The sequence below is a fragment of the Neltuma alba genome, unplaced genomic scaffold (assembly GCF_004799145.2).
Source record: "Neltuma alba isolate B1F8T4 unplaced genomic scaffold, ASM479914v2 tig00010684_pilon, whole genome shotgun sequence".
NCBI lineage: Eukaryota > Viridiplantae > Streptophyta > Magnoliopsida > Fabales > Fabaceae > Neltuma > Neltuma alba.
In genome coordinates, this window is record NW_021635524.1 from 335,208 (window position 1) to 407,296 (window position 72,089).

The 72,089-nt window shown below is 33.5% G+C and overlaps 6 protein-coding genes and 1 long non-coding RNA gene across 7 annotated transcripts; all 7 read left to right on the forward strand.

Moving 5' to 3' along the window:
• The first annotated feature begins 11,377 nt into the window (after nucleotides 1-11,377).
• Nucleotides 11,378-12,364, forward strand: LOC114758270 (uncharacterized). Its single transcript, XM_028947302.1, has one exon. It carries the CDS (start codon nucleotides 11,378-11,380, stop codon nucleotides 12,362-12,364), a length of 987 nt encoding a protein of 328 aa, XP_028803135.1.
• Nucleotides 12,365-14,369: 2,005 nt separating this feature from the next.
• On the forward strand, nucleotides 14,370-15,588 carry LOC114758292 (50S ribosomal protein L18). Its single transcript, XM_028947322.1, has 2 exons — nucleotides 14,370-14,515; nucleotides 15,042-15,588. The coding sequence occupies exon 2, from the start codon at nucleotides 15,044-15,046 to the stop codon at nucleotides 15,386-15,388; it is 345 nt and encodes a 114-aa protein (XP_028803155.1). The 5' UTR covers nucleotides 14,370-14,515; nucleotides 15,042-15,043; the 3' UTR covers nucleotides 15,389-15,588.
• Nucleotides 15,589-28,815: 13,227 nt separating this feature from the next.
• On the forward strand, nucleotides 28,816-29,580 carry LOC114758271 (uncharacterized). The gene has a single exon (XM_028947303.1). It carries the CDS (start codon nucleotides 28,816-28,818, stop codon nucleotides 29,578-29,580), a length of 765 nt encoding a protein of 254 aa, XP_028803136.1.
• Nucleotides 29,581-29,706: 126 nt separating this feature from the next.
• On the forward strand, nucleotides 29,707-30,237 carry LOC114758272 (uncharacterized). Its single transcript, XM_028947304.1, has one exon. The coding sequence runs from the start codon at nucleotides 29,707-29,709 to the stop codon at nucleotides 30,235-30,237; it is 531 nt and encodes a 176-aa protein (XP_028803137.1).
• A 17,191-nt stretch (nucleotides 30,238-47,428) lies between these two features.
• LOC114758273 (polygalacturonase-like) lies at nucleotides 47,429-48,976 on the forward strand. The gene is made up of 4 exons (XM_028947305.1): nucleotides 47,429-47,554; nucleotides 47,666-47,948; nucleotides 48,235-48,650; nucleotides 48,746-48,976. Exons 1-4 carry the CDS (start codon nucleotides 47,429-47,431, stop codon nucleotides 48,974-48,976), a joined length of 1,056 nt encoding a protein of 351 aa, XP_028803138.1.
• A 7,466-nt stretch (nucleotides 48,977-56,442) lies between these two features.
• Nucleotides 56,443-59,602, forward strand: LOC114758294 (pentatricopeptide repeat-containing protein At5g65560-like). Its single transcript, XM_028947326.1, has 2 exons — nucleotides 56,443-57,063; nucleotides 57,379-59,602. Exons 1-2 carry the CDS (start codon nucleotides 56,648-56,650, stop codon nucleotides 59,363-59,365), a joined length of 2,403 nt encoding a protein of 800 aa, XP_028803159.1. The 5' UTR covers nucleotides 56,443-56,647; the 3' UTR covers nucleotides 59,366-59,602.
• Nucleotides 59,603-60,259: 657 nt separating this feature from the next.
• On the forward strand, nucleotides 60,260-62,248 carry LOC114758295 (uncharacterized). Its single transcript, XR_003741773.1, has 4 exons — nucleotides 60,260-60,345; nucleotides 61,055-61,166; nucleotides 61,464-61,524; nucleotides 61,766-62,248. It is a non-coding gene; the product is annotated as an uncharacterized LOC114758295 (long non-coding RNA).
• Nucleotides 62,249-72,089: the final 9,841 nt, after the last annotated feature.

Genomic DNA, 72,089 nt, shown 5'->3' on the forward strand with positions numbered 1-72,089 from the left:
AAGGGCCGCATCTATGGATTTGGGTCTGAGGCTAATGATGATATTTGTACCCAGAGATCTTCTCCTTCCATTAACAGCACAAGTATGAATGCCAATGTTGAAACTGAATTGCGTACGAGGATAACAGAGCTTACACAGGAGAATCAGCAAATTAAACAGGAGCATCAAGAGATGAGAGAAAATTATAACAAAATCATGTCTGCATTGGAAGGAATGGGAATTAGACTACCTGGGCCCTCTAGCAGCAATATAAATTTAGGAAATGATAGTTGACAGTTGTTATTATTATTTATAGCTTTTATTTCACACTTAACACTTGACATTTGAAGCGTCTTAGATGTGTGAAAGACTATATATATCTTTAATAGTATGTTTGATTTTTTGACAAATTCAATTGTCTTTCGTTCCCTCTTAAAAAACAATTGATCAAATTAAAATAGCACAAAATAAACAAAAAAAAATTGACGGAAAGCAATTTTGCCACAGAATTAGCCACGGAATATTTCGTGGGCAAATCCGTGGCTAATTAGCAATGGAAGTTGTCACGGAATATTCCGTGACAAATTAGCCAGAACATTCCATGGCAAATTCCGTGGCTGATCATTCCGTTCGAAATTCTATGGCTGATTAGCCACGGAACATTCCGTGACAAATTCCGTGGCTAATCAGTCATGGAATATTTCGTTGCAAATTTTGCGACGAAGAAATTCTGTTGGTAACTTTGGACGAAATTCCGTCACAAATTACCGACGGAATTTGCGATTCCGTCGCAAACTAATTTAGTGACAAAATTTTTTTTGACATAATGCATTTCATCAGAAATTCTGTCGGTAATTCTTTTATGTCACAAATCTATCGGTAATTCTATCAGTAATTTTGGCTTCCGTCGATAATTCTGTGGGTAATTCCATCAGTAAATCAATGTTTTTTTTGTAGTGATTGTTATTGGATCATAATTTTCAATGTGTAACTTATAAAAATGGTGTAGAATATAATGTCTAACTTATGAAATTGGTGGAGGATCTCTAACATTGCTTTTACATTAATGTCAAAGTTGGTACCCGTCAAAATGGAAGGAATTGTTTTCAAGTGCAACGCAGACAATTTACTCCTATTGGTATTTTTAGATACGTATTGCACAAGTACAACATTGCCTATAAAATTTGAAGAATAGTAAATACAAGATAGCAAAATGGTAAACCTTCTCTTCTCTGCTAACTTTTTTCTCTCTCTCTAGTGTGGGAGTTACTTTCTTGTTTCGATGCAAGTCTACGCATGGTGTCACCCTCTCTAATGTCCGCCGAATGACGAAATGTTTTGTGTCTCCAATATCTAATAAGCTGAAAACTTTTATAATAAACTAAGTAATAATTATATAAATTGTTGTGGTTTGAGTACAAAAAGAACGTGAGGGATGGTTGGCGGTAAAGGGTGCTAAAAAATTAGAAGTCTCAGGTTCGAATCCTACATTTGTTCAACAAAAAAACCAAAAAAGAAGAAACAACATTGGCATCAAATATTTCACAATGCCATCATTTGTTTCAGCGAGAAAAAGGAGTAAATGTTTGAGGAATTTCCTTAGATTAGGTGAATGCTAGTTTTACGAGCTAATTTTGAATGCCTTTAAGATGTTTGATAAAATGCCTACATGAGGAAAAGAATTTTTGGTAGGTGTTTCTATGATATCTTGATGGAGGAGAGTAAAATAGATATTATTTAGACTCATTAGGACATAATCATTGGTTTCCATGAAGTGCTTGAAGGAAGTAAGAGCTAGTTGCTCTTGTATGTAGAGAATTTGAATTCGATTATTGCGGGGTGTGCTATTGATGGGGAGCAAAAGAAGTTACAAGTTATATGTAATGTTCCTAGCTCACATGCTAATCCGTAGATGTTTATGATATTCTTGGTTGGGTTTGTTAAGGTTGGTTAAGGTTGTTGATTAATGATTTAGAAAGTATAAGTTCAAGTCAGATCATTAAAAATATTAATCCTAAGGTAATAAGGATAACTATAATCTGTTTTTTTTTTTCGGATGATAAACTGAAGTATGAATGTGATGCTAATAAATTTATAAATGAGAAAGTCTGTGATTTATATAAGTGGAGCTTTGACATTTTGATCTTGAGTTATTAGGGGATTGAGGAGTGAACTTATCTCAAGGTTTTATAAACCAAAACTATTTAAAGGTGGGAGCATAATGGGTGAGTGGATAGCATCCCATTATTATAAATTTTTACAAGTAAGCTTTTAATATTGTTATTGACTCAATTAACTTTTAGTATATTTTTATAGTTTATCAAGGTGATTGTATTTAAAATTTTATCATTTTTTTTCTTACTTATTAAATGTCTTAACATTTTACTTGTTGACAGAATAATTTCGCTTGTTATGTTGAACAAGGTGGTACTCTATGCACTTTATTCTTTTAATTAGTACTTATGTTTGGAATTCAGATAGAAGTTTTGAAAATAGGGCAGAGTAACGAGCAGATTGGGCAGCCTGTATCCTAACTGATAGCCTGCCCTTTTAAAGTTATATGAGTATGGGCTAGCCTGTACCCGTGATGAACCCATTTAAACTTGCAATAAACGGGCTGAGAGTAAATGGGCTGTTAAATGGGTTGTGGGCAACCCGTCTAGGAACTACCCTTTTTATTTTTTATTTTTCTTAAAGAAAAGAGCTGGAAATTTGAATCCTATTCAACTTGGAGGCTACCAAATCACCGAACAACTTATCAAAGCATCAACCATTGACTATAGCTCATTATCATTGAAGCCAAATTTTTAAAGTCAGAAATCAAAACCAAATTTCATAGAAAAATCACAAGATCATGAAGGGCAGAACAATTTGTGAAGACTAAAAATGTAGATGATAGATTTAAGGAGGATAAAAAAAATTTCATAACAAAAATCACAACCACCTTATACACAGACACAATCAAATAGATTCAAATTAAATGAACGAGTCTGATACTCATGAGGCAGATGCATAGTGGAGCAAAGAGTAGTGAGCAGAGGGAAGCAAAATTATGGACACAGAGAGAAGATACGAGAACAAGATGCCAAGAGGATGCTAAGAGGTCAATGGCTGAGATAGCTTGGCAGTGACGACGGAGAGATGGTGACGACAATGTGAGAGAGTAGAGAAAGAAGAGACAAACAAGTGGAGGAGGAAGACAATGAAGAAAATAGTGATTAGTGAAAACCAAAAAGAATTTGGGGAAGGGGAAAATTGGCGACGATGGGAAAGGATTTACGGGACGGCCAAACAGGTAACCCGAGGAAATGAGAGGGTTTCTATTCTAATTGTTTACTCCTAAAATTTAAATGTTATATAAATAATTGATAAAAACGTTTTTGGTGCAAGCGATGGGAATTAGTAACCAATAATAGGAAAAACTCTATTACCACTAAACCAAAGTTATTAATGTTGCATAAATGAGAAAAAAAAACATATTATAATATACTTCATACATTGAAAAAAATAAAGAATATATAAATGGGCGGGCATGGGCAGTCTAGGGATGTGTCCTTAGCCTGTCTTTTTTATATGCATTTTGAGAGGGCCCAAACGGGTGAAATTTTTTTGGGCTGCGAACGGGTTTAGCAGGTTGCAGGTTCTTTGCTCAGCCCTATTTGAAAACTCGCATCCTAGAATCATTTGTTACAAAATATTCTTTAAAGGATTTCATTGTTAGAAATAATATATATATCCATACATTCCTTTGTCAGTGATGATTGATCCCATGCATGCTTGTACATGTTTCAAAAGGATTGAATACAGAACGCTGGTTACTAGCAGCAGTACTGTTAGTCCTTGGCGTGCCATGGCAATTTCGAGCTCACTTGAATATTCATGGGAATCATTCCTGCACTTGTTTCGTGGCTTCAGCCGTGCTTGATTAGTTACTTGCCCTCATGAACTATGTCTCTATGCTTATATTCGTGGCTTCAAGCCGCGCTTGTTATTCCATTTTGTTGAAGTCCCACAGAATGATAAGGTTTGTGATATAATGTTTTATATTATTTCTGTATAACAAGTTGTTCTGTTATGAAAATTGTTTTTACTTATTTAATGAGTTTAATCATATATTTATTTTTTTAATTTATGGTTGTACACTGTATAAATCTTAAATACCTTGCCATGTTAATATTCAAATTTAAATTTATTTCATTCATTTCTTTTAGTAATGTATTTAAATTTGATAAATGGGATGTTATTCACTGGTAGATTATTTTAATTTCAAATAGCACCCCAGACCCTGTACCGTCAGCTGAGCCGTGAAAAGTCTTATCAAAGATCCAAAACTTGTGAATTTACTTTGAGTAACTGCTAGTTAATGTAAACACAAGAGTATATTTATGTCTTTATTTTTGTAATTAGATGCTCCATGTAATCTAGGGTTAGGTCCTAGTCTTTTGGGTTATTTTGGAATGTAATTATATATATCGGTGCTGGAGAGCAAAGAGCTCCAAATATTGTTCAAAATTTGCAGGTCACTGTAGAATTGTTGGGGAAGTTTGATTTACAGTGGAGATTTCATTGAAAATTTCTACAAATGGTTTTACATTTTGGATTATAACAATTATGTGCTAGTAGATGAAGGTTTTGTTCAATGAGATACTTCCGTTTATGATTATCTTAAAGATGTTTGTTATCCAATCATCTATATATGTTTAGGCTTAAGAATGTGAGATCTCTCATATTCTGCTCCAGTCACCTTTAAAAGAAATTGGGGCGTGGCACAATAATTCGGTTTAGATAAGTGATTTATGTGGTGTGTTTCAATTTATTTGCCTTTTGTTTTGGATCTTTTGGGGTGGATGGATAAAGCTCGTTCTTGTCAGGAAGCTGCAAACTATGAAGGATGGATATTAGATCGAGGCATGATGTGTCTATCTCAATGTTTTAGGGCTAAATTTGATCTTCTGATTTGTTGTCAATTGATACTGTCTGGTTTACCAAGAGAGCTAATCAGTGAGATTTGGTTTTTTGGTTGAGGTTGGATGGGTTGGATTATATTCTTGGTGGTTTGTAGCGGTGCGATGAGTTTGTCAGCTTTTCCGTTCGTGATTGCTATGGTTAAGCTTGGTTCTTACTGGACCTTGCTTGTTGGCTCGAAAACTGCATCTCAATTTGCAGCTTGGTTACATAAGGTTATGGGAACAAAAGGATAGTTCAGTGAACCCTCACTTCCTATTGATGGTGTTGCCTTTGCAAAGTTCGGCGGTGCGATAAGTTTGGAGGCCTTGCAAATGATGGTTCTTAGATGAGCTTTAAGTGACGGTTAGGTTCTTCGACAGTGGTGGATTTCGTTTGTTTGTCATAGTTTTATCTAGTTTGTCTTTTTTGTGGACTCTGTAATAGACTTTTCTATTAATACTATTTGTGTTTACAGTCCAAAAAAAGGGGTAAATACAAGGTAGCTATAACTTATACATTACTGGAGACTATTCTCGAAAGATCATAGCAAATGTTGTGCAAATTTTAGAAGTTAAAGATGCCTGAATTCCAAAGTTAGGAACCTTTTTATGGAGAATGTGCTGTCCATCCTATTTGCTGAGACTGGCAAGATCCCTAGTTAGTGCTTATTATAATGAATATAAAGAAATCTGAACTATTCAAGGTTTAAAATAAACAATGCAGAAAATTTTTAATCTACAATTTTTAATAATAAATTTATTTTTTGAAAAAAATTATCAATTATGAGATTACCTTTATTTTAAATTATATATATTAAAATAAAAAATTATTTAAAATATAAATAAATTTAAATTGAATCTGTAATATCCTAAATTAATTTTTAGGATTTATGTAAAAAAATTTTATTATAATATTTTTTTTTTAAAAAAAAGAAGTCAAACTTTTCACTGAATTATTTGGAAAGTTGGGGGAGTTGGGGGTTGGGCTTGAAATCCCCCCTCCCCCAATAAATGTGTAGGGGTGTTAAATACACCCGCCACAATTCATTTCCCCGAAGAGAGAAAGAGGGTTGGAGTGTGCGTGAGAGAGAAGAGCATACCGGTGAAGAAGAGGGTAAGCTTTGAAAATATTTTAGATATATAAAATTATTTCTTTTTATCAAACTTTCTTTATGAATATTTCTTGTATATTTTAAACTTCCTATTTACATTATTATTATGATAATTAGAGAAAATTTTGAGACTTATATATGATATAAGTATTGATTTTTGATAAAACATGACTATAGAAATTTAGAAGTAAATGAGTTGTTAATTTTAATCGGTTTAGATTTCTCTATTTGTTAGTTTTAGTATTTTAATTAATTAATTTAGTTGAAAATCTGTTATTTATGGGATATACCATATTTTTACCAATTAAATTTAAGTTAAATAATTTATTTGGATTGTTTGACATATTATTGAGATTTTAATCGGTTTAGTTTTATTTATTGGGTGATTGGAGGTTTTAAAATAATTATTGCAGTTAAAAAGTTTATTATTTATGGAAATATATATATGGTAGTTGTACCGTTAAAGTTTTGATTAGATTATTTATTTATAAATATTTGAAGTATTATTGAATTTTTGATAGTTTGATTTTGAGGTTTAAACTTAAAATGAGATTTTTAGAATTTAGAACATAATAATTTTATATTTGGAAATTGTGGAAAATTCTTTTTATTAAGGTAAATAATTTGGAGGGGGTAAATAAATAACTTGGCTAGTTAGAAATTTTAAGTTATTCCTAAAATACTTAATAATTTTTGGGTTATGAGAGTTGCGGGAATTTAGAATAAAGATTAAATTAAATTAGAAATTTAACTAATATAGAGAAGTTTAATTAATTAATTAATTAATTAATATTAATGTGTGGTTACATTAATTGTGTAGATTAATTATTAGTTGAGCAAAGAATTAACCTTGTAATAATCCTTAGTATTGCTTTGGCGAGAGGTAATCACTTTTCACTTGTTATATGTGCTAATATGTTGTTTGTGAGTATTTTATTATTCTAGAATAATGATGTGTTATTTGAAATTCGAGTAGATATATTATACTTTTTGAATTATGAAAAATTGTCTTGTGGAAGTTTTGGAATTGTGATTGAGAAGTTTGGAAGAGATATATGATTTATATCTTATAGATTATAATGGGAAAAGATTGTGAATTGTTGGTTGTTGTTTGGATTTTGGATTGAGCTTTATCCTACCACGTGGTAAGGCCGCCATTGGTACACATTGATGGGCTTCTTATTTGTCCATAGAATAAGGGATAGACCTTTGTGGCTTTTTATTCATCCCCTATCGTGTGGGATAGGCCTATAATAAAGGATGGACCTTTGTGACTACTTATTCGTCCCCAAAGTGTGAGATAAGCCTGTAGGTCGGTTTGATCCTCCATAGTGAGGGCTAGACTTATGTGGCTTGTGTGTTAGCTCCCGTAATGAGAATTTGGATGATTGAGATTATTTGAATATGTATATTTGTATTTTCATTGATATATAGATATTGAGATTTAATAATTATCCCACTTAACACCTCACGAGCACATGTTAGTATGTATGATGAATTGAAAAGTTGGTTACTGAGGCGTTTGTCTCACCCTGTGGTTTTTACTATTTTCAGGTGATAGTTCAGGTAGTAGCCCATCAGGGAAGGCTCCGGAGGCATAGTGTGGTGTTATAGCTTTTATAGCCTCCCTGCTTTTGTTTTATGTGTTGACTTGTTACATATTACCGCATAGGGCCCATATACTCTAATGTTGTAAATTAATACTTTTAATTACTACTATCTGGTATGATCGGGCTACTAGAAAGCTAGAGACACCTCGGACTCTGCATGTGACACTCTTTTGAAAGTGTTGACTTTTAACTAAGGGACCCCATAGCTTATATTAAAAAAAATTTATCAGTTCGTATGTTGGAAAATATAAGTTTGGGTTGAGCTAATAGTTGAATGATATTTCTGGACTTTAGAAGTCCAAGGCCCAAGTTAACGATTGATGTTGCTCGTAATATAAGTTTATTTCTTTTAACTATAATAGCGATTTTAAGATTTTAAGGTTTCTTCTTTTTTATCATGGTTAATTATTCAAGTAAATTGTCAGATTTAATTTAAAATGGAGAGAACGGTCGTCACAGAATCAGGACCATCTAAAATCAATATGTGTGATTCAAATTATGATGAGCACTCTATGCTCATCTTTTTTTATTAGTATAAAATATGCTCCCAAATTTATAAAAAGCAATATTCTAAATTTATAGCAACTGACATTGTATTTTTGAGAAAAATTAATCTGTAGGTCCCTCTAATTATATCTAATTTTTAATTAGGTTCTTTTAGCTAGTATTTTTTTTTATCATGTCTTTATTGTTTCATTAAATTTTTCGTAAGATGTTTATAGGTTTTTTTTATCAAATACTTATAATTTGAAATGATTGTTAATTAGGGCCTTTTTTAATTTTTTTATTGAAATTAAATATTACTTGATTTTATTCAATTCAATATGAATTTGATTTATATAATTTAATTAATATTAATATTAATTTTTTATTTGTTATGAAAACTAGTATATCTATTAATCTATTAATATATAAAAATATAGTACAAAGCAGGAGTTGTTGACAGCACGACAAGTGGCATCACCTATGAGTAGATAAATGTTTTTCTTTTCTTTTAAAAAAAAAAGCCACATTTTTTACCCATGTTGCCAATAGCCCGATATATCCGCTTAAATTGGCGAAAAGCTGCCATATATATATTGGAACTTCAAGAAAGCACAACTTCATTACATGTGCGTTTCAGTCATTCAATCTTTTGCTTTTGTTCATTGCTCTTGTGCCTATTTTATTGTTTGTATTCTAAGATGTTGCCCACATAACTTTCATTGAAAGTGTATTGCAGCTTAAAATTTTCTAAAATTTCTCATCCACTAATTTGTGTTTCTCAATTTTTTGATGAACACACAAAACATGATTTACATGTAGGAAGATGACAAGGCTTTGCAACCTGCTTTTTAATTAAGAAAGGTGAGTCTTTTCTCTTTGAGTTGATTAACTAGATGCTTCTTCTTCTTTCTTTCTTTTCTTTTTCAGTACTGATGGGTTAAATTTGAAGGTCAGCTTCTTGATTACATAGACTTTTTATTGTTTATTGTATTGATATTTTCAAAATCCTCCTCAAATTATAAAATACTCTTCCAGGGCTATATATGACTGACGTAAAATAAAGAGTAAAATTTGACATATGAATGGTAAGATAGAGATGAAGGCAGCATTGTTGAAGAAGCGGTAAGGAGTTGAAATATAAAACATAAATATTTGTTGATGTATAGTATGCATCGATTTTAGGATGATTATATTCTTAAAAGAGGTCAAGTTGTTAAATACTGGGCTTTATTTAAATATGGGGGTATAATATTGAACAATATAATGTTGATAATGGATCTACATATTTTGCATGCCTTGAAAACTTATAGATACTTTACATGTTATACATATTAAGCTAAAATGATGACTTGAAGCAAAAATGTGATCTTCAACTAATTATTTTGTGATTATATGAAAGAACCTTAATTTATACCCGTGCATCGCTCAGGTACTGTACTAGTTTGTGTAATTTTAAAGAACGGATCTTCATGAATGCAAAAAATAATGCAAAAAATGTTGGCAAAAAATGTTGCATTAGTCACTTAAAATAACTATACTGATTTGGTACTCCAAAATAAATTAATAAAATTAATTATTATAACCCTAACGCATTGTTTGGTTGGAGGGTTTTTGAGGGAAGGGGAGGAGAGAGGAGGGGATCAGTGTGTTTGGTTGAAAAAAATGGAAGGGAGGGAAGGGAAGAAATTTGTCTTTTAGTGCTCCCCTCTCTTCTTTCTGCTCCCCTCCAAATTTGAGGTTTTTTGGAGGGGAGAGAAATATTATGTTTCGTATGAACAAAAATATCCATGTTAATTTTTTAATATTCCAAGTTTACCCCTCAAACACTTTCTCCTTTCTTTCACGCTGCGTCTTCTCCTTTCTTCGCAGGCGAAACCCTTTCTCCTTTCTTTCTCAGGCATCTTCGCAGGCAAAACCTTCCTTCGTCCATCTCTGCTTCCTCCAAAGATTCTATCCCTCATTTCTTCGCTCCTCGTCTCCACTTCAGGTACACCTTGGTCACTACTACCTACGGCGCACTTCACTTTTGCCCTATAAGATAGCTATGGGTGGTTAAATTATATTTGTGTATTTTTATAGCATTGTATTTTATGATGATTTTTCTTTTATGTCATATACCAATATCCCTCCAACTATGATGATTTTATTTTTTTTAATGTTAAATAATATTATAGTATTGATCGATTGTGTTGGAGGCATTTGGATCTTGTTATTGAATCAATGTCATATTATATAAATTTGTTACGCCGATCAAGTGTGTTCTTATCCCATAATTACAAAGTATGGATCAGATTTGCTTCCTAATGTAAAAGAATATGTATCTTAATTTAAAATGCTCTTGATACGCCGTGTTTGGGTGGACACATGGATCAATTATTTGAATTCCTTTTGATGTCTATGCTTCTTTAAAGGGAGACTTGATGCAGGAAGGAAAAAGTAGTGTGCATCTTTGCTTCAATGCAAATCTGAATTCAATCTGTTTCTTGAGTTTTTTCTGTCGTGTTGTAAGAAATGCATTTTTCTTAGACCAATTGTTGTGTCCATGATTGATGATGCTTCTCTTTTTCTAAAGATGCTTCTCGAGCAGTGGAAGCCAGTGCTGATTAAAATATAGTTTCTGCTTTGTTTGAGTTGAGCTATTACCTAGATATAGTTTCTGCTTCTCGAATAGTGCTGATTAAAATATGCTTCTCCCGCATTTGCCTTTTGGTTTTTGATTTATAGATATAATTTAAACAAATTTTTATTGCAAGGTTAAGAAGATAGAAGCTAGAAAGGCGAGGGTTTAGTTTTGCATTGCAGAATCAAGAAGATAAAAGCTTCAAAGGTGCAGTAAATGTCTTTATGTGCAATTTGACGTCATTCCATTTTAGTTGTAGTGTTACTAGCGTATGAGGCCTTTGATAGACATTTCTTTTAATCTATTAATATTTATAATCTATTTGTCATGTCTCAAGTGATCTAGTATTAATTGGATACATGTTGATATGGTTTATTAGATGGAATGGAGATCTCAAAACAATTTAGCCTTGCGTCGATGGTTGGATTTGCATTAAAAAGCTATAGCACTACTCACATGTGTTTTTGTCTATCTTGTTATTCGGAGGAGGTGCTGTAAGAGAAAAATAAGTTATAGCATGAGTTCAGAAAGGGAAAGGGTGCGTGAAGAAATAATGAGCCAATTAAGCACCAATGAAAAGAGTCGCAATATCATTCGCATGACTCCTAATGCTTTCCTAACATTATGTGTCTTGCTAGAAAGAGAGGGGGGTTAAAGCCCACAAGATGGGCTACTGTGGAAGAACAAGTGGCAAAAACTCTTTACATATTAGGCCATAGAGCAAAAAATCGAGTTGTAAATTTTTTCTTTCGAAGATCTGGTGAGATAATTAGTCGCCATCTCCATAATGTGTTAGGAGCTATTGTTGAAATAGGCGATAAATTTATTGTGCAACCTAATGGAGCAATAGTCCCTCCTGAAATCCATGCAAATGAGAGGTTTTATCGTTTTTTTAAGGATTGTATTGGCGCCATAGATCGAACACACATACGTGTGAAGGTATCTGTTAAAGATGCTCCTCGATATCGTGGTAGGAAAGAATTCCCAACACAGAATGTGTTAGCAGCTTGCTCATTTGATTTAAAATCCACCTATGTGCTCACTGGATGGGAAGACACAACATCTAACTCTAGAATTATGAAAAATGCATTAACACGAGAGGATAAGCTAAAAATTCCTGAAGGTAAATACTCCCTTGTGGATGCTGGTTTCATGCTAACTAGTGGACTCATTACACCCTACAGAGGAGTCCGTTATCATTTGAAAGAGTTTTTAGAAAGAAATCCACCCCAAAATTATAAAGAATTGTTCAATTTGCGACATTCATCATTACGCAATGCAATTGAAAGGGCTTTTGGTGTTTTTAAAAAAAGATTTGACATTTTAGCCAATTCAGCTGAGCCTACTTATGGAGTGAAAGCTCAAACTCTTATTATTGGAGCATGTTGCATTCTTCATAACTATTTAATGAGTATAGATCCTAATGAGGATCTCATAGAAGAAGTAGATCGTGAACTTGCAACTCAATCTAAGTCTAATGATAATAATCGTGATCGACATGGTGACAATGAGGAGGCTGCTCGAGGACAGTTGATTAGAGATACTATATCAAATGAGATGTGGATAGATTATCAAAATAGGCTAATGAGACGTGGTGGCAATGTACCCTAATCAGTTTAAAGCTTGTGCTTTGATGTACTTGTTGTTTCATGTCTATTTGGTTGTATTGTATTTGATATTTGAGACTTGTTGTTTTTAAATTTGATTGTATTGTAATAATTTTGAAGTTAAACTTTTATGTATTATGTATTGTATTTGAAGTTTGAGACTTGTTACTTTTAAATTTGGTTGTATTGTAATAATTTTGTAGTTAGACTTTTATGGATTGTATTTGAAGTTTGAGAATTATTGCTTTTAAATTTTTATGTAATGTAATAACTTTTGTTTGTCGTATTTTTTTTATTATTTTGATAATAGAATGCCGCCCAAACCGAACAACAATAAGCAATGTTTGAATTGGACAAGAGCGATGGATGATTATCTTGTTGACGTGTTCATGGAACAATATAACTATGGCAATAAAGTAAATGGCACGTTCACAACCACTACGTATGAGAACATTGTGAAAGAGATGAGTGCTTTACTTGATATTGAAATGGACAAGGAGAAGATTAAGAACAGGTGGAAAACTTAAAAAAAAAAACTTCTCTGAAATTTATGATATTTTTAAAAATGGTTTAAGTGGGTTTGCTTGGAACCCATCAACCCAATTATGGGAGGCAGAAGATGAAGTGTGGAATCAACTTATTAAGGTCAGTTTATGTTATTTATTGTGGAGAATTTTTAACATCTAAACCCTCTATTTATTCATTAATATTGACTATTATTTGAATTTTTTCTTTTGTAGTCAAAGCCTAAAGCTGCAAATTGGAGAGATATTCCCTTTCCCAACTATAACAAGATGATCATCTTGTATGGAAATAATAGAGCATCAGGGGAGGGAACTCATACTATAGGTGAGATGCGAAAGAGATGTCATTCAATTAATGAAGAGGACTTTCTTGATACAGGCAACAACACTGAAGATGTTGCTTCCTAACATAATATTAATATGGAGCATTTTGAAATACTTGATAATAGTGTCAATCAAGATAACTCACTTGGAGTTGCAAGTGCTTCATCTAAAAAGAAGCAAAAGGTGAATTCAAATAAGGAAAAAGACTCCGAATTAAGTGAGATTAAGGATGTTATGTCTGAAATTGTACAAGCTATTAGAAAAAGTGCTAGAAAGATTCCACAAGTTTCGGGTGAAGAAGTATGGAATATGGTTAAAGATTGTGGCGTCTCAACAACCTATATTGCCAAGATCTATAAAGCTCTTATGGGTGTGATGATGGGCTACTAAGGACATTTGTTGAATGTCCCCTTGTTGGGCGTAAGGATTTGCTTATGGAAATTATGAATGATTTAGAAAATTAGTTTACTAATCATTTGGAGACTTTTGATGTTAAGTGATGTTGATGTTACCAATTATAAATGGCTTAGAAAATTTATAGTTTGCTGACTATTTGGTGACTTTTGATATTATGTGACCTTAATGTTGCCTATTATGAATCACTTAGGAAATATTTAGTTTACTAACCATTTGGTGATTTTTTATGTTAGGTGACATTAATGTTGCCAATTATGTAATGAACTAATGATATTCGATAATGATAATATAATATTTCTATCATGACAGCAATTTTTTTTATAATATGATATGACGAGTATATATTAATAGAGGGTGGTGTATTATAATTATATAATATATACATATTATAGCTTGTGTCTTTTATAATTATATAATATTTTCTAATTTTTTTAGTTTTATCATAATTTTTTATCACATATAAGTGAGGTAATTGGTTTTTTTGAAATTGATAAATTAGAAAATAATAATTTTGATATAAATATTGTAATAAAAAAATAAATCAATCTAAGTATAGAGATAAGGACATATTTGTCAATTTATAATCCCCTCCCCTCCCCTCTCTTTCTAAACCAAACAAGAAATCTCTCTTTCCTTCCCCTCTCCTCCAACCAAACAAAACCCATTACTTCCCTTCCCTCCCCACCCCTTCCTTTGATTAACCTCCCCACCCATCCCCTCCATTGAACCAAACAAAACCTAAGAAAACACCATCTCGTCGTCGGGTAGGAGTAGGAGGAGGAGATTCGTTTTTCTTCGTCGGAGCATCCCACACCTCGGCGACGTCGCCGTTGGACGCCGTCCACCGTTGTCAGCTCCTGCGTATTTTTTTGGGGCAAGTATTGAAGAAGGTATGAACGTAGGGCTTTGTCTTCTCCGGTGAGACTGATATGTTCAATCTGGCTTTGAGTCTAGATTTGAATTTGTTATATGCGTCATCTGTTCCCTGAGTGGCTGTCAACCCTGCGTCGGATGCCGTTGTGCTGTTTCTTGTTTTGTTTTATTTTTTCAATTTTAATTAATTTAAAGATCATAAATTCCTAGAGTGTAATCATTGCCATTCTTCGCCATTCGTCGGTGGCTTGGAGGATTTGCCTGAATCAATTGGCTTACTAACGCATCTTCGTTATAGTATCTGGAACAAAAATCAAGAGGGTCTGATATCAACCATGCTTATTTCGAAAATTTCAGTGGGGCAAGATTCCCCTACTGAGTGGAATATAGGCCTACCTATGGAAATTACAATAAAGGATGCAAAAATCTGGTTTAGGTTGTGACAAGAAAACCTTTATCTACCCGTCATATATGCTTAATCTAATTGGCATTATAAATGTGAAATTCCTTGGGCTTATACTGATGTGATACATTTCAAAACAGATATGGTGATCCCTCCTCCACCAAGGCCGCCAAGGATCATAGATTTTCTCAAACCTTATGTGCTGAAAATGCATTTTACAAATAAATTCGTGAGTGCCCAGGTGATCCACACACCAACTGCTACTGTAGCATGTTCTGCAAGCTCTCAGGAGAAAGCGTTAAGGTCAAGCTTGGAAACAACCCGAGATGTGGCTGCGGCTGCAAAGATTGGGAAGATACTTGGGGAACGCCTTTTGCTTAAGAATATACCTGCTATTACTGTTCACTTGAAGAGAGAACAGAAGTATCATGGTAAGGTTCGGGCTGTTGTTGATTCTGTCAGGGATGCTGGTGTTAAGTTGCTCTGATTATTCTCATATATATAGCTGAAGCTTAGGGAAGGTCTCCTTCTGGACCTTGTCTTCCTTGTCTTGTAATGGTGGAAAGTTTCTGTATTACTTTAGTATAAATTCAGAACAGTAATTAAGCCAAGATGCTGAGTTTTGTTCCCTTGAGTCTTTTACCCTTATTATAACCAGTAAGTTGAAAATGCTAAATTCATCTTCTATGATAATATTGTTAAGTAATGGTAACTATAAGTTATAACACTTGATGGTTGCATGTTCCACTATATTTGATTAAGAAATCCTAAGCTAACTTGTTTCAAGGCATAAATATTTATATTACTTTAGATGTATATATTGCAACCATAGTTTGTGTGAAAATGATATTCATTGTGCATCGCATAAGCTTTTTTGGTCTATTCATCCTCTCAGTTTCTTCTGAAATTGATAGTGTTCATATAAGACAAAGGTAGACACAGTGTACATGCGTCGAAAACTCAAGTAAGCGATGGGAACAATATGCATGGGCCGTGGGGTCTTATTCATACTCTGCATTTCCTTTGTTGAAATTAACGCTGTCCATGAAAATTAGGACAATCGAAATCGAATCGTCTGATTTTTCTAGGTAATGTGTCTGTCTACAATAGGCAGATCTCTTCCTTATTTGTCAGCACGATTCCTTTACCAGCCTTGGTTTGCACTCACGTGATCGCTCTTCTTTCCTTTCCTCTAACTCTGTGGCACATGTGAGTCTATGTAAGAGATTGGATGGCCTTCTTCTTCCTGCTCTTTTCTGAGCATGAGTTGCTTGTGATCTGTCTGATCTTCCTGGTCGCACCTGGCTTTTGTTGATAAAATTTTATGCACCTGATTTCTCCCAAGTCCACTGGCAATTATCGGAGAAACTCATCCTTGGAGGGTGATGTTATTAACTGGGGTGTCCACCAAATGGACCAGATTTAACGTTGCAGCCTGGGTAGGTAAAATGCAAACAAACTGTGAAAAGTATTTCATTGTGTAATTTGTGAACTCTGATTGAATTGAATGGTAGAAATCCTTGATGCCCAGGGAACATTTCAATTCTTCTAATGACAATCGATGACTGGACCTCTAGAATGTACTTCATGACTCCCCTCATATTTTGTTGTTTCTCGGAAAATGGGAATGGAAATGTGGGCCCTTATATTTTGAATGAGGGACTTTTCTCGAAAAATTTGTTCTGCTGGTGGTGAAGTTTCTGATCTGGATTCTTGAGATCATGCCACGCCAAGGCCCCATTTTCCGGGTTAAGGGTTATTCCAAAAACTTTCCTTGTCTTCTCGATCCAGATGAGGTCCTAGATTTTCAAGATGAAATGAAAGGCATATCTATCATTTTTCTTTTTAGGAACTAAAACTGTGTGAAGTATCATTCCCTAAGGAAGAAAACAAACGGTACAATGATTAAGAGAAATTTGCTAAGGTGGAGAACAATCAAGGATATAGATATCTTTTGATTGGAAGCATTTATATTCAAGACAATTTTTGTTATAAGAAGTGGCAACATTTAGGGGTCAACAACATTCATTGGAAAAAAAAATTATTTTAGTATAATTTGATTGATATCAACAATTATTATGTTTAACTAATGGATTTCTAGTTTAGTGACATGAGCTTTCTTATAAATAATAAGCATTTGATTCTTTCTCACTTTAACCTCATATCATCTCCCAGTGTTTCCCCTTATCATATTCATTTAGTATTTGTTGAAAATTATATACTTAAATTTATATATAATATAAATATTGATGGATAACGCACATGCCGCTTACTCACCCACAACCCATTTAATAAAAAAAAGTAACCGCTTATAAAAAAGTTACATGCGTTTTTTTTTTCCAATTTTAAGCTGTTAAATTCTTCTTCTTTTTTTGGGGAGATGAACCAATAACTGGATAATACTCAATTTTTAAAGACACTCTTCATGTCTTCAAATTTCAATATACACTATCGAAAAATTAGTGAAAAATTAGATAATGTAGAGAACAAATCATATATTTTAATTCTTAAAAATAAATAGGGAGAAATATTATAAGGTCCCAAAGAAAAAATGTACTTACTAAAATGTTTCATAGCAATTTAGTATCATTCAATCATTACTTAATTGTTATTAAAATTTTTTGGTAATTACATTTTCTTTCTCGGAATGTCATAATAATTCTCCCAAGTAAATAAGGGGGCATAATTTTAATAATTAACATGTATGTTTAATGAAAACTAGATTAGTGAATATGCATACTTTTGAAAAGCTAAAATTTTCAATCTTTTTTTTATTTAACTAGTAATGATTTTTTTGAACCAAACTAGTAATGAATTAAAAATAGGATAAGGCGCATTTTTACCCCGAAATTGTTCATGTAAGAGCTATGGGTGTTCGGAAGTTTTGTAGGTCTCAATGTCGCCCTGGAAGTGTAAATTTCGTAGCAATGTCACCCTGACCTAACTTTCAACTCGCGATCAACGTTAACATTACTTTTCTCTGAACTGTTTTTCTCGAATATATATTAGAGAACTGATCTTCTCTAATATATATTCGAGAACTGGTCTTCTCGAATACATATTCAAGAATTGGTCTTTGGTTTTCTCAAGTACATATTTAGACCACTCCTTATGTTTTGCTAAATTACCTTTCTTTGAATTGTTTTTCTCGAATATATATTCGAGAACTAACGGTGTTACAGACATGTCAATATCATTAACACCATTAACACAAGCACCAAGTCCTTTCTAAATTACCTTTTTAATATTTATCAATTAATTCTCTTACCTTATAGGTGTTCAATTAATTTTCTGAATCTAGATTTCTTTCCCATCACAATTATCTTAATCTAACTATCCCTATGTGTTGTAGATCTATTGAAATAGGCCAACAATAAATTAGTAGCTTTACTATATTGCATCGACAAAAATATCAACATGTCATTGTCATTACATTTAACTCTCACACCTTCTAATCAAACTAAATTCCATGCTCCAAAATAGTCGATCTTCCTAACATTCATATCCATTCCCCTGTCCCACATTATCCGCATTTTAAGTCAATGTAAAAGCAAACAAGAAGACCTAAGTCACAACCAGTGCACAAAATGCCATCTTCAATCTCCGTTCTGCGTTCTCCACTCTCTCAGTTATGCAACTCATCTCAATTTCAACATCAGGGCGACCTTCATCCCCATAAACCATTCTCTGCCTTCCATTTCTATCAAACATCCTATCCAAAATGTCTAAGCTACCAACTGGCTTATCACCACTGTCGCCCTCTCTCACATCTGTTTATCATGCTATTGGAAAAACCCACACCCACTTCCCTTTAAAAAAAAAATCAACATGACAACTTTACTTTAGAAAAAAAAATAAATCCAAAATAAGCCATTCACATCAGAGACTTTGCACAGCAGTTACATACCCTCGTCAGCCCATCTTACCTGTTCATATTTCCCACATCCAAAGAACTTCCTCCGTAGGTTTTGCATTGTCCAAGAAGTTTGCGGGGGCACTCCACACCGGGCCATCTTCATTTACCTCTACTTCACATCGTCTCACAAATCCGACACCCCTCCTCCTTCTTGTTGTCATTGTCGTTGAAAATGTTGTCGAATTCTCCATTGTCTCACTTCAATCCTTTGCCCGCCTTTCTTCCTCTTCTGACTCTTTCTTTAACTTCCTCTGGTCTAGGTTTGCTCCTTTTAACCTAGCATTTGTCATTAATGAAGGTTGACCTGTGTTCCATTTTTTGTCTACCATTTATTTTCAAAATCATACATGTTATCTTATGTGGACATATATCTTACATGGCAAATGTCTGTGAGTTGAAAGTTAGCTCAGGGCGACATTGCTATGAAATTTACACTTTCAAGACGACATTGAGACCCAAAAAACTTCTGGACACCCATAGCTCCTAAATGAACATTTTCAGGGTAAAAAGGCACCTTATCCCATTAAAAATATTTCAAATTTATTTTATTTTGTAGTAATGAATAGGGTGAAATGAAAATTGTCTTGGATTATAATATCCTAATATTTTATTAAAAACAATACAATTTCATCCTAAAAATTTATAAACTTGCTCTTCATAATAAACATATAAAATATTGATAAACAAGTGAATAATTGTAATATTATAATAAATAAATAATATATTGTATTTTTTAAAAAGAAAAATTTAGGATAAATTCCTCATTGATAAATTGATTGAGGCTAAGGACTGAGTTCCTTTAGGAGTAATAAATGAGCATATAAAACGACTAGTTTGCTCTCTAGAAGGTAATTGCATATTTGGTTCATATTACATATTTGGAAAGCCTAGTTGCATATTATATAGAAACTAATTGCATGTTAGGGAAGGCCACTTTCACATTATGATAATCAGTTGCATGTTATGCAATGCCACTTGCACTATAAGAAGACTAATTGTGTGTCCGTTCATATTGCATATTAGGAAAAACCACTTACGCATGATGGAAGGTAATTACATATTAGGGTAGGTAATTGCATATTCGAAAAGGCCACTTGCGCAGTAAAGAAACTAATTGCTTATTTGTAGGCCTTGTATGTAATTAGTTTACATTATGTGCAACCAGCATTTCCTATTATATAACATAAATCAATATGCAATTAGCTTTCTCACTTTGTAAAGTAGACTTCGCTAATACGCAATGGGAGAGGATTGTCTCCATTAGCTTCTCTCTCCACTTCCTCTCCACTTAATGTTTCCATCATTAGACCAAACTTTAATGACTAAGATTTATTTTATAAGAACATTATTGAAATATTAAATATTAAATAATAAAAAATATATAAATAAATTTATACTGTTAAGAGTTAAAATTTGATAGAAGTAACGGCGATGGCGAGTGGGGAGGTCGAAGCGAGTGACGGCGATGGTGGTGTTGGAACCATGGGAGATGGTGATCGGAGAGGGGGAAGAGAGCGGGACAAAGGGGTAGAGATTGGAGATACTCCTTTGAAGTTTGTTTTTGGTTCTGGGACTAGGTCAGGGAAAGAGACGGAAGGGTCGAAGGATAAAGCCTTTGCGAGTTTTGTTAGAAGAACGACGCCTTTGTCGTACAAAGAAAAGCTTCTATCTTTAGGGTGTGGTGGCTATCTAGTCTCGCATGAGGAGAATGAAGATATAGTCAATGGATGGAAATCGTTTTTCACCAAGCAAAATCAAAGTCCAGAGGCTAATGGATATGGCGAGGATGCAGACAGGGTTGAGACTGAAGGGACTACCATTAAACCAAGGTATCCGGAACTGAAAGTTTCTGCTGAACAATATACGGCGTGGTGTCAACCTTGGTGGAATTCTCTGATTGTTAAACTGTTGGGCGTGCAGATACCGAAACATGTGTTGATTGATAGGGTTCGAAGAATGTGGAAACCGAAAGAGCCTATGAAGGTCACACCGCTTAGCAATGGATATTATATTGTTTCTTTCACTAGTAGAGAGGACAAAGATTATGCTTTTCAGGAGGGACCTTGGATGATAGAAGATCATTACTTGATCGTACAACGATAGAGGCTGAACTTTAATCCTTGGAAGGCGGATGGGCAACGCAAAATAGCTGCATGGGTACGTATTCCTGATCTTCCAATGGAGTTCTATAACGTGGAATCAGTGGGTATTATTGGAAATATGATTGGAAAGACGATTAAAGTAGACCGTTCGACGTCGATTTATGACAAAGGCGGCTTTGCTCGCATCTGTGTAGAGATAGACCTTCATCAACCTTTGTTGCCTGCTTTCATGGCTCTTGGAGAAGAATGGCAGATAGTCTATGAGGGTTTGCATCAGGTGTGCTTTCAATGTGGTAAATATGGACATGAGAAGCATCAATGTCCACAGTTTTCTGGGGAAGGGAATAGCAGTAATGGTTCAAGATCTGAGAAAGAGGGAGCGAATAATTTGCAGATTCCGGTGAACGAAATAACGACGGTAGTCGCTGATGCACATTTAGGGCCTCAGATGTTGGTGAGTCAAGATTTTCACTGGAATACTGTGATGACGGAAAAAAAGGGATATGATGGATCAAGTAAAGGAGCGGATAATAAGGGAGCTGGAACAAGTAATAACAGGACGGAGATTAAGGAGAATAATATTGGGAAGATTGGAAAGAATCAAGCAAGGATACAGAAAATCTATAAACCCGTTGGTGAGAAGAAGGATAAATCAGAAAAAGGCTCGGTATCTTCTGGCAGGAAATTTGGGGACAACATTAATACTAATTCTTGGACGCTAGTTGGCTATAACGCAAGGTTGTGGATAAGATTAAGGTACGAGGGAAGGAAAATACTATTGGGAAAGCAAAAGCTAAATTCAAGGAGGGAATAAATCTTAATGAACAGCCTATTGAAATATCCAATCCTTTTCACACACTTCAAACTGGGCTGAAGGAGGGTGAGGCCCAATACCAGTCTATTGTGATTGAACGACACGGTCCTGGCCCCAGCGACGTTGAGAATATGGGTAACCAGGTTCTAATGAGTGGGGACAACACATTTGCAACTGTAGAGGAACCTGACGAAGTGGCAAGGATAATAGATGGAGACATAATCATGAAGGGTGGTCATGAACACGTCGAAACAAGAGAGTCGGTGTTAGTGAAGTCGGCTTCTGTCTAGATGAGGGACATGATAGATTCCTCGACTTCCTCATTTGTTTCTTTATGAATTTCTTGATATGGAATTCTCGAGGTACAGGCGCGAAGTCATTTCCTAGCCTGATACAGGAACTTAAAAATCATTTTTGTTTGGATTTTCTTGCTTTGGTTGAGACTCGTTCAGATAAAAAAAAGTCTGAAAGAAGAATTGGCAGTCTTGGCTTTCAAGGGTATACGTTTATTGAAGCCGAGGGTTTTAGTGGAGGTATTTGGTGTCTTTGGAATGCTGGGGTTCAGAAAGTTGATGTGATCAAACAACATCGGCAGTTTTTACACTTACGTATTGTAAACTCTAGAAGGGAGCATTATTTTTTTACTGTAATATATGCCAGCCCTCATATGGTAGCTCGACGAAATTTGTGGAGTGAACTTCCTCGTATCGAACGAGACATGCATGAGCCATGGGTGATGGGAGGTGATTTTAATGCTACACTGTTCTCATCTGAAAGACATACGCACACTCCTAACGGCTTATCGATTGATCGAGAGTTTTGTAATTGGTATGAGGAATCTTCCTTATCGGATATTGGCTTCGTAGGACCTTATTTTACATGGAAGAGAGGTAGTTCAGAGGCACTATTAGACCGAGTCTTTGCTAATGAAGCTTGGTGTCGTCTGTTTCCAAATGCACAGGTGTCCCATTGCCTTACTACAAATCTGATCATCGTCCTTTACTTCTTCAAATGTACCAGCATGTTGATCTTCCTAGTCGCCCATTTCAGTTTATAGCTGCATGGGTACTTCATGATGAGTTTAGTAGTTTTGTCAAGGCTAACTGGATGGAAGATACTGAGTGGAACTTTAATCTGGACCAATTTACACGTGCTTGTAGTTCTTGGAACAAGCAAGTGTTTTGACATACTGAAGAGAGAAAGAGGAAATTATTTAGACGTATGGACGGGGTTAACCGAGCTTTGGGCCGAGGAGGTAACGTTCGCTTTTATGAAAAGATTCAAGTGAGATTATGGAAGGAGCTTGAGGAAGTTTTGATGCAAGAATCTCTTATTTGGGCTCAGAAGGCTAGAATGGATTGGTCTCTTTTTGGAGACAGAAATACAAAGTTCTTTCATACTCGAGCTAACAAGAGAAGGAAGATGAACAGAATTGATGCTATCCGATTGGAAGGGGGAGATTGGTGTTATGACATTGAGGTAATAAAACGAGAAGCTATGCACTATTTTGCTACTTTATTTGCGGAAGAAGTGTCTTGCAGGGATGCGTTGCCTTGTGATGTCTCGTATCCCAAGCTAGATGAGATAGATCTACGTTTCTGTGGTCGGCATGTGGAAGAAAGAGAAATTAAAGAGGCTTTGTTCAGTATGGGATCCCTCAAATCCCCAGGCCCAGATGGTTTTAATGCTTTATTTTATCAGACACAATGGGATACTATAGGGAGATCACTGGTAAGTTATGTAAAACATATTTTCTCTAATCCAGCAGTAGTTAGAGGGATTAATGGGACTTTTGTGGTTTTAATCCCTAAAAAGGATCCACCAGAATCATTCAAAGATTTACGGCCGATAAGTCTTTATAACGTGGTGTATAAAGTGATTACAAAGATTGTGGCTAATAGGTTGAAAGCTTTTCTTCCTCGAATTATATCTCCTAATTAGTGTGGCTTTGTTCCTGGGCGTCATGGATCTGACAATATTATAGTCGCTCAAGAGGTAATTCATTCCATGCGGACAATGAAAGGGAAAAAAGGCTTTATGGCCATCAAAATCGATCTTGAGAAGGCTTATGATCGAGTGAATTGGGAGTTTTTGATCCGGTGTTTAAAAGAACTTAGCCTTCCCTCTAATATTGCTGAACTAGTTGAAAGTTGTATTAGTTCAGCTACATTACAACTTTTATGGAATGGCAACAAAGCGGATGTTTTTAATTCTTCTAGAGGAGTACGACAAGGAGATCCAATATCTCCATATCTTTTTGTTATATGTATGGAAAAGCTTGCTCATCTTATACAAGAGAAGCTAATTAATGAAGAATGGCGGCCAATACGACTCACCAAAAAGGGCCCTCCTATTTCTCATCTGTTTTTTGCGGATGATATTATTTTGTTTGCAGAAGCTTCGCTTGAACAGGCAGAGTTGATTCATAAATGCCTAGCTGATTTTTGTAAATCTTCTGGATTGAAGGTTAATGAGTCGAAAACTCGTATCTTCTTCTCACCTCATATTAACCACAATAGGTGTAGAGAAATCAATACCTATATGGGATTCACCCAGACAGCTGATTTGGGTAAGTATTTAGGTGTTCCTCTACTACATAAAAAGGTGACTAAAGACTCTTTCAAGGAGACTGTGGATAAAGTAAAGCACCAACTTGACAAGTGGAAGACGAATTCATTATCCCTCGCTGGAAGGAGTACTTTAATTAGCTCTGTGTCCTCTGCAATTCCGAGTTATGTAATGCAAACCGCGCTACTTCCTGCTACCTCTTGTGAGAACCTGGATAAGTATAATCGAAGCTTTCTTTGGGGGAATTCGGAAGAAAAGAAGAAGATACCACTTGTTGCTTGGGACGTGCTTTGTCAACCTAAGTCGAAAGGAGGTATTGGCTTAAGACATGCAAAGCTACAGAATCATGCTCATCTTATGAAACTTGGCTGGAAACTGGTTCATTGTCGAGATGATTTCTGGGTTAGAGTGATTCGAGATAAATATCGCTGTGGGAAGGATCTTATGCCAAAGATTGATGCGGAAAGAAGCGGCTCAAATGTTTGGGCTGGTATTAAAAAAATCTGGAGAAGGGTGGAAGATGGGATAGAGATCACAAATAATGGTTCTTTGGCGAGGTGGAAATTTGAACGTAATGGCCTTTTTACAGTAAAGTCCGCGTATAATTATATTTCCATGGCTGATTCTGGTAATGATCCACTTTGGGGGAAAATATGGACGCTTCGTGTTCCTCAACGTTGTCGTTCAACTATGTGGCTTGCGATAAGGAAGGGTCTCCTAACAAATGCAGCGAGATATAAACGGGGACTGACGGAAGATGCTATGTGTCCAGTTTGTAAGAGAGATATTGAAGACTCCCTTCACGTCTTCCGTGACTGTCGTGAGACAAGGTTTCTATGGAGCAAGTTAATTCATCGATCTAAATGGAAAAGATTTTTTGATCCGGCTTTATCTTTTCACCAATGGATAGGTTGGAACATCACTACTAGATCGGTAAATGGAGAATATTGGAAGGACCTTTTTTCTATTGTTTGCTGGTGGCTTTGGCACATGCGCAATCTCTTCATTTTTGAAGGAAAACTGATTACTAATGAAGCGCTTATTACTAACTCCACTGCTATTTTGGACAACTTACAGCAGACTCAGAGACATTTATCAAGTGCTATTTTACCAGGTATAAGTCTACACTCTAGTAATCATAGTTGGCAACCCCCAGCACAAGGGTGGATCAAGTTGAATGTTGACGGAGCTTTCTCTTCTCTTCACATGGCCTGTGCATGTGGTGGTCTACTGAGGAACGAGACTGGACAATTTGTTTGTGGATTTATTCAGAGACTTGATAATGGTGATGCACTCCATGCAGAGCTATGGGTGTGCCTGCTTGGGCTTAAACTTGCTTGGGACAGCGGCTATCGTCGAATTATACTGGAATCTGACTCTAGTAATGCTATGGATTTGATCTCCACCCATCCGGAAGAACACCATGCTGATTACGACATTATTAAGGAGATCCACCAGATGGTTCATTGGGACTGGGACGTTCATTTTCAGCATGTGAGTAGGGCGCATAATACGGCAACTGACTATCTTGCAAAGGAGGGCTTATGGCGTTTAATGGATTTCATATGGTGACTTCTGCTCCTAGTGCCCTTTCGGATATTTTGCGTGCTGATCGCATAGGTATAAGCGACGGCTTGATGTAAGGATTCCTGTTAGCTATAAAAAAAAAAATTTGATAGAAGTAGTTTAATCTGATAAATTTTTATTATATTTAATATTATAATAATATTTTTACTCAATTTTAAATCTCAACCATTAGAAGTTAATCCAATGATAGAGAAATTAAGTGGAAAGAAAATAAAAAGAGAAGTTAGTAGAGACAATCCCCCTTATCCCAAGGATCCCCAGTTAATCCAGGAATGAAAGTTTTATCCCCGATTTTTCATTGTAAAAATGAAATAAGGGAGATAGGTAAAAGTAATACACACATTTAAAAAAAAAAAATTTTGTGGATGGGTATGCTTTGAATAAGCTTAACTTTTTTTTTTTTTTGGGGTCTGGAATAAGCTCAAACTCTGTTTTCCTTTTGCCAACATAATTTTTAGACTTTGTTATTTAAATAATTATGAATAAATTAAACCTATTTGAAATGATGAAATTAACTTGATCTTATAATTAATAGGGAAGCGGTATGTTTTTGATAATTCATATATGGATATTGGAAAAAATAAATTAGTGGGGAGGGTAACGTGGAGGCAAAAGTAGAATTTGATTATCATTATTTTTAATCTAATGAACAATTAAATGTTTTATCAAAATATTGAAACTGAATAATATAATGATTTCAATTTCATAGAAATCAAAACATGAAATAAATATTAATTATTTTGATTCTAAAATAAAATTTATCCTTTGGTAATTAATATTGCCATTTAAAGGATGCGGATGTAGATGCATCTTGATTACAATCTGTTCTAGGGTTTTTTCATTACACCTATTCCAAGATTTTATAGTTAATTTAAAGAACTGTTTCATTGGGATATTGAAAAGGTACGATTGGAGGATAGATTATGATTAATTTTTTTAATAAAAGTAATCATACTTTAAATATATAATTTTTAGGGAAAATCCCTTTAAAAGACGGCTTAATAACCCAAATCCCCATTTGGGCTATTAAATTTCATTAATTCCTAATTAGGTTGCATAGCCCAAATAAGGATTTAAAAATTTAATAAAATTACTGTAATGTCCTTTTATTATAAACCTAAAAAGATGTATATTATTTATCACTCCTGCCTAACGTAAGTTCTGAAGGAGCGAACTTGACGTCTATCATTCCAAAGTCGAAAAATCAAACAAGAAAGCAAAGGTAAGTTAGCTTTTTATATTAAGTCTTTTCATCTTAATCCTGAAAATTTCATCATGCTATCTTGGTCCTTCCTTTTCTTAGTATGGATTGTGGGCGATGGGGTTTTTGTAGGGGAGGAAGGAAAATTTGCTGTACAATAAGAAGTGCATCATGAAAATAGCTAAATGAGAGTACGGAGTGCTGCTTTTAGGATGAGTAGGAAGGTTGATGTATCTGTGTGATGCAGCGTTTACAATGAATAGATATGCATGATGACTGATTATATTTGCTTGATCGTAAAAGTTTAATAGAAAAATGCTATGAGGGTTGTGTATGTTGTTAATAGCTAAGTATAACGTGTTAAAACATGATTTGAAGTTGTTAAAATTTGAAGGTGGATTATGTTATGTTATTGTAAGAAGTGATCATGATCATAACTATAAGGGCCATGTTTTATGTCAATAGCTAAGTGAAATGTGTTAAAATCTAAGTTGAAGTTAATAAATTTTGAAGGTAGGTTCTGTTATATTGATTGTAAAAGGTGGAAATTATCATGGTTATGAGAGACACATTAGTGCTAATAGCTAAGTGAAACATGTTAAGATCTAAGTAAAAGTTGTTAATTTCAGAAGCTATATTCTATTTTGTTGATTGAAAAAAATTTATATTCTATTTTGTTGATCGAAAAAATTGATAATGATTATGACTAGTTAGTAGTCCCTTTTTTATTGCAGGTTGGCATAAAAAATGGCATCTACTTCAGGATTAACATTAGCAAAAGGATTATTTTGTTATTTTCATGTTGGTGGACAATTTGTCAAGAATCTTGAAGGTGAAATTCAATATGATGGGGGGAGTGTTAGGGTAAGAAACATAAGAGAGGGTATGACACTTGAAGAAATGAGAGTAATAATATATTCATGGATTGGAAATGACATTAATAATAGTGAGATGAAATACACAGTGTCTTTTGATCAGAAGACTCTAATAGATCTTGTTGATGATGAGGAACTTGCAAATCTTTTTCAATATAATGAGAGGAGTGGCCATGTCTATATAGCATGTAAAAGGAATGGCAATGCAGAAGAAGCAAGTGGTGATCCATAAATGTAAGTTAGTTGTTTTTCTCAAAAAAATAAGCTGTTATTTGTTAGAATATTCTTGTTAATAAAATAACAAACGTTGTGGTCATATAATGCAGCATGCATACAAGCGTGAGGCAGCCAGAACAAAGCTCTTTTTCTCCAAGAAATTTCAATAATGAACCTGAACTTGCATCTCATCAAAATGGTGTTACTTATGAAAGCTGTGGGGGACCTAGTAGCACACCATGTGGAGTACAAAGTGCACCCACACCTTTTCCTGAGTTGAACTCATTGAAATGGAAAGAGATATTTTCAGGATTATCACAAATCTTTCCGAACGCTGATGCTTTCAAACGGCTGCTACACAAATATAGTATTGCTAACAAGTTTCAATACAAGTTTGTGAGGAACAGCAAAGAAAGAATGTCTGTGAAATGTAAAATCGAAGGATGTCCTTGGAAGATAACTGCAAATGCAGTAGGAAAGAATACCCCTTTCCTTCGTGTGACGTGATTCAATAATGAGCATGTTCACCATGCACAAGATTGTCTTCAAGTAAACCATAGGGGAAGAGCTGCTCTAACATCATCTATTATTATTGAAGATTTAGATCACACATAGATAAGCGCCCTAGTGAAATTATGAAGACATTACAGAGAGAATATGGAGTAAATCTGACATATAAACAAGCATATGCTGCTAAATTAAAAGCAATAGAGGATATTCAAGGCAGACCAGATCAATCTTATATGCTTATACCATGGATATGTCAACGACTAAAGGAAAGTGATTCGACAACAGTTGCTGAATGGGAAGCTTCAAACAATTACATATTTGAGCGTGTTTTTATAGCATATGGTTGTTGTATTGAGGGGTTCTTGGTTAGGGCAAGACATATATTATATATAGATGGTACTCATTTAAGTGGCCCATATAAAGGAACCTTGTTGTCAGCCTCCACATATGATGCAGACAATGAGTTACTACCATTTGCAATTGCTATTGTGAATGGGGAGATATTAGAGGACTGGACATGGTTTTTATCCAAGATTAGACAGATAACAGGGTCAATTGAGCTGACCATAGTTTCAGACCGTCATAATGCTATAATAGGAGCTGTACGAGTCATATTTGGTAGTGATAGACATGCATTTTGCTATTGCCATGTGAAGGAAAACTTTAGTTCAGAATGGATGAAAATAAATAGAGGAAGGGGAAGGACAAGTGCTAAGAGTAAGGTTGATGCACTAAAGTTGCTTGATGATATTGCTTATGCAAGACTTGAAACTGAGTTTGATAAGGCAATAGGACATATGAGGGATATGTCTCAAGAGTTATTTGAATGGCTTGTGAATCATGGTGATATTGATAGGTGGGCTTTAAGTCAATTCCCATTTAAACGATAGGATAATATAACAACTAATATTGCTGAGTCATTCAATGCATGGATGGTGAAGGAAAGAAGGCATAATGTTGCACAGTTAATCCATGAACATCGAGAAAAAGTAGCAAAGAAGATGCACGCATCAGCCATGGCAATCAGTAAGTGGAGGAATGGTGTTGGGCCAAACATCGAGGCTGTATTGATGGAAAATGTGATGAGAACTGAACACATGTTTCCTGTATCTTATGGAGGGAATAGGGCATGTGTTCATACAGCTTATGGAGACTTAGAAGTTGATCTAGGTTTACATGAATGTAGCTGTGGAGCATGGCAAATGTCAGGGATTCCATGTGCACATGCTTGTGCAGCCATCAAGCTTGCCCATGGAAATGTGTATGATTATGTTGAGGAATGCTATAAAATTACATCTCAACAAAAGATTTATAATCGGAGCATGATTCCAGTTGTGACAATTGACATGCCAGATATTAATGACTATAGGATGGAAAATATTTTAGGCCAAACCTTCCTCCAACCACCCCGCACAAGTCGACCTCCTGGACGGCCAAGAATTAAGCGACGTGAATCACAATTCCAAAATAAGAAGACTTACTACTGTGGAACATGCCATGAAGCTGGTCACACAAGAAGGACGTGCAAAAATCCAAACCCATATTGAAATTTTTTTAGTCAAAAACATATTGCAAGTATGCTATAGGAATAGGGAAGTTGTTAGTTTAGAACTTAAACTTGTTAACTATGTAATTGAACTTGTTATTTGTCAAGATTTTATTGTGATCAAGTTTTAGCCCAAGACTTATTGCAAGTGTATCATGAAGACATAAAGTTGTTAATTTAGAATTGAAACATGGTAATTGTGAAATCGAACATGTTAATTTTCGAGGATGCAGTGTGATATGGTTTTTGTCAATACTTACTACAAGTGTGCTATAGAGATAGGAAAATTGTTAACTACGTAGTTGAACTTGTTATTTGTCAAGGTTGTATTGTGATCAAGTTTTGGTGAAAAACTTATTGCGAGTGTGTCATGAAAACATGAAGTTGTTAATTTAGAATTGAAATATGTTAATTATGAAAGAGAACGTGTTAATTTTCAACGATATAATGTAATATGGTTTTTTGTCAATACTTACTGCAAGTATGCTACAAGGATAAGGAAGTTGTTAATTTAGAGCTTAAACTTGTTAACAACGTAATTGAACTTGTTATTTGTCAAGGTTTTATTGTGATCAAATTTTAGCAAAAGACTTATTGTGAGTGTGTCATGAAGACATAAAGTTGTTAATTTAGAATTGAAACATATTAACTGTAAAATAGAATATGTTAATTTAGAACTTAATTGTTGGTATGTTATGTAACCATAAATTGTTAATTTAGAACTTAAACTTGTTAACTATGAAATAGAACATGTTAATTTTTATATACTATGTGGCATCTAAAAAACTACAGCAAAACAATATATCAATCCAATAATTCCAAGAGAAAAATGACAAAAATACAAGGCAAAGTGGCTCCTAAACAAAGCTATCAACTTCAAATACTTCAAAACGTTGCCACCTAACCTATCAGCATACACACAGACAAACCCCTACATCCTACATTCCAAAACGCCTCCTTTTCCCAGGAAACGGGTTCTTTGGATTTGAAAGCAACTTTATAGCATCTTCACGTTTTGAATTTTCATGATGATTGACAAGCCACCACAAAAGATCCCTCCTAAACTTGGAAATTTCTTCCTGCATACGAGTGAAAATTACATGTTAATTTACCAAGTAACATACACATTATAAAATCAAATCAACATTACAAGTCCATAATTGTACGTCTGTGTAATTTAATACAGCGGATGGGTCCCACGATCTCAACCAATATAACACATGGACACCACAATCTCTACTGCACACATAAACCAATAAAAAGTATTAATTCTTCTACTCATAACCACATGCAAAATATCTGTTAAATGATGTAAATCATAACACGTACAGATTATTTTGTTGTGGTACAACAGCCCAAATTATATCACTCATTGGCTTCTTTCTAATCAGCTCAGGCTTAACTAAATTAATAATATCATGGAATCTATCTCTCTGCAAACACAATCAATTCAATAATTAGACTACAACTTATTCAAACAAATATATTATCAAAAAATTAATAAAGGCACAAAATATCCATACACATGCTTTCACCTTAGTGATCCTTGGATCTTCTGTGATACTCTCTTTCTTCTGCTTCTTCTTATGTTGGTCATTTACATGACCTTTCAATGAATCTAATACATAAAACTTCATAGTCCTCACCTCAAGAACATAACAAAACCAGTGATTGTCTACAAGAGATGGACCGAATATCAAGTCACAATTGCCTAAATTATATCCCAAATATGTAGGCAAAATTTGCTTCTCATTGTCTGATGCTTTCCAATCATAGGGGTTGATCAACATTTTCATCTACAAATATTGCACATCATCTAATTACAAAAAAATGACAAGATAAAAACTAAAACAAGTGATGGAATAAGATCAAAAACCATGAAGTCAGCATCAAATATGTGTCGCCTAAGTTGTCCCTTGGTTTTCATTTCGCCCATTAATGTTTTACACACCATTGACATCACCTGTGTTTGATGAAAAACATGTTCATATTCATAGGGATAATATATCAATTATCAAAAGTTCATTTCACAAGTAAGATACTGACCCTATTATTTACTTTTTGAATACCACCCAAACATCTAAGGTTGTCGCGAGTCAAGCTGTCATCATACATTTCTACCAATATCTTTTTACCCTCTTCAATCGTGCATGTATGAGAGACCAAGATGGAAAAGGTGTCCTTCTCATCCATCTTTGTTTTTGTCCTCTTAATCGGCTTTGACAAAACCCAAGGGGACTTAATTGTTGGCCTTTTAGTCCTCATTGATCTCCGGGGTTGATCTCTGTGCTTAATTTGGTCCTCTTCTTCATTTTGAGATTCTGTACTTGATCTATCCCCTCCATCTCCACTAAACACATCTTCCACATTGATATTTTCCTGGTATGATGCTTCTTCCTCCTCCTCATTTTTAGCTTTAGAATCTGCACTTGATTCATCCCCTTCATCTCCAATAAACTCATCTTCCACATGAATATTTTCATCATCTCCATATTGTACATCTTTATCTTCATCATTTTCTTCATGTCCATGCACCCTTTGCTCTGATTTTTGGTGTCTCTCCCTCTTTAGTTGTACCTTCATGAGTTTCTCCTCAACTACATTAATGAGCCTTCTATGGTTTTCTTCAATCGCATTCATCAAAGTTGAGTGTAACTCCTTCAACTCCTACACAAAACAATTCAAAGTATCAGACGTAACAAGAACTAACACAATAATTATAATAATCATTTCTATACCGGGTCTAGATAGGCAATTGTTGCTCTTTCCTCTTTCCTAGTCCTCATTTCAACACCACTTCCTTCATACAAAATGCCCATACAGCTTGTACTCTCTTTCTTACACATATTCCATACCCTCTCATTAGTCCAAAACGCAACTGCATCCCTAGGCTCATGCTCATCAGCTTTAAGCAGTGGGAAATACTCCAAAAAAATAGATCTGCATCATTAATCATACAACTTTAAACAGTATCTTATAGACAAAAATAGTAGAAAATAGCATAATTGGATATATATACCAATAATTGGTCAAAAGAAAAATGCATACCAATAAGAAATAGAGGCACCCACCCACGTTGAACTGGCCATCCTTCTTCTTCCTCATCACTTTAACATAATCTTCTATTTCCTTGCATAGCTCATTCATCAAATAGGTTGCCCAATCATACTGTTGAAATGCATTATTTGTGCACCACACAACCCTCAACAACCGTTCACTGACTCTTGCACTCGCAGTGGGACATAAAAGAGTCCCAAGAGTGTATAGCACAAACAAAAATTCAAACTTCTCATTATTTACACCAGATTTGATCATGGCCAATATTTTGTTATATGGCATTTTAAAATATTGCCCCTTGACCTCCTCATATGCTGGATCATGATCACCTACTTTCATATTCACCTTTGCCCCGCTATGGGGTAGGTCGAACAAAATGTGCACATGTTGCGGTCTCATTTCTTCTGTCTTCCCCCGAATACGAAATTGATATGTTGGTGGATCATATGCTCTTATCAAACTTACACAAATGTCACGGGGGAGTCTATCACACGACACATCAAGCAACCTTCCAAATCCAATTTTTTCCACCCTCTCCCTTAAATCATTGTTCGCCTTTACAAATTCAGCCAGATCCTTGAATTGTCGGAGAGAGGTACGCGTTTGAAAAGCTGACTTACAATTCCTTCTGATCTTTTCAGGCCTTAATTGCTTTCCCTTCTCAACATATTTTTCTTTTTCCTCATTGTGCATTCCCTTCCATGCCTTTAACACATCGTTATGTCCTTCCCTCAATCTCTTATACTTCTTTTCAGCTTTATCATAAAAGTCTTTCCTAAACAATGGCAACCCAGTCTTTCCGTGTATGAGTTTTGATGAACCTTCCTCATTCACCATGTTTCTTCTCCTACCAAAACCAAAAATTTAAGAACTACTAATGCTATCTAATCAAACAAAAATTTAAGAACTATTATGGCTATCATTAACATCACAACTTGAATAAAGAATGAACTGGATATTATATTCGAAACTGAAGAACATTATAGTAGCTAGTTTTTTGGCTTCTTCAAAATCTATTTAGATGAATGATACATTTTGAATATAGGATAAAATCTACGAGTACTAATTCCCAAGAGATTGTGGCATGTTTACCATTACTTTGTTTAAGCAAAATATTTCACGATAAACATGAGAACGCATACTGCAAATATATGTAAAGTATAATGACAAGACGCTTATCATAAGAATGGACCAATTTGGATTTATGTTTATTTACATACTCTCATGTAATTCGATATTGCAATATCAGCTTACATGAATCCCAATATCAGCTTAAAGATCATTCATCCATGTCTGGATTGTGATACCTCAAAAAAGAAAAAGCAAAAGAAAAAAGACGTAGTTCTTTATTTTAAAAGAAGAAAAAAAACATATTTAAAATTCAAACAGGCAATATCTAACCATATAATGCATGCTCGCCTAGGCAATTTTCCTTCCAATAACACAATCAAAACCCAATTGATACCATTTTCTTTGCATGTCATTAGCTTATAAAGAAAATCAAGTCCTCTTCAATTAATCCCCTATGCACTCAATTCCTATTTTCTCCTGTTTTCTTTTACTATTACCAGAGGTAATACAAGGAAGGAAGGAGTGAAGAACTGAACATAAATAGCCCTTCTATATTTCTAAGACTTTTAACATTTATCTGCAACATACGGAGATAAATACCCATCTTTATGAATATGGGGGAGGACAGGACATATGCAAAATTACAGTAAAGCTTTTGTCGGTCATTCTGTTGTATATTTTCAATATGTTATAGTCGTTGGTGTTGTTGAGAGAGCAAGAGTGAAAAAAATTAAAGGTTGGAGGTAAAACAAAGGGAAACTTGAAGCTAAGAGTCTGAATCTCAAATTTCCGACAAGTGTTTGAAATTTTGAATTTTCTCTTTACTTTTCTCCTTCAGTAAGATCTGAGCGATAGAGAGAAACATCAAATAATTCAGACATTGATTTTTGAAGTCTTACCCTCTCTGCTAAAATTTTCACGCAGAAGTGGCCACTTGAGTTTTAAAGCTCCTTCGTATAATGGCAACAACGATGGCGACTCCTCGCGTCTTTTGAGTTTTAAGTCTTCCTAATCACGCTGAAGTCTTACCCTCTCGCGTCTTCTGATTTCTAATGGCAGCAACGATGGCGACTCCTCGCGTCTTCTGAGTTTTAAGTCTTCCTAATCACGCTGAAGTCTTACCCTCTCGCGTCTTCTGATTTCTAATGGCAGCAACGATGGCGACTCCTCAAAGCTGTGTTGTGATTTGCAGATTCAGACGATGGCTATGGTGGCTACTCAAGGCTGCGTTGCGTCTTCAGATTCAATCAATGATCTCTCCCTTGATCTCTGCCTTTTCTGTTAGGTTTAATAAAAGGGCACTACAGTACTTTCATTAAATTTTAAAATTCTTATTTAGGTTATGCAACCTAATTAGGAATTAGAAAAATTTGATGACCCAAATATGAATTTGGGTTATTAAACTGTCTTTTTAAGGGATTTTCCCTAATTTTTATGATATCAATTTTTTTTATGAAATAAACTAATCCTAGCTAACTAGAAAATTAACAGTATTACGCTAACAAACTATGATGTATGCCTAAGAGATTTTAAATATAAAAAAAATATTAGATTACCTTATTTGAAATTATTTACAAATTTTATTTATATATCTACTTTTTATTTATATTTTTTAAATTTATCTATATATCTCAAATATTCATGTATGAAAAAAAATTTAAAATAGTATATTTTAGTAATCTTTAAATGAAAACATATTGCAACATAAAACAGAAATTTATAAAACTTTAATATTAAAATAATTCAAAATAAATATAGATATTAAGGAGTTATGTTTATCACTTAAATAAAGGATTATCAATAACATTATTTTAGAAGTGAAAATTATAAATACATGGTAAATCTCTGCAACAATTGTTTTAATTTATTATCTTATATTTATTTGGAAGAAAATAAAAAACATAGAGCCTACTGTACAAATAAATAAGACTTCCTTGTTATTAATTAATAGTTTCATCAGATGTTACATTTTTAACTCACCAAAGTAAGAAAATTCATAATAACACCAATTGTTATTAGGGTAGAGAATCACTTGTAACAAATTTAGAATGTCATTTGTAGCATTTAAAAAAAATTATTTTTATAAATGCCATAAAAGGCGGTTTATACCTACCGTTCTTATTTATTATATGTTGAATACAGGAGTACGTGTCTATTTATATTAAATACAAACACCCATAGTTTGGGTATATTGTTCCATTTAATAAAGAAATAAAAAATAAACTTAAAAAATAATGATTTAAATTAACATAAAATTTATTTTTGTTGACATAAATACTTTTCAATACTAATAAATTGATTTTATAAATCAAGTCAGCCATCTTTTTCATCTGACTTACTATCTTTGGTCCTAATTTTAAGAACCAGTTAACTAATTTGAGGAAATTAAAAAAAACAAATTGAATTAGTTATTGTAATATATTTTTCAAAAAAAAAAAAAGAAGAGAAAAGAGACAACTTTCCACCGAATTTGGTGGAAAGTTGTGGCATTTGACTTTGAAAGTAGAAGTTTGGGAGAGGGTAGTAAATTAGAAGAATAAAGAAAATGGAAAGAAGGGTGGTATAAGGTTGAAAAAGGAGAAGGAGTATTAAATGAAGAGAAGAAAAAGAAAAGAAGGAACGGACGAAGGAAGAATGTTGGGAAAGAATAGTAAATGAAGGTGGAAAAATTGGCAATAGTATTAATTGAAGAAGGAAAAAGGGAGGACGCAGGTTGGAAAAAAATTGGGGTATAGTACATGAAAGGAGAATTTGGGGGAGGAGTAGTAGTAAATGATAGAAGAAAAAGAAAGGGGGAAGGTACGGATGGAAGTGGAAATTGGGAGGAGGACGGTGGAAAATTACATGTGGGAGTATTATATATATCCTCATCCAGGTAGTTTCTTGCAAGCTAGAGGAAGAGAGACGGAGGAGGAAGAGAGAGCGAAAGAAGAGAAAAGAGAGTGAGAAGTAGAGAGGAAAGGAGAGAGGAAGAGCTGAGTTGCAGAGTACCTGACAGTTTTAGGGATAATTTAGGTACACAAAACTACTTCTTTTCATCATATTTTCTTTATGAATATTTTCTATAAATTTAGAGCTTTATTATTAGTTTCATTATCAAGTTTAGAGAAAATTTTACCGTTTAAATACGAAATAAATATAGAGTTTTGACAATATATGACTAGAAATTTAAAAATCCATTATTAAGGAATTTTAATCGTTTTATTTTTGTTGAATGATTACTTTGAGAATTTTAAACTAAGATTTTAGTTAAAAAATTTGTTATTTAGGCTTGTAATATGTTTTTACCGATTAAATTTGAGTTAAATAATTTATTTGAGTTATTTAATATTATTGAGATTTTAATCGGTTTAAATATTGAATAAGTTAAAGATATATTTTTGAAATAATTTTTGAAGGCTTGAAAAATTGTAAATTGAGAATTTTGTGAAATTAGATAAAATTACAGTTTGCTTATAATTTTAAAAAAATTGTTGGTTTGAGAAAAATTTTTAAATGAGATTATAATAAATAATTGAGAATTTTAATACGAAATATTTAGATTTTGGGTAATAAAAATATATTCACTGAAGTTGTTAAATTTAAATAGCCTTTTATATAAGTTATATTTTTCAAAATAATATTATATCTATTATAAATGCCTAGATTTGGGAGAGTTAATATATTTGTAATTTTGGTTTAGAGGGTAGTCTTAGAATTTTAGAGTAGTTTTGGAGTAGTTGAGTTTATATTAATAAATATTTATGTGTAATTTTGTATACCCTTGAGATTTTGAAGTAATCCTTGTGTGAATATTTGTAAGTTAAAAAGTACCAGATAACTCTGAAAATTCTTTCTTGTACATGTGAATTGTGTATGATTATATCGTGGATTTACTAGTCATTATATTACTGAAATATAATATTATGATCTTTTTTTGTAAAATAAATGTTTTGGTATGTTACGTGATTTTATTGAGATTTGTTGCTAGTAATTATGATCAATATTTAAATATATTAATAGCTATGAAATTATCATGAGTTACTGTTACTATCTTATCATTAATAATAATGAGAATATATTTATGATGTACCATATGATATGACATGCATTGTTGTGTTAAGGATAGAAGAAGATTGCATGGATATAAAATTATCACGTGGTATGCCATCACTTGGTGCACAGTGGATGGCACTTGTCAGGGCCCCTTCTTCCATGTTTTCCTTTGGCCGGGAATTCATTGGAGCTGTGGGACATGTGACACCTCCCTATTCACAAAGGAGGGGAGCCATAGTCCGAGCTTGAGCTCTATATTTTTGACCGAATATATCTCTTGTATTGGTGAGCTTGGAATAATTCAGTAAAATAGATTAGTTCTTATCGGACTATGTGTTAGCCTATGACTCCAGTCAGCGGTATAAGGGTGGACGGTGATATAAGGGAAGCAGCATATTGCATTATTTTTGGATATATTGGAAAAATGATATTGGTATATTGTTGGAAAAAAATGAAATTGAATTGAATGTCTCAAATCCGTGATTTTTGATATATTTATATACACCCATATAAACATATTTTTGGTTTATCATATATGATTTGCTTGTATAGGTTAGAATTTCAGTAGTTACTGAGACGTTTGACCTCACCCCCTATATTAACAATTTTCAGGCGAAGGATCGAGTAAGAATCAAGGGAAGGCACCAACGGAGTGAGCCGTGAAGGCTTTTGTGCTCCTCAAGCACATGCTATGTTATATTTTTATTTGCCATGACTATAAGACTTTAATAGTTTATGTTGTTAAATTATGTTAGAAATGTTTTGAAATTGACTTGTTGCAGTATTAGAAATATGTATGGACTTTTAAATTAAATATTTTATTACGTATACTGATATAATTACGTGAGGTGTTACAGTTATTTGTCCTAAATAGGTGTTGTCTTTCTTAAAGTAGCCTTGCTAATCAAGTGTATTGACTAAAACTATTATTGTTAGAAAGGCTACTTTGGGCAAAAATATATAAATATGAGAGACAAAGTAGATTAGAGTCTTATATTTAGGACCAAAATAAAAGTTAAACAGGATCTTATATTAAGGACCGGAGGTAGTATTAAATTATAACATGCTGTTAAGTTAAGAACAAATTTTTAAACTTAAAATTTACTTAACTAATTAGCTAATAGTTAATTGCTAAAAACAAAACCTTATTAATTTTTTCCCCAAGTTAGGGATACATGATAAACTTATTCAATAAAATAATTAAAAGATAATCATTAATTAACTAATTATTCATAGTTCATTTCAATTTGAATTTAACAATTCAAATTGGTGAATTGATTCAAATTAGCATTTCTTAATAAAGCATGGTAGATCTCAATTTTAAAATGAATTAAAAGTAGGACTGAACGAGCTCTGGGGGTGAGAACTGGAATATTATCTTAGAAGTACAAACCATGAATGAACAAAACTGGCAAGTGAAGCTTCAGGTTATTGACCGTGAGCAGAACATGAAAGTGGACTCCTTGGCTAAACAAGCACTCAACTCTACCATTGGTCTGCTGATCTATCCGGTTGCTATTCTTATCGAGTTGATCGGGCCTGTTACTTAGTTAGCTGGCTTTATTTTTTTGCTGTATCAAAAATAAAAATAAAAACAAAACTGAAAGCAGGTATGCCATGTTAGCCCTGATTTTTCTCCCTCTTAAAATGCATCCGGTGCTGTGAAGGACAAGCTAGCTCTGGAAGGTAGTTTAAAGAGGTGCTTGCCAATTTCCTAAATCTGTTTATCGTGATTGCTTCTTTGAATCTCAACATAATTACTTATATATAAGAATTTCATGATCTATTGTTAACTCTTTACTGAAATTGAACAGTTGATTTGATGGTGGTTTTTGTTATAATAATTCAATAACTTGTGTTTTGCTTTGGCTGTAACGGTGATCGAGGATGACATTGAGAGCTGTACAGTCACAAAAGTCGGGAAGACAACTTGAAGTCTTTTTCAAGTCACAGATATTATAGGCAATTTTGTTATGCCTCTTCAAATTCTCTTTGCCTAGAATAAAATCTTCTCTAAATATGACAAAAGAAATAGGGATAATCCAAAGTATTTGCAAAAAGATTTTATCTCTAAAAAAAAAAATTAGAATCAAATTTTTATTTATATTTGGATTGAGAAAAATAGATGAATTGAATGAAATTCAAAAAGATTTAACAAAAAAGTAAAAGTAAGAGTAATCCAATTATTTATGAATCCATCATTCCAATTCAATCTATTGATCAGATTAGATTGCTCATTGACTTTTTTAAAAAAAATATGAAAGATCCAAATGATAACAAAAAAAATCATAAAACAAATAGAAAAAAAAAAAAAAAAAGACAAGAAAAAAGGTTCAGAAAGAAATATATGTTCTAAGAAAACAACTTATGATGATAAAAGATTAAAATTATAAAAAAAAATTGGCAGATATTATAAAAATGAAATGTTTGATTATCCCACAAACCACGTCATTTTTTAAAATTTTTCATAGAAAGGGTGTGCGTTTGTGTATAGATACCTTTGTATGTATCACTAATATTCCTAAAATCAATGTAAAACCTTTTCTTGAATCAACCAAAAATAAAAAATTCCCCCTTTGGAAACTTAAATTAGAAGAGCAGTGTCTTAATATTTTTGTTACACAATCTAGATACTTTTATTAATATCTTATGAGTTGCTGAAAAATCTAAGCAATTAAATAAAGTAACATGATGTATTTTGTTGCTATGGACTTTTTGCTATTATGCTCTGTTTGCTCCAAACAATAAAAAGCTTTCCATGGTTTGCTTTTTCAATTTTGTAACTTATTGAGGTTTGGTTGCAGGGACCATTAACGTGAAGTTGTGTGGCAAGATGTCAAGGTCTTTCCATCATTGTTTTTTAAGTTATACTCTCTCTTTTTTTTTTGAAAAAAAAAATCATCCATATCTTCCCGCCAAGCGAATCTGAGTCCTTTTCTTTTTCATGGATAAACATGGGTTTTAAGTTTGCGGCTGCATCCCCCCCCCCCAAAAAAAAGAAAGGTTTGCAGCCGCAATTTAATTGATACATATGTGTGCATTTTGTTGATGTGATTAGCTAAAGTTTCGTTTGGTACAAAATACTCCTCTGGTTTTTAATATAGAACCTAATTGTTGAGTTAGTTTTGGTCCTAAATATAAAACTATTTTTATATTTATCAATTTCTCTAAATTACCCCTATGGATACTCCTCAACTATAATTAAGTAAAAGACGGAGAAGAGTATTAAAAAAAATGATTATGGTGTTTTAGGAAAAATGTGTCATATTTCTTATAATAACTAACTTACTTAACTTCCTTAATCTAATCAAATTAGTTAAATAGATATTATATTAAGGATAGGAGGAGTACTAAAAATGATAGGTAATGATTGAGAATAAGATTGAAAAAACATGTCAAAACAGTGTCTAATATGAATGATTGTTTGTTATTTGAAATTGAATAAACTCATACATATATGGGATTGAGGAATACCATAGAGGGATATGATACTCCCCAATCTCATTTATATGGGATTGCCTAATCCCATGTAACAAGAAATTATTCATATTAAACATTTTTAATGGTTTTCTCAATCCCAGGCGGAATTAGATGGGACTGCTTTCTTTATGTTTTACATTCCTTTATTTTTTTAATCCATTTTTTGCAGTTTGCAGCTATTAATTTGTTTTATGCACACAACAGCAGCTCCCTAGCTTTACTTGTGGGGACCTTTTGTTAAAGGAAAAAAAAAAATCACAGGGCAATGGCCACAAGCAAGACCTACGGTGTTATTTACGAAGGGGTTATTATTATTTACGAAGAGGCTATTATATGCACATAATTGATCCGAAACTCCCATTTAAATTAATGTAGTTGTCCTATACATTACCTATATGACCACCTAATATTATCATGTTTGCTCTATACTAGTTATAAATTCAAAATTAAGTTCTATATAGATATTTGATTAAGATTTGACTGTACTAGTAACTAATTTCTGTTAATATTGCTGAAACTATTTGCTTGGTGATATTGATAGTTAATTTGCTTTGCTAAAAATATTGTTGAAAATTATGTCATAACCACCTAGTCTTACTTTTCTCTAAATTAGAGATGGATATGATGAGGTGAAATTATTCAGTGTAATTATCAATAGGAAATCGTTTGTTTACTAATTGTTCATAGTTCATTTTAAATTAAATTTATCAATTCACACGACAAAAAAATAGCTAATTACCGACGGAATTAGTGACGGGATAATTTCCGTCACTAATTTCTGACAGATTACCCACGAAAATTCTGTCGCTAAACTTAGCCACGGAATTAGCGACGGAATTTAATCTGTCGCCAATTAACCACGGAATTAGCCACGAAATTTTTTCCGTCAGAAAATTCCGTGGCTAATTTCGTGGCTAAAGTTTTATAATTATGATTTGCGACGGAATACTTTTTCGTGGCTAATTTAGCCATGGAATTAGCCACGGAAAATTATTCCGTCGCTAATTTCCGTGGCTAATATATAATATAATATAATATAATAAATATATAATTAAATTATATATCTTATAAATATTAAATAAAAGAATTAAATTTAAAAAATATATTTATGAAAAAATTATTTACTATTTAAAATTAAAAATTAATGTCATTGGAAATTAATATTATATTTAAAATAATTTTTTTGAAAATAAAGCATTATAAAATAAATATTAAAACAAATATCTAAAAATTATTTTGTTACAAAAATAGTTATGATTAAAATTATCATATAGTTTATTTTTAGTTTCTATTAATATATGTGTGTATAAACAATTATTTGTGTAAGAGAATATTTTATATATATATATATTTAATTTTGCATAATAAGTCAGTAAGTTCATTGCAGCTCACTGGTGAAGTCGCACGCATGCATGAGCAAGGTCCTTGGTTTGAGCCGTGGAGAAGTCACTTTGAAGAAGAATTATATGGTGGCAACATGTGGCAATACAAGGTGGCACTAACACGTGACGGAGGAGGTGAGGTGGTAGCGACACGTGAAGATGAGGTGGTGACAAGTGGTGGCCAAAGTGAGGTGGCATTTTAATTTTTTTAAAAAATATATTAGCCACGGAATTTCAATTCCGTCAGTAATTAGCGACGGAATTGAAATTCCGTCGCTAATTACTGACAGAATAGGAATTCTGTTGGTAATTAGAGACGGAAAAATTCCATCAGTAATTACCGAAGGAATTGATTCCGTCAATAATTCTGTCGGTAATTACCAACGGAGTTAATTCCGTCGCTAATTTTGTCGGTAATTTCAATTAGTGACGAAAAAATTAGCGACGGAATCAATTCCGTCACTAATTCCGTCGCTAAATAAAAATTCTGTTGGTAAATTCCGTCGCTAATCAGATATTTTTTGGTAGTGTCAAATTTATAACTAATTAATTTAAATTAATATTTTGAATAAGTTATTGTATATATCTTAATTTTAAAATAAATTATATTAATATTTACTTTAAATTCAAACTTAACAAGTTTCAAAAAGATAAATCCCACCACCAATTAAAAGAAATACATTATAAGAAAGAGAAAAAAGTAAAATAACATAAGGCAAAACAATAAGAACAGATATAGAGGAAACAACAACATATATAAATGCATATACTGAAAAAAAAATTTGATAAGAGAATTCTGAATTTTTGTATAATAAATAAAGTGTTGCAGTTGGATGGTCTTATATTGCTACTATTTTAAATGTCATAAAAAAAATGAACCTCTCACATAAAACAAAAGTTTTGTAATGGTACGGAAATGAATGCGGAAATACTAAATTATTTCCTAGCAAATTCAAATAAAGATGGGCCACGCCTATCGCTCTTGTTTATTATACATGTCCAATATAGAAGTAACTATTTATTTATATTAAATATACAAATGCATGTAAGAAAATTTTTTAAAAAAATCATTTTATAAAAATCATCTTTTACTAAAGTCCCTTAAATTTTCTAGGCCTTATTTGGATGAGCAGTGTGATTGAAATGACTTTTAATCTAAAAACTGTGTCAACATGAAAAATGTCATAATAAGTTATTTTGAGCTGCTTGAAAAAAACAAAACTTTTTTTTTTTAATGTGAAGAGAAGGGAAAAATGGACTACAAAGGAAGAAAGAGAACTTTATGAGTCTCACTTACTTTCATATAATAAAAGATGATAAAATCACTCTGTCAAATAACTTGATACATGCAAGAGTATTCTAAAGAGAAAAACAACCAATAAATAAGTGGATGGTATACTTTTAAATTTTACTAAGCTTGGTTTTCAATGTTTGTTGCTTATATAATAATAAGTAAGTTAAATCTTTTTCTTTTTTACAATCAATAAGTTAAATCTATTTGAAAGTAGGAGATTAATTTCATTTTCTAGTTAATAGGGAAGCCGTATGTTTTAGTAATTCATACATGGATACTATAAGAAATAAGTTGGCAGGTTGGGCAATGTGAAGGCAAGATGGTACTTCCTCTGGTCCTAATTATAAGAACCAGTTGACTAATTTGAGGAGATTAAGAAAAAAAAGTTAAATTAGTTATTTGTAATAAATAGGTATTGTCTTTCTTAAAATATCCTTACTAATCAAGTGTGTTGGATAAAATTACAATTATCAAAAGAATTATCTTGGAAACAATTACACAAATATAAGAGACAAAGTGAATTAAGATCTTATATTTATGACCAAAATAAAAGTCAAATAAAGTCTTATATTAAGGATCGGAGGTAGTATTTAGTTATAATTATATACAGTTTTAGATTTTACTTTTAATCTAATGAACGATTAACTGATATACTGAATATTAAAACTAAATGATGCAATGATTTCAATTCCATAAGAGTTAAAAAAAATTAATTATTTTTATTACAAAATAAAATTGTGCAACCGTAATTATTACTATTTAAAGGATACAGATGTATATTTGAAAATTGAAACTTCAAAATAAAATATGGTCAGAATCCCAACTGAGGATTGTAATATTTAATTTTAGGATTTTATAGTTAATTATAAATCATTCCATTAAGATATTGAGATGGTATGGTTTCGGACTAAATTATAACCAATTATTTGATAAAAAATTAAATATATAAAATTTAGTTTATAAAAGTAACCATATTTTATATTTTATTTTAATGTTATCAGTTTTTTCGTCTGAAAAGGAGAGATAGGAGCACAAGCTCTAAATTAATCTGAGTCAGGACATTAATGCTAACAAACTATGAAGTATGCTCTAAAAAAATTCAAATAAATCTCATGAATAATGTGATTTTTAATATTTTAAAATTTCTAGATAATATCCAAACAGAATTATTTAAACTATGGATATTTTAATTTTTTAAAAGAAATTAAAAAATAAAATGAAAATACATTGCAATTTAAAACCAAAATTTATCAAACTTTAATAATAATATAATTGAAATTAATTATAATTTGGTTAAATATATTAAATAGTTTTGTTTATTGCTTAAATAAAGGACCACCGTTAATATCCTTTTTGAAGTAAAATATTATAAATACATACTAAATCCCTAGTAAAATTTATTTTAATTCATCACAGTATGTTTATTCGAATGAGAAGACTTAGTTATTAATATGAGATGTGACATTGCTTTTCGCTCACCAACGTTAAAAGGTTCATAATAATACCATTTGTTATTAATGTAGATGATCACTTGTAGCAAATTTGGAATGACACTTGTATCATTTAAAGCAATTTTTTAAACATTCAAAGTTATATACAAAAGGCGGGCCACCAAGCCGACAAATCAGATATTAGTTAGACAGTTTTAGACTTTTATCTCGAAAATAAATGAGTATAATTTGAATTCATAGTTACTATTAGTATTTTATGTTTCATCAATAAATCAACCAATTGTATGGTTTAGCTACATCGCTTCCTTTTTAATACAAAATTATGAAAATTAAAATTAAAATTTATTTTGTATATTAAATTGATCATATTTTTTATTGGACTTATTAAACAGTAGGTCCTCAAGCTAAGGAGCAATCCTATTTGAATAAAAAATAAATTATCTAAGTTAGGTTTTAACTGAGTATATATAACTATTTTTAACTGTATAATTTGAACTAAGTAAACCTACTCAAATATCTCAATTGATTTAATACGAAATATTACAAAATAATGAGATAATAAAAATGAGTTTGAAATATAAATCAACTTTCTTCCAACCGTAAAATTCTAAATTTTCATTTTCTTCTATTCAATAGTCCAACCCTCATCACAGAATCGGACTATCTAAGGTTTTTCATCTTGTGGTTTTGGCTTACATAAGCGGCCTAATCCTCACAGGTATGTTTCTTATCGCCAAACTCAATATTTGCATTTCATACTCATTTTAGAGCATCCCATTTCACAGTCTTTCACCTTTTTGGTAAATTTCGTTTAGCATTTTTGTCTTAATAAAGACCCCATTTCATACTCTTAATTCCATTTTACTACCCTAAAATTTACTAAGCCATGCATGTTTCAAATAAGTCTAAAAATTACATTCCGAAAAGAGATTTCTCTATATGAATTGCTTCCAAGGATTTAGGGACCAATCTTTTTTTTCTGTGTGGTTAGAAAGTAGCCAATCTTAATTGAGTCAATTTTGCCTAGTTTTCTATACATACGGGGAAGGATATTCATTTCTGAACACAGATAACTTTTTTTCTTGAACTAAAATTCAACTAGTGGCAAATAAAAATTGTCGCGTATTTTGAGGATTACAATCCATTCAATTTGTTGAGATAAGGTTATTAATATTCTTTGAAAACAATCCAACGAATATAGCCGGCGATAATTTAGTTACAAGAGGATGGTTTCTGGTTAAATAGATCTTTTACTATTTATGATCCAAAAATTTGCTGAAAAAGAATGAATATCCTTTTATTAGATTATTATCCATTTCATATAAATACTAACATCCATTAATTTTTCTGCATGCAGGCATAATCCTCAGATCAGTGACTTTCTGAAAGGCAGAGAAGAAATTAAAGAAAAAAAATTTCAGGATGTATTTGAAGTTAAGCATTACAACATGTTCCATCTTCATGTTATTGGCTTCATCTGTTTCTGCTATACCGAAGATGTTTGATATAATAGCATATGGTGGAGTCCCCAATGAAGATATAACCCAAGTAAGGCCATATATATGTACATATGCATGAATTTTGCAGAACCAGAATATAACTTCCATTGTTATATAGCTAGCTTTAATTTTCTAATTCCTTTTTCTTTGGGACATGAAGGCTTTTACAAATGCTTGGTATGATGCATGCGCATGCAATGTTAGCAGCAAAGTAATGGTTCCAAGAGGGACGTTTAAGATGCCGAATACTGTGACTTTCAGTGGACCATGCAAAGCTCCGATTGAAGTAAAAGTTGATGGAACAATCCAAGGAATAATAAATCCTAGTACCCTCAAACAGGAAGGAAGTTGGGTTAACTTTGAATACATCAACTTCTTCACCTTATCAGGCTCTGGAATCTTTGATGGTCTAGGAGTTAGTAATCCTTGGAAGCAAGATGATTGTAACAAATTGGGTCTGAGGACTTGCAAACCCTACGTACGTAATTCACATTTTTTTTCCTCGATTCTCAATTTCATTATGTACAATTAGTATCATCAAAGGCTTGAAATGAATTTTGTGTTGTCATATTTGATTTTTACATAACACACTAATGGTTTTTCTTGGATAATATATATGTCAACAGAATATCGCATTCAATTTTTTGAACAACTCAGTTATTCGAGGGATAACTACAAAGGATAGTAGAGGCTTTCACATCAATATATTGCAAGGTATTAATGTAACAGTTGATGCCTTCACAGTGAGTGCACCAGGAGAAAGTGTCAACACTGATGGACTTCACATCTCAAAATCCACCAATGTCAATGTTATAAACTCTAGAATTGGTACGGGAGATGATTGTGTCTCACTGGGTGATGGAAACACACAAATAACCGTGCAAAATGTGAATTGTGGACCTGGTCATGGCTTTAGTGTTGGAAGCCTTGGAGGGAAGAAAAATGAACAGCCTGTAACTGGCTTCACTGTCAGGAATTGCACAATTAACAGCACATCCAATGGTCTTAGGGTTAAGACTTGGGCTGATGCACCAGGAAATATTTCAATCTCCAATCTACTTTTTGAGGACATCACAATGATTAATGTAAAGACTCCAATTCTCATTGATCAAGAGTATTGTCCATCAAAGAAATGTGGCAACAAGGTCTTACTCAACTCTTTTTTCTTGTATATTGAGATTCATTTTTTGAGTTTAATATAGCTAACAAGTTTTATGTTTGCTTTGATTGTTTTACGTAGGAGCCATCAAAGATACAAATAAGCGATGTGACATTCAGGAATATTAAAGGCACTGCAACATTGAACTATGGGCATTCAATTGTTTTGAATTGTAGTAAAGAGAAGCCATGCAAAAATGTGCGGTTCGACAACGTTGATATTAAATATAACAATGGATCTATGCCATTAGCAACATGTGTTAATGTTGACCCTATCGAAGTTGGACTGATGTCTCCTTCTTGCAAACCTTAGCACTCGAGAATTACGGCCTCTCTCTCTCTTGAAGGCCTATCATCTTTCTTTTTCTTTCAAGAAGCAGTGTAGGAGTAGCACTAGAACATTCTGTGCATCCCCAAAACCTAGTGGGGTGATGAGTCTTTGTACTCACTTAAGAATATGTATTTGAAATAATAAACTTTTGCGTTATGTTGTAAATGTTCTAATTTTCCTACAATGATAATGCAAGTTCGTACAGAAACTGTTGTCTCTCATTATCTATTAATTATTTGTTGGGATTAGTTTTTCTTTTCTGGAAATTTGCACTTCTCCTTTGCTTGATGTAAATGTATGGGGCTTTTGATAAAAGTAAAACAATATGATGGAAGTAACGTAACTAAAAGAATAATATTGGAGAAAGCAGCCTAAATTATTTTCCATGCTAATCTTTTCTTTGTGATCATTTGATTTTTTTTTTTTTGGTTTATGATAGAGTATCGTTATCACAAAACTATGAATTTACAATGCAACGGGGAAAAAAAAAAAAAACTATGTAGTTACAGTAGTATGCACATATTTTTTACCGCTAAAAAATGTTATATATTTACAAAACAAATCATATCATATCATGTATAAATATCAGATAATGTTCACAAACTCGTTGTCAGCAGGATATGAGCTAAACCTTTGTTTTTCTGGAACGAATGAAGATACTTTTTGTCCAAAAAATGTTTGATTCATGCCAAAATAATTTTTTAAATTCGTGATAATTGATAGCAAGTTTTGACATTGAAAAGTTAGTTATTCATAAGTAATTTACTTATGATAGAAAAATAAGTAATTTAAATAAAAATTTGATGCAAATAAAATTTTATTAATTTATTTTCTCCCCATATTTAGATTACATTATCAACTTATTCAATTAAATAATTAAATAATTATTTGATAATTAATTACTCACACCTCATTTCAATTTGAATTTAACGAATTGATGCCAAACCAATTTAAATTATAATTTTTAAATTTTTTATTGAGATTTGACTAAATTCCTAAATTTTTTTAGTTAGTTAGAGATTCTTCAGATCTCTAATTAAATAGTTAAAATATTTCGAATAATGTATCTCCCCCCTTTTCGTGCAGTGAAAATTATGTGACCACGAACTTAAAAAACTATTTTTAATTTTCATTATCCAAAATATTGCCAATTAATATTACTAATCGTTTGAAATAACTAATTTTCATTTACATTTCTGATTAATTTTGATTAATATTGTTATAGCTACTTGCTTATTAATAAAATATCGTTGAAAATTTTGTCATAGTGACCTAATATTACTTTCCTCTGGATTAGATAGCAAAATTATTCAGTCTAATAGTTAATAGAAAAAAATTTTAATTTATTAATCTTTCATAGTTTAATTTAAATTAAATTTATCAATTCAAATTCACATTTTTAGTAAGAATTTGTCTAGATCTTAATTTTAAAATGAACTTCATTGATATTTACTTTAAATTTAAACTTAAGAGTTTCAAAATCTTGATTGGGATTTGACTGAATCTCTGGTAATTTTAATTAGTTAGAGATTTCGTTGATTCAAAGCAAGGTTATTAAACATTTAAAAAGTAAAATACAAAGACAAATCGGGCTACAAAACGAACAAAATACACTTTAAAAAAAAAACAACATAGAATAAGGGGCCAAAAAAATCAGAAATAGAGCTCTAGGCCTCTGTGCGTATATATGAAAAAATTATTTTTAAACTACAAAATTCTGAATTCTTATCTAAGAAATATTGTGGTTGGGGTTGGACTTGGATTCATCTTTATTACTACTATTTTAAGCTTCATCAAGAAATCAATGAAACTCGTGAAAGCAATAGGCTTTTCTGGTTGGATAAGAATGAATGTAGAAGTACTGAATTGTTTTTTCCCCCCTTTAACTCTCATATATTTTTTAATGGAGATAGCAATAACCTTTAGATGTCTACATATCAATCAAACCCCTTTCTCTTTTTTTCCTCCAATTTTAATGTAAGAACAAATGTTAGTGAAAAGTAAGGGTGTTCAATTGTGTCCCGTCCCAGTATTCCGTCCTTATCCTAATTATTTTGGGACGGGATAGGACGAAAGTAGGACGGGACAAAATTGTTTTAGGACGGGACGAAATGCGGGACAAGGGTGTCCCATTCCAATATATTATTTTTATTTTTAATTGTTATATATTTATTTTATTTATCATTGTAATAGTATTTTGGTAATGATATTTATCAATTGTTATTTTTTAATTGTTTATAAGTTGTTTTTGTATGGATTACATGATATTCTTTGGAATGAATATTTTAGGTTTGTTTATTTTTTGTCTCTCATGATTATAAAAAACATTTTTCTTTGTCATTGTTTCATCATTTTTATATATTTTCCTCACATAGTTTTTATTATAACTTTTTACATTTCCCATATTTTTAGTTTTCAAATATAAAAATTTTTTTAAAAAAAGAGATGAGACGTCCCTGTTCCATTCCAGTTATGTCCTGTCCCAATTATCGGGACGGGACTGGGACGGAGTTGTCTCTGTCCCGTCCCATAAATATCCCTAGTAAAAAGAGAAAAACTCATTGAGGAAGATAGAGAGGATGACACTTTTTTTTTTTGGCTACGTAGAGAGATATGACACTTAAAGTACTCCATATAGGGCTTAATTTTAGTTAAGTCCACCAAATCAAAGAAATACTATTTAATCTTAAAAGGCTTCAATAAAATTAAGAATTAAAATAAGTTTAGGAAAATATCCTCTTACATATATATAAATTCTTCTTCGCCCTATCGTGATCGCTGCCGCGAGTAAGGCAAAAGCTTATTTCTACTGGCTCTTATCATCTCACAAGCCCCCCAAAATTTAGTTTACAAGCCCAAAAGCTAACTTGAGCCCAAAAATTATATTTGGGGGTGTTTGGTTAAGCAAAAAACAACTTTTAAAAAAAACTGGGAAAATGACGCACAGATCTCAAGGAGTAGACTTTATTCATTGAAGGTCGCACAAAATGTCAAAATTAGTAGCATGTCCCAAGGGACTTTAGAGTATTATATTCTAATTATAAAATAACATTACTACCACTCAGATTCCCAATTCACGTTTTATCTGCTATTGTGATTGACAATCTCAGTGGTGACTCTTAACAACCCAATGAGAAGTTCTGTTGACAACCTAAGCAGTATCTATTAACAACTTACTTTATACAACCACATAACCTCCACATAAGAGTAAATTATAACCAAATAGTATAATATAACAATTTTAACACTGAAATGGAAAGCTTTTCAAAAGCATTGAGTACTTTAACTAAACCCAATAGAATTATAGCATAATTTTCATTCAAAGATCTATTGACAACCTCAACAGTGAGTATTAACAACCCAAGGGGAGCTGTTGACAACCTAGATAGCGTCTGTTAACAATTAACTTTATAGGATAATATAATCTCTGCATAAGATCAATTTATAACTAAATAGTATAACATAACAATTACATAAGATCAACTTTAATACTAAAGTCTAACAATGATAACTAAATTACAACTAAATAATGTTAAAATTGATCTATGAAATCTAACAACTATAACTAAATTATAACTAAATAGTGTTATAGTTGTTATGTTATACTATTTAATTATAATTTGATTTGATGTAGAGGTTATATTATCCTATAAAGTTAATTGCTAACAAACACTGCCTAGGTTATCAACAGTTCCCCTTAGGATGTTAATACTCACTATTGAGGTTATCAATAAATTTCCGTATTAAAATTCTACTCTAATCCTATTAGGTTTAGTTGAAGTTCTTAATACCTCCGAAAAGTTTCCCATTTTAGTATCCAAGTTGTTGTATTATCCTATTTGGTTATAATTTACTCTTATACGAAGGTTATGTGATCCTATAAAGTAAGTTGTCAGTAGATACTACTTAGGTTATCAACAACTTCTTATTGGGTTGTTAATAGTCGTCATTGAGGTTGTCAATTGCAATGGTAGAGAAAATGTGAATCGAGAATCTAAGGGGTAGTGATATCATTTTACAATTAGAATACAATACTCTAAGATTCCTTGGAACCTACTAGTAATTTTGACATTTTGTGAGACTTAATAAAGTCTACTCCTTGGAACCTGTGCGTCATTTTTTCAAAAAAGCATTTTCACATAAATCGAGATAAAACTCTTTTAACATATTTACTGTGTATTCTGTAAAATAACTTTTAAAATCATAGTTTGATTTTCATTCAAATACCTCTTTAGATTGACATTGGAGTTGGGTTTTATGAAATGTGCTAACCCCTCAAAATGTGGTAAATTAAAATTCGAGTCTCAGTGGGAAGAGATGTTCATAGTTAGTGTCCAACAATATCTTAAATATGATTGCATTTAATAAAAAAATACCTATGCGTAGCCAAATTTTTTTGTTGTTGTTGTTAAAAGTCAAATTATACTTAAAGTAAGTTCTGGAGTTACAAAAGTCACAAAAGTCAAATAAGTATTCAAATTGATCTTTTTATAAAAATATATTTAAATGAAAATCATATTTTACTAATTTACTTTTATCTTAATTTTAGTTTGCACAATGCAGTTGGGATAAAAGTTCAATGATAGTTAAAATTGGGCTTAAATCCAATATTTCTTGGTTTCCCAAAATTTTGTTGTAGTTATTAAGCAATCAACAAACTTTAGTAATCAATACAAAATATTGTTCACCAAAAAACAAAATAACAATTTAGTCTTATATAAATGATAACTGTGTTTTCTAAATTTATAACTCCTAAAGAGTATGTCATAAGCATCAAAATAACTGGTGGCCTTTTGAAAATTGATAACTTCTATTTTGAAAAAAGCCAAGGAGTCCCAAAAAAAATTAACAATTAGGCCGTTTAAATAAACGAGAACTAAGTTATTGTCCAAAAAAATGAGAACTAGTTGTTGTCAATTACATAAAAAAGTTATTATTTATATTACCATTGATATAAATAAAAACTCGATTTTACATAATTAACAAGTAAGCAAGCTTAGTTAATTTTAGAAGTTTCTGAAGACAAAAGTTTTCAATATCAACAGCGATGAACCAAATGAAGGGAATTGAAAGACGCGTAACGAAATAAACTTTAAAATTTCAATCCCTTGCCTGGATCTACCGATCGTGTTTAAGTCAAGTAGTAAGAAGCATTACCTTTGATGTTCAATTTCTTGGTGGCTCGGTGATTCCGCTATTCAGGATGCCTCTGCTCGCCTCCTTTGTCGTTCGAAGTCAACAACTCCGGTCGGCTTCCTCTACCGGTATCCACACGAATAGCTCTCCAGTCACGAACGGCGTGCTAGCGCCTCTTTGTCCGTCTAGGGTTTTTTTCAAAAAGAATTGTCCTCCTCTCTCTATCTTTGGCCGTCTCTTATTTGCAAGCTTTCGCCCTCTCACTCACTGAAACCCTAGCTCCCTAATATCAAATATATAGGATGCTATAGGTATTATGAATGATGTTTAATTTCGAAATTAATCCTAAATTAATTCCGAAATTAATACAATATCAAATATTGCACAATCAGATAAGAGAACAATTAAATAAATACGGTTTATATTAAATCCGTCTTACAGATTTAATTCACCTATTTATTTAATTCAAAATAAAGATATGACGGAATTAATTTACATAGATCTAATTTATCCTTATAAATTAAATCTAACAATTAATATCTCTTATATTTATATAATATATATATACGAATTTATATATATATACACGTCCACCTTATATTATTCATTGAATCTGGACATATCTTAGATTCAATGAATCTGGACATCATAACTCGTGTTGGGTTATTTTGTGTGTGACTCTGTAGGCCCATATGAAGTTGGCAGTGGGCCATTAACTATAATGACTCACAAGTCGTAAGCGGTCTTTAGCAAGACATCACGACTACCCAAAACATATGAGGATCATTGAACGATGCAACCTTTCATACAACCATATCACGTCCCTTTTGTCACACGACATTTTGGTCATGGATGAGGCATAAAGAACGTCATCCTCCTATTCATGACCGTTACTTTCTCGATCCCTGAGTAGTCTGAATATAGAAATGGAACTACCTTTCCATTATAGTATGGCCATACATTTCTCAGACTCACTCATCGAGGGCCCCAGTAATATCTCTCTACGAATGTGAGGGACAAATTCTATCTTGACCACTCACATTCCTCCGCATGAAAAACCACTAAGCTTGAACATAGTCTTTATGATCACTCGGTCAAAAGTGACTTTTGACTAGGTCAAAGCTGAGCTTTTCTTATGTAGGAATCCATGATGATCTCAGGTCAAAGGGCACAGTGACATGGTTTCTATATGAGAGAAGCTTATGACTTAACCCATGCAGCTCTCTCATAGCGGGTCGGTCCAACACCTTGTACTCTTACATGTGCCTATGACTTTAATTTATATCTCTATAAATCTTTAAAGTCATATTGGTCTTATTTCATCTCTGCTCCCACATAGATGACTGACTAGGGACATTTAGGATAAATCATGAGTTATCCAAGGATAGTCATCACAGTAAACATGCAAATAATATGATAACGTAATCAATAAATTCATAAATCAACAATGTTCATAACATAATGATTGGCCCCTAGGGTACAATTTCCAACACCAAATGCTTTATGATTGTTCATAACAACTTAGTTTTATATAAAATCTCTATCCTCAATAAATCTTAATGCCTGAGTGGCTATGAACAGAGGAGTGAAGGTTAAATTTGAAAAATATAAGAGAGCTTGCTTTGAAATGACCAAAAAAAAAATTATAGGGAAATGAAATAAAGAGTATAAATTAGGGTTAAGAGATAATTTTTATCCTGAAAGTATTCCTCTACAAGTAATTGCTATCTAGAAGTTTTCTTTGACTTAATATTATGAAAGTAGTGACAAAGGTGCAATGCGTTGAAAATGCAACAAAAAATGCCACAAAATTCGTTAAAAATAGGGTCAAAATAAATTTTTCCTATCCAGGTGACTTGAATCCCTAAAACTTATCGGGACCAATGTATACCTCTAAACTCAAAAAATATTTATAGAGGTATTTATAGATTCTCATCAACGAAGTCATCACATTAACAGTAGGATTCAAACTTATAACTTTGTAGATTATGAGCATATTCCTTACCATAACAATTGTTTCTACACAAATCGATAAAATTAACCTTTAAACCTAAATTATTTGAGTCATTTGAAAACTAATATTCGAAAATATGATATATAAACTATTCATACAAAACTATTAATTAATTAACTAAAATATTTCAAACTATAAATTTTTTTACACATAATTTTTTTCCTTTTTTTTTTTTTTGGGTACAGTTTCTTTTTCCTTTTACATTAAAAGCTTGGCTCCATTGGTCCTTGGATCCTTATTAGGCTGCGTGAACTTGTTTCCATCCTGGCCCATGTTCACGGCGAATTGCTTGATAGTGGCCACAAGGCGCCAATGGTAGCTAACGGCCCAACATTAAGCAGGATTCATTTTCGCGAGGACACCTCTGATCGGCGTTGGTGGAAAGTTGATTTGCCGCCGTGCTTCCATGCCTTTGAAAATGAAGATTTGATTCACACAGATTGAATCCTCCCTCCCCTTTATCTTCATCTCCCCACATCCTCACCGCTGTCCAATGCCGCAAGATGAAAATTTTGACAGCCATTGTCATCCCCAGTGAGTTCTTGCTTAATCGCCTATGCAAGCATTTATCTTCCTCAGCCTCTCTTCCCCAACCTCTTACTGTAGACCCAGAACCATCGGATCTCTCATTTCATCTCTTCTCAATACTATCGCGCCCTAATTGGCAAAATCACCCCGTTCTCAAGAATTTACTTCCTTCTGTAACCCCTTCTCATGTTTCTAGAATTCTCAATCTCGATCTCAACCCCCAAACTGCCTTAGCTTTCTTCAATTGGATTGCCCGTAGGCGAGGATACAAGCACAATGTTCATTCCTATGCTTCTATGCTCAATATTTTAGTACGTAATAAGCTTCTACGAGTTGCTGATAATGTTCGAATATCGATGATTAAATCTTCTGATACCGTTGAGGATGTGAGGTTTGTACGGGACCTATTGCTGAAATTGAATTTAGATAGCGAGGGAGAATTCACATTCAAGCTCACTCTTAAGTGTTATAATATGCTTCTGATGTCTTTGTCAAGGTTTCTTCTTATTGATGAAATGAAGAGCCTGTACCTAGGAATGTTAAACGATATGATGTCGCCAAATATATATACATTAAATACAATGGTAAATGGTTATTGTAAGTTGGGGAATTTGGTTGAGGCAGATTTATATGTAAGAAAGATACTGGAATCTGGTCTCTCTCCAGATACATTTACATACACTTCTTTGATATTGGGTCATTGCAGAAATAAAGATGTAGAGGCTGCTTCTAACATATTCGAGCTTATGCCACATAAGGGCTGCCAAAGGAATGAGGTTTCCTATACTAATCTCATACACGGGTTTTGTGAGGTGGGGAAGATCGATGAGGCTCTCAAGTTGTTCTCTCAAATGGGTGAGGATAATTGCTCTCCCACTGTTCGCACTTATACAGTTCTTATATGTGCGTTGTGTCGGTTGGGCAGGAAAGCGGAGGCTTTTCTACTTTTTAATGAAATGAGTGAAAGAGGTTGTCAGCCTAATGTTCATACATACACTGTACTTATTGACTCTTTCTGTAAGGAAAGGAATCTTGATGACGCCAGGAAATTGTTTGATGAAATGTTGAAGAAAGGTTTGGTTCCCGGTGTGGTCACATATAATGCTTTAATTGATGGGTATAGCAAAGAGGGTATGATTGAGGCTGCATTAGAAATTTTATGTATGATGGAATCAAAGAAGTGTACCCCTGATGCTCGGACATACAATGAATTGATCTGTGGATTTTGTAAAGCTAAAGGCCTGCACCGGGCAATGTCACTATTTGACAGAATGCGTGAGCGCAAACTATCTCCAACAATTGTTACGTATAACTCACTCATTCATGGGCAGTGCAGAGTAGGTCAGTTAGATAATGCTTATAGGTTGCTTAATTTGATGGAGGAAAATGGTTTAGTTCCTGATGAGTGGACTTACAGTATCTTCATAGATGTGATGTGCAAAGTAGGGAGAGTGGAAGAAGCTCATAAACTTATGAAGTCTGTCAAGGATAAAAATCTAAAGGCAAATGAAGTAATATTTACAGCTTTGATTTATGGGTATTGCCAAGTTGGGAAGATTGGTGATGCAGTCTCTTTGTTTCAAGGAGTAATCGCTGAGGAATGTTTACCAAACTTCATCACTTTCAATGTCTTGATAGATAGCTTGTGTAAGGAGAAAAAAGTTCGTGAGGCCTTGGTCTTTGTTAATAAAATGTTAAAGATGAATTTGAAGCCCACAACTGAGACATATACAAGTCTGATTGTGCAAATGTTGAAAGATGGTGACTTCAATTATGCTAATAGGGTTTTTAACACAATGATATCCTCTGGATGTCAGCCTGATGTATATACATATACAACGTTTGTGCATGCATTTTGTAAGCAAGGAAAGGTAAATGAAGCTGAGAACATGATGGCTAAGATGAAGGCAGATGGAATCATTCCTGATTCATTGACTTACACATTATTAATTGATGCATATGGGCGCTTGCAATTGATTGATTGTGCTTTTGGTGTTCTTAAGAGAATGTTTGATGATCGTTGTGAGCCTTCTCATCATACATATGCCTTTTTGTTGAAGCATCTGGCAAAGGAAAAGCAAATGACGAAAGATGGTTTCTTTGAACAAAGTGCACTTTCTTCAGGTGCTAGCTCAATTGATATAGCTATTTTATGGAAGGTAACTGATTTTGATATCATATCTCTACTGTTTGAGAAGATGGTTGAACATGGTTGTTCACCTAATATTAACACCTACAGCAAGCTAATTATAGGACTTTGCAAGGTAGGGCACTTGGATTTAGCCATGAGGTTGTTAAGTCTTTTACAAGAAGGTGGAATGTTTCCCTCTGAAGATATTCATAATTCTCTTCTTAGTTGTTGCTGTGAGTTGAAAATGTATGAGGATGCAATGAGAATAGTAGATGACATGGTTGAGGCTGGCCATTTGGCACATCTGGATTCCTGCAAGGAGCTTATTTGCGGGCTATGTGATGAAGGAAACAAAGAGAAGGTTGAAGCTGTATTCTATACTTTGCTCCATTGTGAGTATAATCATGATGAAGTGGCTTGGAAAGTTCTTATAGATGGATTATTAGATAGGGGCTATTTTGACGAATGTTTCAAACTTTTAACTCTTTTGGAGAAGAAAGGGTGCCAATTGCATCCTCAGACATACACGCTTTTGATAGAGAAACTTGATAGGAATGCATGAGATGATTATTGGTGGTATTGTTTTATAGCGGTCCTTTGCCAATATTTTGCACATCAGCTGGGCTTGTAAAGAATATTTGCCAGGATCTTTGGCATTTATTCTTAGAATGGGTACACGTTCAACACTGAAAATCTGAGCTTGCTGTGAATGGAGGAGAAGGTTCAGGAAATATGCAAACATAAGCTTTTTTGTAGCCATTTGCATCTGTAATCTAACAGAGAACAATTTGAAGATTAGAAGGCAAGTTACTTTGGCTTACTTGAAGTTTATCAGGTTAACTGTCTTATGTTACCTGCATATTTTAAAATGTTCTCGCTAAAAATCCCAAAACAGAAGCACAATTTTCTGCATTCTGTTTGAAGTCTGCATGCTAGTTACTTTGCCTTGAAATTTATCAAGTCAACTGTCTTATGTTACCTGCATCTTTTCAAATGTTCTCCTCATTAAAAATCCTGAAAAAGAAACCGAATTTGTTGGATTCTGTTCCCTGAGCTACTGCAAACTCGTGCACTCTCTTGACCTAAGAGATCTTATGAGATGAAATTTTGTCTTTGATGGGTGCTCAACTGGACGGGAAACCTTGATGCTTTTGTCTGTCGTGTATGGTTATGGAGTTTATTAGTGTTTGACTCAGGCATTTCATATGCCCAATGGAAGTGTGAAACATTTACATGAACATCTTACTTTGGCGCTTGCACTGAAATTGTTCAGCATAGTGTTTAGCATTAATGAAAGTGTATTCATGCAGGAAATACATAAAACAAAATGAACAAAACGAGAGTTTTTTTTCTGATTAGGTATATGCTGATAGATAATCACTGGAATTCCTTGTGTGTGTCTATTTGAGAAGTTCTTGACATTCCTTTCTTATATTTGTTCTGTTAATGCAGAAAGGAAATGAATTATTCTTCAGAGGACAGGTCAAATGGGAAGCACTTATGGATGAACTCTTGTGGATTGGCTTGTCTAAAGCCTAAGAGGTTATTCTTCCATGACAATCTAACACATTTCTCTTATTCTTTTCTCTCTATAGTTTGGTGAGATTCTAAAGTGACATGCACTTGCAAAAAGATATCAGGCTCTCTGTTTAAATTTCATTACATGCACAGGTTTCATTAATAGAATATCTGAACTAAGATGAAAACTTCTTTTAGTGCTCATCAAGTTGCTGAGGAGCTGATATAAATTATGAAGTCATTCTGTTTTTAATCTGTGTCATTGTAGATCATGAACCCGACAAAGCTATCTTTGTTTTCAATCATATTTATTTTTATAGGAATTTCTTTGTAGATTGATTTGGTAACTGGCATTAGAAAACTTGATTGTTAAGTATTGATGTAACTAGTCTAATGGGTTAGTTATGCCATTAATTTTTTTCCTACTTAAAATTCACTGCAAGTTGACTAGTTGGTTTACCAAGCCTAGCATTATATTTAAATTATATTTAAATGGTTATGAAAGCCGAATATGTTGGAGTGGGAGAATTATGGGATTATCTAGATTTTATTGACTTCCAGTTGTAAATGAAGCAAATTCTTGATGGATTTAATTGATGGATGGAAGTTACTGCACAGAATATGTTTTCTTTTCGTACAATTTATGTTTTTATGATTTTTGTTGGCTTCTACCGGTAAACTTTAGAGCTGCAAACATGATGATAGGCAGGTTACTTATGCTGGCTCTGTTCAGGATGCTCTGCTGGAGGATTGATAACTATTATACATTGTGATGACTTCCGAGAACTTCTTCCAAGGGAAGCAACTGTTAAGTGTCTAGTTGGTGCAGGCTTCTTCCCTGATGAGTATGCGTCGTTCACATATTGTGTTTTCCGACAATAACCTTTTCTGATATATATTGAATCTAAAGTTGCCAAAAATATTTTCCTCATTTTGCGATGTATTTCAAGGTCAACAGTTCTATAGGACTTGAATTTGTAACTAGAAGATTTAAATTGTACCGAGCTATAACTGGGGTTTGATGTCCCTTTTAAGCGGATGCACTGCTGCTTTGCACCTGCATGTTTTATGTTTCTCCTTTTTTTATTCTTCATGCTGACAAGTGAAATAAAAAGTTGGTCTTTTTTCACTTTAAATTTCAGGAAGGATATCCTTGGCAATAAATCCGTGATATCCTTTTATCATGATGTTGTCCAGCTTCAGGTAACGGTTAAATATTATTGTCACGTTGTCTATTAAACACAAAACCATGAACACTAACATGGACGCTCTTAATATTATTTGAAGGACTGTGCCATTTTTGGCACCGATGTCCAATTTGTGTCAAAAGCAGACATGGGACTTCGTTTTTTTCGTTGTGTGATCTGATTTATTTTTGTTTTAATTTGAAGCCCAATAAAATATTTTCCTTACTAATGTCTCTTCATGTTACCTGTCTTATCAGAGTGTTGTGAAGAGCTTGCCAGGAGATCGCAGTACCAGTATGGAACCAGCTGGGATGTGTAAATGCCCCCTAATTTTATATTTTACCCTATCACAACCATATGATAGGAAGTCGGTATATCCAGACGCAACATATCTAGTACCAGATGGATCAGATCCTCAAGGCCACCGGAGAAGATGCGGATTGAGCATTTACAATTGTGAAGCTGATCTGAAGGCTACCTGATAGTTTCAAGTTTATGTTTATGTTATGGTGGTCATTTAAATAAGTTCGGTCTTTTGTCTATTTTTAGTGATTACGTTTTCTTCCCTTGAAACTGAAGTTAAGAGACTCTATATATGAAATGTCATCATCTAGCCAGTTTGGCATTCTAGTAAGAAAATACGATTCATTTTGTATGTTGATGCTTAATGTCAAGTTACAAGCTCTTTGCTTAGAGAAGGATGTGAAATTGAGATGTTTATGGATTTTGGGATTGTTGTTTCCTTTTGTACATTTCTATCACTTTCTTTAGTGTTTTTCTGTATGTTTCAGTCCATACCGTGTGCATCGAGAATGGAGCTCTTGGAGAAACACAGCTTTGGGAAACTACGGCCTATATTCTGTTTTCCAATTAGTCTGACTCCTAACTTGTCCTTTTGCCTTTATTTTGTCTTCCAAATAATTTGACTTTCAACTTGCCTTTTTGGCCTGTATGGGAACAGATATTTGCTGAAGCTGTTGCTGATTGTTTTTTTTCTTTTTGATTGCTCACAAATATCTTTCTTTTGGAGACAATCTTATTCGAGATATGGTTGGACATTAAATGTGGGCACATTTCGTAGTAGGGTTGTTAACTAGTTTTTTGACAGAGCAATGGTGAAGCAAATTGACTGCCCTTATCCATGCAATCGCACTTGCCATAATATGGATTTCACTGCAGAATACTAAAACATAGTACCTCGGTTTTCATTTGGCTACTCTATCTTGGATTGGCTATCCTGAAGTTCACGGAAATTTTTGCTCCCATTTCCTGCTCTCAGAATGAATGATCTTGGTCCTTATATTGCAACGGAGTTAGAGAAGATGATGTGGACAGTTTATGCTATTTAAGTGAGTGAAATGGAATCACCTCTACTCTTATTTGATGAAAGAAACACCTCTACGCTTATGTGCAGCTTCAAGTTTCTAATTTTACCAGATCAAAATTTCTTCTGCGATCAATGATGGCAGCAAGGAAACTTTAAAACCCTGTAAGAATCACCATAATCTCGCTCCAGGAGATCATCATGGGGAATGGCTTATTGCACCGTTATCTTCAATTCTTTTGTTTATGACAATTCTATTTCTGTCTATGCATTAATGTCTAAAATTGTGGTTTTTCCTTTTTCTTTGTTTCCTAAATATCTTAAAATTTATATCAAGATTCAAAGGTATAAACAATTCTTCCTATTACTTTTTCTGAAACATTAGTAAAAAGATGTATGAAAACATGGGGCTTTTCATGATTGAGACAATACATAGCACAAAAGTCCAAAGTAGAAAAGAAACAAGATAATTATAAATAGGGCTGGTAATATAGGTTAAATATGCAGGTCAAACTTACCAACACACCAACATTAGGCTTGCAACCCGCTATAGGTAACGTGGGCTACCCACATTTTTTTTTAAAATTTTTCATAAAATTTTTAATTATTATAATTATATGATCATATATTATATTCTATCTAAAAAATTTAAAAAATATCTATATAATTTATTTGATGCTTGCAATCAAATATTTTAAGAAAAAACAAAAATTTCATTATATTTTTTTTGAATATTGTATAATGAAAAAATAATTATTTGAAAAAAAGTAAATAATTGTTGGCGGGGCCAACCCACCAACCTACTTTGGCAGCGGCAGGTTAGGATTGGCTGAAAAGCTAACCCGCTTTCAAACAAATCTTTTCAATCCAATCCATATGGGTTCAATTTACGAGTTGGCTTATATCACCACTTCTAACTATAAGCATCCATTAAAAAAGGTGGGAAGTGACGCTGCTATTGACCATTGAGGTCAAGATGTGGGTGCCCCTTAGAGTATTGAAAGAGGCTCTGAAAACGCAAATCAGACGCCACAGGCTTGGCAATGAGGCTGAGGAAAAGAGGAAAGAGTAGTGAAGCAGAAATTTCACTCATTTATAAAATAATCAGAGCCCTTGATTGGCGAACCGTTGGAGATAATCACGAAGAGATATCCTTATCCCTTTGAAGACAAAAGAAGAGGAATACGTTTTAGTTACAGTTTATTTTTATATGATCTGCAATATATTTTTATGTTTTCTTTTTCTATTATCTTACCTAGAGCTCAAAGGTTAAAGCTTATCGGTCAATTCACAATTTTTTCCCAATCAGTCACGTGTCATCAATTTTAGAATGAACATTTGAAAGAGAAATTATATTGCACCAGGATAATTTGAAAAGAGCGCTATTTCCCCCTTTTCTTTTCTTAATGAAACATACTGTGAAGGAGTTCCTTTCTTGAAGGAGTGTAGAGCCATGCTTCCAATTTAGAGAAGCACGGAAGCATTAAAGACCAAAAGAGTGCACTGAGTTGGATCCTTTTTTCTAAAGAAATTTCTGAATTGGCTTACCATGTAAGCATATGAGACAATGACAATAAAAGGAATAATTTCTCTTTTCCTTATACTTTTCTAATCCTATTTATAGGGCATTAAGAGAAATTTTTTATATGGATGTATACACTTTGTTTACATAAGGTATAATGTATATTAAATAAAAATAAAAATTAGAAATTTATTGAATTTTAAATGAGAGTTAATAAATTTTAAAGTTTTTTTTTATCTGTATGAAATATGTTGGAAATAACTTATAAATAAGATCAAAAGAGTACAATACGGTCATCTATCCTTCTGCATGAATGTACGGTTGTCGAGAAATGAGGAGAGAATTACTAGACTGTTTGGTATGATCAGTATTGGAGTTGAAAGCCAAGGAATTAAAAGATATAGCACCCAACACCTCTGAGTAACTGATGAAGGAGAAAAGACTTGTCTTTGATGAAGATCTATGTTAAGTTTATACTAAATCATATTAATGAGGATGACAATGCCATGCAAGACATGAAGATTGTTGTCATCTCTGAGCTGCAAAAGAATTAATTTAAGCCAATTCTTTAAATCATCAAAGTTCATAACTGGGAGTTTAATGGAGAAACAGCCAAACCATCTCTAACCATGTATGAGCCCAAAATTATTACCCTGCCAGAGAAGTCGATCTGGTATACCTATAATAGAAGGAGGAGACTTGATGATATTATTTGCTATCGCTTGGGAATAACGATTGCAATTCAAAAGAGAGTTCCATTGTGCTAGATTCCAAGAAAAAGAGTTATGCATTATAAGATCTGCAACGCACTGAGAAATGACCAATGCGCACAGGTCTCGATGGGCGCCGCAAAGGGCGGTTGAGTGGAATAGAAAGACTAGTCCCAACCCTCCATTTTAGGTACCTAATGATAAGTTATGCATTATCATTAAAACCTTTCCAGATCCAAAATGAATTGTAGGCCTTCTTTACTAAATTGGCAAGGGAGAAATCAGAATATTTGCATTTCAAAGTCATAGCCAAAGAGATGGTGAAGATTAGAATAGATTCAGAGAGAAGGAGGTAGAGAGATTAAAGTATCTTATCAATATCTTTCTAAGGAAGAGCAGAATTCCATGTTTAAGGTATTTCGCACTAGGATCTAGTCACATGTGAAAATAAATTAGTCCAGCTAAATAGGTCCAAGGCTTGAGCATAAACTATATATAAATCTTTTTTTAAAGGCTCGAGTCTAAGTCTTCAAGCCTGCCTAAAAGCCTCTCCTTTTATAAGCATATATAACCCTTCAAACAGATTTAACAACTGTGCGATAGTAGTTGACAATGCAAGCAAGAATAACAAAGATCAATTTCAAAATCAATCGATCGTCACAAATAGCCTGAAAGAAAGTATGGGCCCTCATGCTATGTGTCTCGTTGTCTCTTCCCAAGTCCAAACCCAACATACCATTTTCTTTCTTTAAAAAAAAAAAAAAGCCCTCATGCTACGCATTAAGTTTTGCTTGTTAAAAATTCAGAAATTCTAATTACATGGGAGGGTGTTTGGATTAAAATCAAATCATAGTTTTCGTTTTGATTTAGGAGAAAGCATTTTTTAAAGTGCTTTTGTTGAAATCCAAAGACCACCTAGTAGGAAGTCCCAAAAAAAAAACCCTAAAAGTGATTAAAGACAAAAACTCATAATTTGGTTGGGCTATTTTTATTGATGGGTTTTAGTTTGGTTTTGACGAGAAATTTTGTAAAAAGTACTTGTTTAAAAATTTCATTAATAAAAAAGGCCTAAATTTGAGTTATCAATATGAAAATCATTTACTGAAATTTAAATTTAGGTTCTTTCCAACAATAAAATTTTTAAGCAGGCCCTTTTAAGAAGGAATTGGCTTCTCTCCCCTATCCTTCCAATCCTCCTCCCCTCTACTACCTTTTTGTTCCTTCACAACCATTGATCGAAATTTCAATGGTCCAGGTTTAAGATTTTATAAAAAATAATGTTATTAAAAAAATAAACAAATAAATTTAAACCATCAAAATCTGGTCTGAATAATTTATAATTATAATTAAAAAATAAAAAAAGTTGCTTTATGTTAAATTTATTTATCTATTTTTTATAATAGAGGATGGGAAAGGTAGTGGAATAAATCTAAGCCTGGATATTTAGAAATACTCAAAAGTGTTTTTAAAAAATATTTTTATGCAAATTAAGACAAACTCTTCTGTATATTTAATTTGTATATTGTGAAATCACTTTTAAAATCATAGTTGGTTTTCATATGAAATAGGCTAGCTTTTATCTGACAACGCTTCAATAAGGCTAGCCTATTTCTATTTTCTACTACTGGCTTTGTGGCCCCTATGAGCTGGAACGGCTTCACAGTGTCACTCATTTGTTGGCGAAGAGTAAATATGGTGGTGACCTGAAGAAGACGATGGGTGGTCGCAATGGGTACTGCGCAAAGCTTACCACTACATTGTTGACGGAGTTCGTGATCGAGACAGCCAACGGGAAGCGGCAGAGGAAGTACAAAGCAGGTATTGTGCATTGTAATCAATCATTTTTAATTTTTAATTCCCATTGGTTGACAAAGTTCAAGTTTTTTTTTTTTAAAGGATCTGATTGGTTCAATGAAAAGAAAAGAAGGGAAGGGCTTTTAATGGAGGAAAAAGAAAAGGAAGAGAGTGGAGGGATTTTAATATTACCTTATTTGAATTTATAAAAGAATAGGGGAGAAGGAGTTTTAATGTTACATTGTTTGGTTCATAGGAAGAAAGGAGGAAAAATATTTTAACATGGACAAACTTTGGGAAAATGACACATAAAGAAACCTGAAATTATAAAATGGCAAAATGGGAAGCTAAGCAAATGTATTACCAGATAGGAAAGTGTTGCCTGATTTGGGATTATGCAAATGTTGGACAATTACCAAACAGCCCCTCTAACAATTAATAAATAATTAATATATGTATATATGTTTAGATATAAGATTAAATATGTTTATAAAAAAATAATTGAGGAATGTTAAAGTCATATTATTGTTGAGACCTACTCTAACAAGTACAATCATACTCTCTAATTTGAGCCAGAAGCAGAATGAATTCACTTCTCCTGAAATCATGGTTTTGACCCAAACCATGGTTTCAGATTATTGGCCCAAAATTGATGCTGTTTGGGTGACATCCCACCCAAACTATGGTTTTGCCTCCCAAACCATGGTTTTGGGGGCCACCCAAACAGGCCCATTAATGTCAAATATAAAGCATGATATTGACATACTCCGTGTTAACAAAAATAGAGTGAAATATCTTAGACACTTAATGAAAAGTGACTCTCATTTTTGTGTAGGTTTAATTGGTGCATATATCATTGTGAGAAAATAATAATATTTAAAGAATTTTGAAAAAAATATTATTATAAAAAATACTTGTACAATGTATTAGATAATTCATGGTGGTCATTGATTTACAAGTTGAAAAATGGACAGCATATTATATAAAAAGCTCAAAGACTCTCTATATGAGAAGCACGCAATTTAGTGAAAGTATCAAATCGTTTATAAATTATAAATTAAATATTAATTAATTTTTCTAAAGTATTTTAAATATGTAGGTTTCTGTAGATAAACAATGTAACAAATTATAAACTGATTTTAACTCATGACAGAAACTGTTGAAGTTGGGAAAGATGTTGAAGCATAAGAACTGACCTTGAAAATGCTCTTGTGAGTCAAAATCACTCTTTAATTCATTATTGTTTATCTATAACAATGTATTCAAAACACTTTAAAAAAGTGATTGATATTCAATTCATGATTCATGTAATTTTTTTTTTCGGTGACAAAAGAGTGAGTAACAACTATGTGTCCGATCCTCTAGGGATTACTATTCCTGCAGCGTCTTCGTGGAGGATGTCAAGAATATCACTCGGCGGTGACTCCCACAGCACCCAATTTTCTTCCAGGTAAACGCTTTTCTTCGCTAATTTATCGGCACATCTGTTGCTTTCCTTGTATGCGTGTTGGAACTTCAGCTGCCAATCTTGTTTCGTCAGTTCTCTTAAGTATTTCGTGAGGAATGGGTCCCCTGCAATTTCACTGTTGCTATTTATCTGTTTGATTATGACTTAGCATCTGCTTCAATGATGATTTTTCTTAGCCCCATTCTCCAGCACAGCTTTAGCCCTTCTATAATCCCCCAGACCTCTGCTCCTTCCGCATCACAGCTATTTAATTTGCATGTAAAGCCCCCCAACCATTCACCTTCCGTGCCTCTGACTACTCCCCCACATCCCGCTACACCATTTCGGTCCCTCATCCCATCTGTGTTAACCTTACACCAGTCTCCCTGGGGTGGATGCCATGTAATTAACAATGAATCTTCCTCCGAGTCCTTCTCCCTCCACTGATCTTGTCGTTTTTTGTAAGATTCGAAATGCTCCTCTATCACCCCTTTGGTGTTTCCAAGCAATTTCGCGTTCTGATCATGGACTTTTCTGTTCCTCCACTTCCATATATGCCAGCAGCTTATAGCGAAATATTCTGGCCAATTCACCTCTTTCCCTTCTTTTCCTCTGAAGCTTAAGTTTCGATCGAGCCATTGTTCCCATTCCATGTTGAAGAATGGTTCCCAATGTTTCGCCGGCACTAAGCTTTCCCATATCATCTTCGCATAGGGGCAGTCACGTAAAGCATGCATTATGTCCTCCATTGTTGTTTGACATATTTCACATTCCCCATTCGAGTTATCCCACTTTTGAGTCAACGCTTTAGTTGGAAGTCGTTTATGTTTTGCCTTCCACACAAGCACTTTGACTCTTTCTGGAACCTTGAGTTTCCAGATTTTCTTCCATACTCTACTTGTTTGACCACGTTTCTCTTCCGTCAGTTCCTTGTATGTGCTAGCCGTGGTGAATATACGATCTCCATTGGGTTTCTATTTGAGTCTCTCTCTCCCCTGTACTATGTCCACTTTAATATTGTTTTCAAATAGTGGCTTCAGTTTCACCATCTCTTTCCATAGTCTTGAGTCTCCTTGCTTTGCCACTTCTCCTCCCCCCTCTCTATCTCGCTCTTTGTACTTGCCCTTTAAAACTCTCACCCATAGTTCCTCGAGATTAGTTGCTTTCCTCCAGTGTAATTTTAGCAGAAATGCATCATTCATGGCTTTCAAAGATTTGATGCTTGCCCCCCCACTTATTTTTGATTTGCAGAGTGTTGTCCAAGATAGTGCATGCCACTTTTTTCTATCCTCTGTTTCCCCCCATATGAAACTTCATTGCTCTTGCTCCAACCTATCTATCACTCCTTGAGGCAGTCGGTCGTGCTGCATTGGGTATAAGGCCATGGTGTTTGTTATTGAATTTACTAAAGTTAATCTCCTCGCCAATGAAAGGCTATCTGCTTTCCACCCCTTCAATCTCTTTTTCACTTTCTCGATTACCTTGGTGTACTTCTCTCTTCTTTTACGAGGGAATGATAGACCTGCTCCTAGGTATCGGCCGAGGTCCTCCATCTGTCGAAACTTGCTTCTCCTGCAGATTTCTCTCCTTATGTGAGTAGTCACGTTTGGAGAGAAAAATACCTGAGTTTTTTCTCTGCTGACTTTGTGTCCTGACATGAGTGCAAAAACCTGCAAACAATCTAAAACAATATCAATTTGGTCAGTAGAAGCCTCCGCAAACAACACAAGGTCGTCTGCGAATATCATATGTGAAATAGTTGGTCCTCTTCTACCAGCTCTCATTGCTCTCCATGTTCTCTCTCTCACTCTGTCTAGGATAAGGTGTGTGAGCTTTTCCATACCGAGCACAAATAGATACGGGGAGAGTGGGTCACCCTGTCGCAAGCCTCTAGATGGCTTGAATTCATCCATCTTTTCGCCATGCGATAAGATCTGAGTTTTTGTGGTGCTAATACACCCTATGATCCTTTCTAACATGCTTTGAGGGCATCTTATTTCCTTCAGCACATTTTCCACAAACTTCCAGCTTATTTTGTCATAGGCTTTCTCTAAGTCCACTTTGATTGCCATAATTCCTTTCTTGCCCTTTTTTCTTCTCATTGAGTGGACCATTTCATTCACAATAATAATATTATCATGTATATTCCTTCTGGGGACAAAACTAGCTTGATAAGGGGAGACTATTTTTGCCATGATGTTTTTAAATCTCTTCACGATGATCTTTGTTAAACATTTGTACACTACATTGCACAGAGAAATTGGCCTGAATTGACTTACCTTTTCTGGTGATTCCACTTTCGGTATAAGAGTAATAAGTGTTCTGTTTCCTTCCTCAATTGCTTCTGGATTCTCCCACATTCTCCTTATAGTCGTGCAAACTTCCTTTCCCACTATTTCCCAATTCTTTTGGAAAAATATGGCTGGGTATCCATCTTCTCCTGGTGCTTTCATTCCCCCAATAGTGAACATAGCCTCTTTAATCTCCTCGTCACTAATCGGTCTATTAATACTATCCCATTCCTCATCAGTTACGGTTGGCCAATTATGTGTAGTTCTGCACCATTCTCTGTTTTCTTCCTCTTCCTTGAACAGTTTTTTGAAGAAGGTGTTCATTAAATTGCCTGTTTCTTCTTTTCCCTCCACCCATTCTCCTTGATCATTTTTCAGCATGCTGATTCTGTTTCTTCTTCTTTTGATATTGGTCTTTGTGTGATAGAACCTTGTATTACGGTCCCCATCATTAAGCCACTTCATTCTTGCTTTTTGGAACCATAGTGTTTCTTCCCTTTCTAGGATTTTTTCCAACTCCCCTTTCAGTCTGTCTTCCAGTTTTTCTAGGTGTGGCCACTGTTGGGTTTGTAATTTTTTCTGTATTCCTGCTATTCTTCCCATAAGTTCCCTCTTTTGTTTTGCAACATGCCCAAAGGTAGTTTCATTCCAGCTTATCAACTTGGTTTCTAGCTCTTCAAGTTCTTTCCAGATATTTCGTTCTCCCCTCCAGTTTCCTTTCAACCAGTTTTTGAAGTTTTTGTGTTGCATCCACATTGCTTCAAATCTGAAAGGTCTCCTTTCTTTATTCCCTTTTTCTATGTGCAAGCAAATAAGCAGTGGGTGATGATTTGATTGAAGTCTTGGACCCACCTTGACAGAGGCTTCACTGAAACAATTTCTCCAAGCTACGTTGCCCAGGGCCCTGTCCAATCTTTTATACATTCTGTTGCCATGCGCCGTGATGGGTCCCCTCCAAGTAAACCTGGGCCCTTTTGATCCTAAATCCAGTCATCTGCATTTGTCAATTCTTTTACAAAATCTGACACATTTGCTGACGTTGACCCCATCTCCTCCTCTTTGTTCTTCACTGCTTGCTATGTCATTAAAATCTCCTACCAGCATCCATGGTCCTTGACATTTTTCTGCAATTGTTTCTAAGCAGGCCCATAGTTCGCGCCTCTCCCACTCTCTTGGGCTTGCATATACTGCTGTGAACCACCACCTGCAGCTCCCCAATCCATTAACTTCACAGTGAATGAATTGCTTGTTGCACTCTAGCATCGTGACGTCAGGATGGCCGAGTGGTCTAAGGTGCCAGACTCAAGTTCTAGTCCTCGTGAGAGGGCGTGGGTTTAAATCCCACTTCTGTAATTTTTTAAAAAATGAATTGATACTTTCACTAAGTTGTGTGCTTTTCATATCAAAAGTCATTAAAGTATTTGGATAAAAACAAAATCGTAGTTTTAAAAGTATTTTTACGATATACGAAGTAAATATATGGAGAAGTTTGT

Bases quoted from the DNA above. Each gene is read 5' to 3' on its own strand.
- LOC114758270 (XM_028947302.1), top strand. From the start codon at position 11,378: ATGTGTCTTGCTAGAAAGAGAGGGGGGTTAAAGCCCACAAGATGGGCT.
- LOC114758292 (XM_028947322.1), top strand. From the start codon at position 15,044: ATGGTGATCCCTCCTCCACCAAGGCCGCCAAGGATCATAGATTTTCTC.
- LOC114758271 (XM_028947303.1), top strand. From the start codon at position 28,816: ATGAAGACATTACAGAGAGAATATGGAGTAAATCTGACATATAAACAA.
- LOC114758272 (XM_028947304.1), top strand. From the start codon at position 29,707: ATGGCAATCAGTAAGTGGAGGAATGGTGTTGGGCCAAACATCGAGGCT.
- LOC114758273 (XM_028947305.1), top strand. From the start codon at position 47,429: ATGTATTTGAAGTTAAGCATTACAACATGTTCCATCTTCATGTTATTG. The intron at 47,555-47,665 runs GTAAGGCCATAT...TGGGACATGAAG, and splicing joins CCAATGAAGATATAACCCAA to GCTTTTACAAATGCTTGGTA. The intron at 48,651-48,745 runs GTCTTACTCAAC...TGTTTTACGTAG, and splicing joins CAAAGAAATGTGGCAACAAG to GAGCCATCAAAGATACAAAT.
- LOC114758294 (XM_028947326.1), top strand. From the start codon at position 56,648: ATGAAAATTTTGACAGCCATTGTCATCCCCAGTGAGTTCTTGCTTAAT. The intron at 57,064-57,378 runs GTTTGTACGGGA...GGGTCATTGCAG, and splicing joins GATACCGTTGAGGATGTGAG to AAATAAAGATGTAGAGGCTG.